General features: G+C 38.5%; 2 protein-coding genes, 1 long non-coding RNA gene and 4 pseudogenes across 8 annotated transcripts in view; 4 read left to right on the plus strand and 3 right to left on the minus strand.

The window, feature by feature from the left end:
- Nucleotides 1-2524: 2524 nt before the first annotated feature.
- LOC149113358 (uncharacterized) lies at nt 2525-16597 on the minus strand. 5 transcript variants are annotated; one of them, XR_016206786.1, is made up of 6 exons: nt 16450-16597; nt 16154-16343; nt 14656-14705; nt 13755-13847; nt 12539-12604; nt 2525-2864 (listed from the first exon to the last, which is right to left on the minus strand). It is a non-coding gene; the product is annotated as an uncharacterized LOC149113358 (long non-coding RNA). The 5 variants fall into 5 exon arrangements; XR_016206784.1 differs by lacking the exon at nt 16154-16343; XR_016206787.1 differs by lacking the exons at nt 16154-16343; nt 16450-16597 and adding an exon at nt 16093-16120.
- Nucleotides 3142-4526, plus strand: LOC149113359 (uncharacterized; annotated as a pseudogene).
- Nucleotides 16598-16837: 240 nt separating the features above from the next.
- On the plus strand, nt 16838-22424 carry LOC149113360 (uncharacterized). Its single transcript, XM_089288464.1, has 8 exons — nt 16838-16882; nt 17934-17977; nt 20063-20146; nt 20241-20306; nt 20651-20726; nt 21006-21056; nt 21214-21258; nt 21398-22424. Exons 1-8 carry the CDS (start codon nt 16838-16840, stop codon nt 21461-21463), a joined length of 477 nt encoding a protein of 158 aa, XP_089144590.1. The 3' UTR covers nt 21464-22424.
- A 1085-nt stretch (nt 22425-23509) lies between these two features.
- On the minus strand, nt 23510-25435 carry LOC149113361 (uncharacterized; annotated as a pseudogene).
- Nucleotides 25436-30303: 4868 nt separating this feature from the next.
- LOC149113362 (uncharacterized) lies at nt 30304-35850 on the plus strand. Its single transcript, XM_089288254.1, has 6 exons — nt 30304-30413; nt 33333-33408; nt 33509-33539; nt 34273-34380; nt 34950-35006; nt 35555-35850. The coding sequence occupies exons 2-6, from the start codon at nt 33337-33339 to the stop codon at nt 35713-35715; spliced, it is 429 nt and encodes a 142-aa protein (XP_089144380.1). The 5' UTR covers nt 30304-30413; nt 33333-33336; the 3' UTR covers nt 35716-35850.
- A 2127-nt stretch (nt 35851-37977) lies between these two features.
- Nucleotides 37978-41184, minus strand: LOC149113363 (uncharacterized; annotated as a pseudogene).
- A 30794-nt stretch (nt 41185-71978) lies between these two features.
- LOC149113364 (uncharacterized) overlaps nt 71979-72089 on the plus strand; it is a 9315-nt pseudogene continuing 9204 nt past the window's right edge. The window contains exon 1 of the transcript XR_016206866.1: nt 71979-72089. This exon is cut by the window's right edge and continues 531 nt beyond it. The product of XR_016206866.1 is annotated as an uncharacterized LOC149113364 (transcript).

Raw genomic sequence — 72089 nt, forward strand, 5'->3', positions numbered from 1 at the left:
CTTTGTGTGGTCCCAAAATTGGCAAATATTATCGTTAGAGAATTTCTCGGAAGCCACCATGCCACGCTTTATACTTGTGGTCAACAACATTAATGCTACTGAACTCAAGCATCAATCCAGCTTTTCATTTGCGGAAGGACTGTACCCTTAGAAATGCAGTGAGATCTCTGTTACACATATGAAAATCTTGAACGTGTTTATTTGACCAGTTAAGTTCTACAAAATTTGTTTTTGCAGTGTGAAATTTTGGGCGAAGCTTGAAGTTTTATTACAAAAACAATTTCTGTCAATCGTTGCCATTAAAATCACTTGAAATCAGACTTTTCTACTGTGAATTGACTAGCAGAAAGCAAGGAAATTCGTTATGTATGCATGTGTGTATTTAAATGTAAATACAGCAACGATCAGGGCCCGGTTGTTCGAAAGCCGATTAAAATAACCCGAGGTTAGCGGTTATTCCGCGATTAAATTTCTTACTCCCGGGATAACTAATCGGGGGATAAAATGGTGTTCCTGAAAACAGATTTAATCTGCGATCAACTACCCTTCTATTATACTCGGATTAAGTTGGAAGACCGGACTTTGGTGGGAGAAAATGGTGTAGCACTAGGGGAGGGAAGGGATAATTGACGGCTCCTACAATGTTGTTGAATAAAAGGAAAAAGAAGGCCCAATTTTTACATCTCAACTACATTTGCTTTCTATAAGAACCAATAAAACTGCTTCAATTAAAATTATGGTTGTGATAAAATATCTGTGCAAGATAAACGCTGCGCGAAGCTCACTGAATCATTCATTGGGCGGAAAATCAGTGAGCTCTTGAAAACGCTTAACGGTCTAATTTTGTTATTTAGAAATTTAGAGTACCCTCTATTCGGATGGGCTTATAAAGTAGGCTTGGCTAGGGGAAAATTCTAGAAAGAGGAAAGCCATAAACTAAGAAAAGAAGCGAAAGCGGAGATTGATTATCTTAATTCTGCCGAATGAGATAAACAACTTTTTGAAGAACAAGCAAGGTCGACAGTAAACGAAACTTTAACAATATTTTGTCCATAATACTCGCCTTTATCGAGCCCAAAAAGCCTTTAATTCCACCACTGATCTTTATTTTTACATTAGAGCGGCTAGTAAGCGACGATTTCTACCTCTGAGAGCTTAAATGTTGAAATTTCTCTACGGGCAGTCCAAGCTCTCTCTATGAACCACACAAGCAACGCGATATGGCATCGAATTATAAGGGTTTACACGGGATTTTCTACAAGATATCCATGGAGATAGTTAAAAGTGAAAATTCCCAATAAAAATGGCTTACCTTATTCCATACGTGTGTTGTTTGCTCCTGGTGTGGTTATTTTTGCCGATTTAACTTGATTTAAGCGACTTTTTTGAATTCTGGTTTTCCCTTCATAAAGAGAGGACAAGGCGACACACCTCAGTCGGGACAGCCTGCCGAACGAAGTCAAAAATCCCGGGCTAAAATGTACCCAAGGCCACAAATCCACCGTAGAATTCAAGGGCAAAGGTTGAGCTTTCATTTCAATTCTCTAGCCACACAATCGCAGCCCTGCGAGCGACGCCAGGCGGCTCTTCGTGTCTCCAGTGAAACGATAAAACGATGGTAGAAATCCGCGTCCGTTTCATCCACGACACAACGACCGTTAAAATCGGCTTGGCAACCTCGTCATGTTAGGAAACCAAGACTCGCGAACTACTGATACTCCTGGGTTCAAACCAGTTACTATATTCAGATTCATGATAAGCACAACAAATCTGCATCAGCAAATCTCTCTTTATGCCTTTCCTTGCAAAAGATAGCCTAGTGTGTTGTTTCACTGCACGCAAACGGAAACGTTCTCGAAATGAAATTAACCATGCAATTGCTCTTAGATACCCAACTGAAGCGACGGAAAAATTATTCACGGAGAGCGAAGCAACTTGAGCACGAAACAAATTAAGAGTAATCGCCACTAAATATCAAAGAAAGGCCACGGTCGAAAAATCGATTACGCTCATACTTTGCCAGTTTGAAGGCCTAGGTAAGAAACTGAAGGAAATCAAATAAGTTTTTTGAAATATCCAACGTAACACCAGAAATTCACGAAAAACGGTCATCGAACCGAAAGCTCAGATTTTACTTCGCGATACGATGTAATAAGAAATTTTACACTTTTCAGCCTCTTTCTACACAGACGTTTACATCGCTGTGAAATGTTCTTCTCTTTAAATGTATCATTGATTCTTCCTTAATCAAGATGTAATGATTATTTTCATTTCTTGTGTTTCGTGAACGAACTGAGCACCGATTAATTAAACAAAACTCAAAACCAATGCAAATTCAGTGAGGGAAAACGCTGACCGGCAGTGCTCTGCAGGCCCGCAAATGATTCCGGTCCGCAAATGATCCCTGGACCGCAAATGATCCCCAGATTGTGCTGCAAATGATCCCAGGACCGGAAATGATCCCCAGATTGTACCGTAAATGATCCCCGGACCGGAAATGGTCGCCTCGCGACAAAAGATGAAATTTGTACGGACGTGATAAATCATTATTTATTTACACATTACCATATACAGCCTGTAAATGTGTATCATGCTATTCCTTATAGGTTGTGATGTTCACAGTCACATAACACCAACTGTACAAAGTCTTGTAAAAATTGAAGCCACTGAATTGAAACTCGATGTGGTGTACCTGTACATCTTAAAAGGCTATCCTCTCAGGATGAAGGTACATGTATCCCTGACTTTTGAACCGACTGCTTTTGGGCAATGATTCTTATGCAATTCACCAATGACTTATACCCCTCTGTTTGCTTTAGTTCTTCCTCAGTTAGCCCTTCTTCCTCTTCACTTTCCTCTGAATCCTGATGAAAATAATCGGACATAAGCAAATGAAAATACAATAAAACCCTGCAACTACATGTAAGAACCTGGATTTGTCCAAGTTAGCTTACATAGGTTCTTATATAAATGGTACTCAGCTCAAGTTTAGGCTATTACCCACTCCATAAACTAAGAGCAATCTGGGTAAGAAATTGATTCAAAGGGGCGAATGGGATCGTTTGAATAGACGCAGTGGAAGAAAAAATGGCGTCTGTAAGGAGGTGTTGAGTGATTAATTTGCCTTGTGTCCACTTAAACATGCCAAAACCTGTGAATTGCTGTGTACCCGTCTGCACTGATAATTTTCAGAACAATCCTGAACTCAAGTATTATCGAATTCCCAAAGAAAGGAGGACAATCTTAATTCGTAATACAACACTGAATTTTTCCAATTTTTCCGCGGTCAAAGGCTGTGCCAAATCGACCTGTTTTGAAGCGTCTTTCTGTCGAAGACGTGATCAGTGCCTACTAAATCTGGACTGAAACCATCTGCAGTACTAAGTTCTACAGATGATAACGCTGTAAACTCTCTTGATCGGAATGAATCACCGGAAAGCGAGCTATCGCAGACTGACGATAAGCTGGCCACATATGAGCAAGGTATCGCAACATTTTTGAGTGAGGAAGTACAAGAAAAGGAGGGAACTACACCAACCGAGTTTCAAGAGCATGCAAAGGTGGAGTTTGGCATACAAACAGAATTGTTTAACCTTAGATTTGACATTGAACGGTTTAATGAAAAGGACTCAGATGTTGCTTTTTACACAGGATTTCCCAACTTTAAAACGTTAATGCTTTGTTATGATTTGGTAAAGGATTCAGCTCAAAATATTCGCTATGGTAACTATGAGATGAAACATTTTGATTACCCAGCCCTTTTGCAGCCAGTAAGATCAACATTTCAGGAGTTTATTCTTGTGCCAATGCGACTATGATTTGGTCTGTTTGAAAAGGATTTGGCTCTCAGGTTCAGAATTGCAGAGTCGACAGTCTCCATCATAATAGTTTTTTTTTCCTTTTTTTCGAACACGGATTCAGCTTCTACGACTTGAATTACAGGAGCTGATTGTTGTTCCACCAAGGGATGTAATACAAGAACATACAGATGCCAACACTTTTCAAAGAATTTTACCCCAAAACAGTTTTAATTATTGACTGGGCAGAGGTGCAGATGGAAAGGCCAACAGCTCTGGATAATCAGCCTGCCTGTTACCCGTTCTACAAGTTAAGGCCAACCATGAAAGGCCTTGTCGGAATCACTCCAAGCAGTATCATTGGATTTGCCAGTGAGCTTTATCCTGGCAGCATCACAGACAAGGAAATCAGTTAGAGCGTGGTGATGAAGTTATGGCAGATAAGGGTTTTCTTATCCAAGATGAACTTGCAGCCATTGCTGCAACTCTTACAATTCCAGCTCTTTTAAAAGGAAAAAGCAGTCTTCAAGAGAAGCAGAGAAAAACAAAAAAGTTGCCAGCTTAAGGGTTCACGTTGAAAGATGCATGGAACGAATTAAAAATTGGCATATCCTGTCCAGACAGACCTAATCCAGCCTCTCTTTCAGGCTTAGCTTCTAACATTTTTATTGTAATTGCAGCAACCACAAATGATCTTCCTCCACTTATTTCGTAGGTACCTGAAATTTGAAAAAAAATCTGTAGTTGACAGTTGTTTTTCAAAAGTCTTAACATCGGTTTTAACATGCCTTCTGATGGATTATATGGGGGATCGTTAATCATCCCATCTGGAGTAGCTGGCAAAAAAAAAAAAACATGGTTGACATTAACAATTAGTCCCAATGTCTCCACTTTGATACCTTTGCGACCATTTTCATTCATAGAAGCCAAATATTCTTGAATTATTTCTGGTTCCTGGGCTAACCTCTCCATCATTTCTTTGGTTGGTGGAAACTCTTTGAACCCTAATAGTTCTAAGAATGCTTTTGTCTGTGATGTTGAATCCTTAAGTACAGCACATCTGTATCACTTTGAGACTGTGATCCGTTGGTTTTCATTCTCATGCCAGAGAGAGTTCGTTGATTGGCCCCGTGTATTTTTTTCTAATTCCACTGCTTCATTTGAAGTAAGAAATAATCTCCGCTTGACGTTTTCACCTTTACTGCAGAGCATGTCGAACGAATGTGGTGGCGTGTTTATCAGGGGTTTATATAATTTTTGAAATAGTCTCTCAACCTAAAGCCGAGAACAATTAACGAAATGAACGATGCCTTGAACAGGTTCATAAAACAAATGTACCGAGGTACAAATTAAAGATTGGATTGTATAGTCGCGCAAACCTTTTAATGAGACCGACTTTCTTTCCGCTTGCTTTCGCTCTAAGGCACAATAACCAACATATTAGCTGACGCACGGTGCACCCCTGGGGGTTTTCTCAAGGCAGCTGTGCTCCAGGTGTGTCTTCCTTGCATAAAACAACTTGTTTCGAACAGCTGGATTTCTCTACCGCCATTTTGAAATTTAGCGCGTCTACCCAAATGATCCCATAGGCCCCCTATGATTAATTACGTACCCAGATTCCTTATAGTTTATGGAGTGGGTAATTTACATGTAGGTTCTTATTTTCTGAAGGGAAAAAAATCGAGATAATTAAGAGTATTTACATGTAGTGATTCAGCTTATTCTTCATATAAAATCTGGATGCCATATTAGAAGTTACGCAAAAATGATCATTAAAAGAAGAATTCTTTAAAGTATTGACCTCAAGAATTTTGAAGTCCTACATTGCAGTTGGAGTGATAAGGCACCTCTGTCCCCAAAGAGGATTCTGAATGTTGACTTATCTTATTTGTCCAAGTGTACAGAATCATCTCATAGATTTTCGAAAATAACAACCTGTTTCAACTTTTAGGCTACCTGTTTAACTTTTAGCCTAAACAGGTTCTTACATAGGGGGGGGGGGGGGGGGGGGGGCTTAACTGGCAATTTTAGCCTAACAGGTTCTTAAAATCGGGTTCTTAGTTGTGGGGTTTTACTGTATTCCACATAACCTTAAGCCTGCAAGCAGGCTCTCATAAGGGTTGCAGGACAAGCGCTTTCCCGATGAGACACTGCGCATACACCAACAGAGCTGCCACTAAGCTGAGCAGTACTTTTAATTAAAGTTACAGTATACCTTCAGATCGGCAATTTTCTTCAAATTTGGATTTTTGGGTGAAAGTAATGGTCGAAATGTAATCTCTAATTTCTGAAAACAGAATTGAAAAAAATTAATACTGGCGGAGAAAAGGAGGTTTTACGTTGTGGCCGGAAGTAAAAGTTCCCTCTTGATTGACAACCCTATAACGTGTATGCAATCAACCGAGACTACTTTCGCGGGAATATCACCTATATGGATACCACGAATTGGCTGGCTACTCAGTTAATCAGCATTGTTAATCCAAGCATTTTTCGTATTAGGTGTAATTCGATTAAGTTATAAGTAAACATGGACCACGGAAAACTCTGTTTACCAGTGCGAAAAAGCGAAGAACGAATGAAAATACATCAGAGTGAAGAAGCGAATGTTCGCCTCGCCAATGAAGCTATAGCTACATGTATCGTATCAAGCGGGCAAAAAGATCGAGTCAGGAGAAGAGAAAGGTTCTGTAAAAATTTGGGAACTCGACAGCGATAACAGCGATGTTTACAGTGACTCTTTTGTTGAGTCCGATACTGATAAAACGTCAAACTCGTTGAGATCCATTGGAATATTATCCGTGCACATTTGATCCGCCGCGCTTTCTTTTGTTTGTTTTCTTCGCCCAGCCACTCTAGCGTTCGTATCCTTTTTCGTCTTCCCCATTTTGCCAGACCAGCTTCAAGAAAAAACCGAGCTACAGAAAAATCATCTCTCCGCCTTGAGCGTATTGCGAAACACAAGGGTGTTTTGGAGATTCACGCGTAAATTTCACCGCGAGAAAAAACTTTCCAAACGCTGATTGGTTCAGTGATCTGAGAACCTGGTTGAAGGCGTTTGTGGGCGGAGTTTGTTTGCGAAGCAAGAGATTTTTCTTAGCGCTGTTTTCTCGAATAAATTTTTCCGCTTGAGGCAGACACTTTAAAGAGTTACAACTCATGGGGAATTTGTTTGATTGCCCTCAAAATTGGACAGTAGCTAGATTAACATATAAAAAACCAAAACGTGTCTGCGAATTGTTTATTTCGAAATATTTTTTCTCCGAGAGCGATTTTTGCACGATCACTTCCCATTTTTAGAATCCTGTTTCGAAAATGTTCTGTAACTTTTTACTGCAATTGAATATGGCAAAACGCAGACACGCTTTTTCAGCGCTTTTTGTCCTGAAACCGAGGAAAAAAATAAATTGGCGAAAAACAAAATTCGCTTTGACTTATTGCTTCCAAAAGGTGATTAGGACGCTTGCATTTAGTGGCCGTGAAAAAATCGGCAATGCCTTTTATTTTAAAATTTTTGGTACAGTTTGATAGCCAGCTCTATAAGCTTTAACTTGATATAGGGGTTTAGGTATCTACAGCTTAAACCGGACGCGCTACATCGCTTGGACGCGAAACACCCCTGAAGGTATACCGTAACCTTAATGACATTAACTGCACTGCACAACTGATTGCTTGTATGGTCAAGGACACCCTTAACACCCATTAAGATAAACAATATGCCAGCTATATATTAACGTGCTACTAACCCCGCAAATTTTTTTACGCTAATATAAATTTCCTTTTTCTCCTGATCACCACTGCGAAAAAATTATCGTTGTAGCTATTTTCGTTAATTTTGTAGGAATTTTCAAAGTTTGTAGCCGACCTCTGGCGGCCGGAAGAGCCGCCAAGCGAATATCCATACCCATATAGGAAAGAAAAGGAAACCCATGAATGGATTTACTCATTCTCTATTTTCCAATTGCCCATAATTCACTCTGTTTGCCCGCCAAATTTTGCATAAACTATTGTTGTGAAATGCTCTTGGGAATATGCAGACCTCCCAAGAGCACTTCACAACAATAGTTTATGCAAAATTTGGCGGGCAAACAGAGTGAATTATGGGCAATTAGAAAATTGAGAATGGTTATCATGGCTAGCGGTATTTCTCGTGGGCGGAGTCGCACAAGATTGCGGCCATACTCCAGCTAAAAGGTTAACAGAGACATGCAGCCTTAATTTATAGCCTCCTTCCTTGATATTGGACATCCATGTTATGGTCAATTGACACCTGTCAAAACAAGGTATCCGCTGACCAGTGTCATGTGACCATGAAGTTGAAGTTGACCACTGACCAAGAGCCGGTTTTCTACTGGGTCGCCGGCTCATGTTAGGTTAACTTGTTGTTGACGGAGCCAGGTTGTTGGGAAGCCGGCTAACGTGAAGGTTACCGTATACCTTCAGATCGGTAATTTTCTTCAAATTTGGATTTTTGGGTCAAAGTAATGGTCGAAGAGTAATCTCTAAGTTCTGAAAAAAAAAATTGAAAAAAAAAACCTAAATATTGGCGGAGAAATGGAGGTTTTACGTTATGGCCGGAAGTAAGAGTTCCCTTTTGATTGACAGCCCTATAACGCGTATGCAATCAACCGAGACGACTTTCGCGGGAATATCACCTATATGGATACAACGAATTGGCTGGCTACTCACCTCTATTCAGTTGATCAACATTGTTAATCCAAGCATTTTTCGTATTAGGTGTAATTCTATTAAGTTATAAGTAAACATGGAGCACGGAAAACTCCGTGGACCAGTTCGAAAAAGCGAAAACAGCGAAAAACGAATGAAAATACATCTCGGAGTGAAGAAGCGAAAATTGGCCTCGCGGATGATGCTATGGCTATTGTATCAAGAGGGCAAAAAGATCGAGTCAAGAGAAGAGAAAGGTTCTGTAAAAATTTGGGAACTTGAAAGCGATTACAGCGATTTTTACTGTGACTCTTCTTTTGAGTCCGATACCGATGAATCGTCGGACTCATTGAGATCCATTGGAATATTATCCATGTACACTTGCTCCGCCGCGCTTTCTTTCGTTTGTTTTCTTCGCCCAGCCACTCTAGCGTTCGTATCCTTTTTCGTCTTCCCCATTTTGCCAGACCAGCTTCAAAAAAAACCGAGCTACAGAAAAATTATCTCTCCGCCTTAAGCGTATTGCGAAACACAAGGGTGTTTTTGGGATTCACGCGTAAATTTCACCGCGAGAAAAAACTTTCCAAACGCTGATTGGCTCAGTGATCTGAGAACCCAGTTGCAGGCGTTTGTGGGCGGAGTTTGTTTGCGAAGCAAGAGATTTTTCTTAGCGCTGTTTTCTCGAATAATTCTTTTCGCTTGAAGCAGACACTTTAAAGAGTTACAACTCATAGGGAATTTCTTCCATTGCCCTCAAATTTGCACACTAGCTAGATTAATATATAATAAACAAAAGAGTGTCTGCTTCAAGCGAAAAGAATTATTCGAGAAAACAGCGCTAAGAAAAATCTCTTGCTTCGCAAACAAACTCTTTCCAGTTGCTTAAATTGCGATGATCATACTTCACTTTCATCTACTACCGCAGTTCAAATATGAATTATTTCATATATACTTCACATCATTTCACTCACGGGAAGATATGAACTCAATTAATTGACCTCGCTCCCAATGTGTGGCTTCATAGCTCAGTTGGTAGAGCATCGCACCGGTATCGCGGAGGTCACGGGTTCGAATCCCGTTGAAGCCCTGATTTTTTTCAGGCTTCTTCTTTCCAGTTGCTTAAATTGGAAAATTTACTGCGATAATCATACTTCACTTTCACAGTTTGATAGCCAGCTCTATAAGCTTTAATTTGATATAGGGGTTTAGGTATCTACAGCTTAAACCGGACGCGCTACATCGCTTGGACGCGAGACACCCCTGAAGGTATACGGTAACCTTAACCCAGGATTAAAAGTTAACAGAAGTATAAATATTTATTGTATGGAAATGTTTTATTTTGTGTATTTGAGATTATTCAAACTCAAAACAGAGGGTCAAACAATATACAGAAGTTACAAAACTAAAATCAAACTTCTCGCTTATCTTAACCGGGCTTTGAACAACCCAGCCCAGGAGCTCCGCTTTTAGGCTTGCCTAAATCTATATATTAAAATTGACATTTTCCACGTTCACGACCGAGGAAAAGCGGAGAGTAGGAAGAGTTGGCTTCTGATGTCATTTCGGGAATAACAATATTTTGTTGCTAAGAAGAATATATGCGAACATGCAATAGTGTGTGTCAAAATCGTTGCAGAATGCAAGGAAGATATGTTGTTGGAGGCTGTAGCAATACAGGATGCATAGGATAGAGTATTCCTCTTCATTCAGTACCTCTATCTCGATGAAACTCAAGCAGAAACAATAAAAAGACCAAAGAAGTGCGCTACTCTCTGCCAAGCTAAAGGCGGGGAGCCATCGAGGATTTCTTCGACCTCGGTTTCGCCGCTACTGTAAAAACCTAGAGATTTTCATGGCCTGTATATTCTTCTCTATCTCTAGTGGAAAGCTTGACATTGTCAAGGTACATGTACTGCATAAGACACGAATTTGAGATAAGCTGGAAGCCATCTGACCATTCTGACTATTCTGAGCGCAAACGATCCTCCGAGTCCCAGACGAAACTATAGGTGAGGAAATTACACGGTAAATTAAATGCATCGCGTTTTTTTGCACTCGAAATAGAGACCTTTCTAACTGAATAGTACACGAAAGCTGCGTGCTACAATGAGGCGATTAAGACTGTTGGGGCTTCGAACTGGTGAACTACACCTGTAGCCATGTATTTGTGGATTTCAATAAAAACACACGCCGGAGGTCGTAATCCAGCAGTGTTTCTCAACGGCTGTTCCAAATAGACAATTGTTTTGTTCTTTGAGCTTCGTCTTTGAGGAACGAAATATATCTAAATCACAAACTAAGAATGGACCAAGCATTTATAAATGTAGGAGAAAAGTGAAACAAACAATTAAGATTTGACTCCATACTAGTAGCTACCGACAGAGACTGTGCAGAAAGAAGAATGTGCTTGTCAGTCAACCGAAACTCAACCTTATAAGTCCAGAACTCCCAGGTTATTAACGTAGATAAAATGGGCATTTCATTCAAAATAACAGTGATCAGAGGTAGATATGTATTCATTAAAGCGATACTATACTGAACCTCTTTTCAAGATCTCGTTGAAGAATTTTCCATGATTTACTAGTATGAAATATGCCAATTTGTGTAGCTCGTGTTCGTACACAGTAATTGACTATGCATATACTATGGTCGGTCGACAACAACAAAGCGAAAAGTTACCTCACCTTTGGATATTTTTTGCCGACATCTCTGCTTATCTCTTACGCTAAAGCTATTTTCAATCGCTGATCTGGAGAAGTAGGCAGGAGTAGACTACAACTGCATCGAATATTAACCTGTATTTTTGGGGAAATTAATGTTTGAATCGAAAAATGTTTTGACACTCCGAAATTTGCACATTCTTTAAAGTCAAATTATCAACTCTTCGTGTTCATTGGCATCTTTATAACTCTTTATAACCCAAATGGACCGGCAAATTGTCGATCCTAATCCTGGCCTAAATTACGACGCGGTGACTCGCACTTCAAAATGGAAAAAAAATATGTACATCGCAGCCGTCCAACTCCAAATTGTAATGCTAAATGATACAGTTCATTTGCTCAAAAATCTTGGCCACTTTTGATAAAATATGAATAAAAAATAACCCAAAAATGTTTTGCCAGCCCTCGAATATCAGTCAAAGGTCTCTTGAATGTTTTAGCCCAGTTCCTGAAGTGACTTTACTTGCAGCCCAACACAGCCCAACACACTTTGCGCGGTCGTGAACATGGAAATTACATGTACATGTTGAAACGCCTGTAGAAACGCAGGGATTTTATCAACCGAGATAATTTTTTGTTGAAGTAATCAGGGAAACTTGTAGATTTTATTAAAGGAATAAAAATGTGGGGTTAGTGGAACTTTAAACTGCAACACCCTGTTGTACGGCCGATTATCCTGCAAAGGTGCTTAACTTCTAAGTTTGTGGTGTCGATAAACTGTTACTGTACCAATCAAAAACTACTCAGCAGTACTCCCATATTGTACTCTTTGGTAAGTACGAAATCATAACTGAATACAATTTGCACACATGCTATAGTTCTACTTGTTTTCGTGAGTCAACGGATGTGAAAGCACTGAAGCAGGCCTGTTATACATTACAGTGTACATGATCCTCTTTGTTAGATTGATCAGTGTGAAGTGGTTTTCAAGTTTGCTATGAAATGCTATCAAAAACAATAATATTGTTTATTAAAACACAAGTTGTCAAAATCAGAAATCTGACCCAAACAAAGAAAATTATTATCTGATATTTTGAGCAAACAACTGGGAAAAAAAATTAACAAACAGTACTGATCTCACATCACACAAGAACAGTTTTTAAAAAAGGAATTGCAGCCAAATTTTTGTTGAGACTTTTACATGTAGTCATTCTACCAACAAAAAAACAATATCTCAGCGCTATTGTGACTGCCAAATTTTAGCAATGATATATTTAAATAAGATAAAGAAGACACAGAACTGTGTCCAGTCACCTTCAAGTGTTGCAGTGGACAACAGTGATAATCCAAAAGCACTGACAATAATGCTTAAGGTCATGAATATTATGGTACATGTATATAGCTAACAAACCCTACCTCAATGCTACTCTTTCTTATCACATGCCTTTGTCATCTTCCACCATAGATTTTCCTTAACTCCTCCTAGGAAATGAGTGAATGGAGGAATGATTTTATTAAATTTTGAACACTCCTATCAGGGCTGTGCTCTAGAAGAGCTCGGTGGCCCCTCACAACTTACATTTGACTTAAGACGACCAGGAAATATTAGGTTTTGCACCAAACCTATAAACCTCCTATCCTAAATACATCTAAGCTGGCTGGCCATTCTCATGAGTAATGATGCAAATAAAAGTTTTGATGCCTTTTTCAACATATATTAGGGTTAAAAATTCAAGTCAACCAATAAACTAGAAAATTGCTAAGTAACCCTAGTTGACAGGCTTTCCAGAAAAGGGATGAATATTGCTTTGTCGCCTTAAAATCCACAATCTGTGCAAACTTCCTCTACTTTGACATACAGTGCGTCACCAGGATTTTGCCTTGGGGAGTCCCAGGCCCCCCCTCCTGAGAAATAGAGGCCCTGAAAGAACATTAGGGGGGACAAAGTTACTCGCCGTCCATGACTGGTTTGATTCCTTCTCTGAGTTTGTTAAATCCATATCCAACCAGACAAAGTTACCAAAGAATTTGCCATTTGGTTTCAGTGTTGTACATAACAGCACAGTTAGTAAAATACTAGAAATAGAGATCACTTTGATATCTGACAGCTCAACAGGGAAAAGATGCAGTTGCTGTCAAAGTCCATTATTCGTTGCTTTTAAGATCCCAGACATTCATTTTTCACCACTTGTCTTGTTTATCGAATTGACTTTGCTCTCTTCTACTCCATAAGGGTATGTTATGTTTAATGATCCAATAACACACCATTGCAGGTTAATTAAACATTCTTGTCTCTGCTGGAAAAAAAATATATATGCCTTTCTACCACCCCCTGAAACCTTTGTTTTTGTTGTGTTTACTTACATGAAGGAAGTGCAATATGAGTTCAAGGCATCTATAAATTTTTCGGCAGTAATTATGCTCTCGTCCATGTTTCCCTTGAGCTTCAGTGTTCATCTATGTTTTGTTTATATTTTTTCTTCACTTTATTGGCAGGGTATTTTCCAAAATTTTTCTGCTGGAAAGATTTTGTCCACCAGTACCATTTTATCATTACTTCATTTGATGGCTTGGCTATTTCACCACTCATGTTTTACACATGTCCTAACTATGACACAAGTTCTGGCCTTACCTGAGACAGCTGTGGAAATTCAAAGGAAGATTTGTTCATACACGTACATGAATGTGTTGGATTGTGATCTGATAACCTGTTTTCCTTTACAAGCTGAAAGAATTCCAGTGACAAGATTCAATAAAAAGAAACTCTACCCTTACCAAAAACAGGACACGTACAATGTAATAGAATCAAACTTTGTTTAGCACTGTGTAGCGCTGTAGGCTAAACTACAGAATACAGGGCCACTTCTAAAGAATTATTACACATGTAAAGTGGCTCGGTGGCTCGGTAGTCAAATGGTTTTCATGAGTGACTCAGTGGCTCCCTAGTCAAATGGGAGAATACACAGCTGGCTAAGCAGCTTGAAGGTTCAGCAGCTCGGTAGTCAAGTAGACCAACTATTACTCGAGTGATTCGAGAGCTCGGTAGTCAAATAGTGCAGTAGAGCAAGTAAGCATACCTTCTACGTAATGGTTTAAATTTGAACCTCCCTTTAAAAGCCCTTACAATAACTGCAAGCCATGTGCTGACAAAACACTTAGAAATTTACTTTTATCATTCTATAAACACTGAATGCAACTGGCGAGCTGTAGAGCTGCCAAGCCACTCAAAAACATACCTTACTCATTCACAAAACAGTGAAATGAACTGGCGAGCCATAGAGCCACCCAACTACTAAAACATGTACCTTACTCATTCTTTAAACACTGAAACCAACTGGCGAGCCCACAAGCCGCTGCTTACTCGTTCTTTAAACACAAAAACCAACTTGCTAGCCATCAAGCCACCAAGCCACTAAAAATATAACTTACTTGTTCTTTAAACACAAAAACCAACTGGCGAGCCCACGAGCTCCCTAACCACTTATGCTCAGCTTAGACTTGAACAGTTTACCAAGGTACCAGAGTTTACTTACCTAGGTAAACATTTTCCATGGGTAAACGCCAACTGATACTTTGGTAAATGCTGCAAAAGACAAAAGATATTTAACCGGGGTAAAAGTTGTAATTACCCTGTGATCAGGCATGGTTACAGTTGGTAGCCAAGGTCAATTATAACATAGCACACGTGCCGGTCCTATCTTATTCCTTTTGAGCCATCATGGTAAAAATCTTTATGTACACATGGCCATGCTCAATAAAATGACGTGTGCAGTTTCATTTCAGCTGCAAAATTTCCGTCGAGTTTAGTGCAAGTTCCTTCTGTTTAAGTTTCGGCAATGTGAAGATTATTTTGAACAATCCAAACTGTACTTCAAGCCTTTGACTTTTATCAAGCTAAGATGTTTACTTAAACGTGAGTATTTTGACTTTGTTTGTCTACATTTTTATTGAGTATTTTTGACTTGGTCTGCCTACATTTTCATTATAATTATTTGAAGAAGCGAATTATTCAGTGACAATTTTAAAAACCAGGTTAAGTGTTTTTGCTCAACTGTTGCTCAACTGATTGTGGCGTGTTAAGATCCCAATGACCTTTGTTTTTCTTCACCATGCATTGTGAGAAGTTTGTAGTCAATCACAAATAAAACATGTTTTAGCGCCCAAGTTGTTGTCGCCATGTTATAAAAGAATTGGTTCATGCTTTTAGCTGTGCATATATCAAGTTATGGATGTACTTGGGAAGTTTGGAGAGCACTCAAGAAGCTAGTGTTGCTCTCGGCTGTCGCCTTGAGCAACTCTTACGCTTCTTTCGTGCTCTCCAAACTTCCTGCGTGCATCCATTACTTGGTATACGCGTGCTAAGCATGAACCAATTCTTAAGTTGACAGATATATCTGCTTGTGGCAGCTTAATATTTCATTTCCTGCGGTGAGCCAATTGTGTGATTGTCGACAAAGCATTTCTTTCCAGTTTTGACAATCATGGCAGTTAACACAGAAAGATTGGATCGATCCCCTTATGGCAAACAATCCGTCAGGTAAAAGAAAGCATTGTATTTTTCATTCCCAGTATTAATTACAACTTCCTCTGGACAAACTTCGATCCTTTGCTGTGTAATAATTGTCGATGTATTTACCCACCAGGGAGGATGCTGCATATTCAACATATCCACGTTTCCCTGCATATAACCATGCATACTCTGCGTATGATCAACCTGCTGAATTTCTGTCGCAATATTATGGAATGAGGTCCTCAAAATGATGGCACCCCAATCTGCTCCTGTTTCACTGCGCTCGGGTTCAATTTCATGACGTTGATAATAATGCAGTGTGTGCAAGTGTTTACAGATCAACTTGAGTTATTTGAGCCAGTACAAACACTGAACGACTGTACCAAGGTTAAGTAGTTTGACCTTAGTAACTGTTTACCTTGGTAAAAGCTCAAATGTAAACACAACATTAAAGATATACCTCACTCCTTCTTTAAACATTTAGACAAACTGGCGAGCCGTCGAGCTGCCGAGCCACTCACATATTAGTGCTTCAAAAGTGCCCCTGAATTCTGTAGTTGCTCCGTGCTGTAATTAAGCTTACAAGCTCAAGTTCTGTTCGAAGTTGAAGTTCCTGCACGCTGAAATATGCATGGTCAGACCTGCCGAGGGGACAATATCCTCCAAGCGTCTGAGCTTCCTCGTAAATATCAGCGCCCAAAGCAACTTCAACTTTGAATAGAACGAAGAGCGTATAATATTATTGTATTCGTTTAAACGTGTTAAAAATCGTATACACACAGAGCCGAGCACGATAGCCTTTCAGTGTAGTTCTTACCTCCACATGCACAGGTTCACCGTTGGTCGAATGCTCGACTTTGCGCCTCTTTGGCAAAAAACCATCCGATGCCATCTCAGAACCTTTTTAAATCAAGATTTCCTTCGTTTTTTATCACAGAACAAGTCGTACTTTACAACCCGTTGTTTCAAGGTTATGCCTAAATCCTACCGCTCAGAAGGACAACCGAGGAGGACTAGGAGCGAGTTTCCGAGTCGAGCAGTTTTCGGAAATTGTCGGCTATTCCAATATGGCGGACTATACCAATCACATAATATGCGAATTGCCAGTGGTAAAACTATGTTGATCAACAAGACAAGTACGTTTTCATTTACCTGACATGTTAAGAATAATGTGTAGAGAGTAAAGCAGTGAATTGTTCGGCAAAATGTTGTATATTTCTTTAGGTCTCTTCCCGTCTAGTTCGCAAACCGTAAATTTGCACGCTAACATGACATTGTGGACGTCTTTGATTTAGGCACAAGAGTTTTTAAATACTTCTTTCCTTGAGGACAATTTTTTTATTGAGCTCTTGATTCGGTGGGTCCCCGAATTCAAACTTCCTTTGCCTTGTCCCTCTGGCCGGTAGGATCTTAAAAATACTACCGGCCAGAAGGACAGCTTGTGTATAAGGTAATTGGACTTAAGTCCATGCACAGTTTTATCTGCAGAATAGTTTGATACATTGCTCTTTAGTTGTATACCACACTAGAATCACTCTACAGTAATATTTTCAGTTTTCTGATATCTTGTCCCTCTGACCGGTAGGATCTTGAAAATACTACCGGCCAGAGGGACAGCTTGTGTATAAGGTAATTGGACTTAAGTCCATGCACAGTTTTATTTGCAGAATAGTTTGATACATTGCTCTTTAGCTTTATACAACACTAGAATCACTCTACAGTAATATTTCCAGTTTTCTGTGATCTTGTCCCTCTGGCCAGTAGGATCTTGAAAATACTACTGGCCAGAGGGACAGTTTGTGTATAAGGTAATTGGACTTAAGTCCATACACAGTTTTATTTGCAGAATAGTTTGATACATTGCTCTTTAGTTTTATACCACACTAGAATCACTCTACAGTAATATTTTCAGTTTTCTGTGATCTTGTCCCTCTGGCCGGTAGGATCTTGAAAATACTACCGGCCAGAGGGACAGCTTGTGTATAAGGTAATTGCACTTACGTCCATGCACAGTTTTATTTGTAGAATAGTTTGAAACATTGCTCTTTAGCTTTATACCACACTAGAATCACTCTACAGTAATATTTCCAGTTTTCTGTGATCTTGTCCCTCTGGCCAGTAGGATCTTGAAAATACTACTGGCCAGAGGGACAGTTTACATATAAGGTAATTGGACTTAAGTCCATGCACAGTTTTATTTGTAGAATAGTTTGATACATTGCTCTTTAGCTTTATACCACACTAGAATCACTCTACAGTAATATTTTCAGGTTTCTGTGATCTTGTCCCTCTGACCAGTAGGATCTTGAAAATACTACCGGCCAGAGGGACAGCTTGTGTATAAGGTAATTGGACTTAAGTCCATGCACAGTTTTATTTGCAGAATAGTTTGATACATTGCTCTTTAGTTTTGTACCACACTAGAATCACTCTACAGTAATATTTTCAGTTTTCTGTGATCTTGTCCCTCTGGCTGGTAGGATCTTGAAAATACTACTGGCCAGAGGGACAGTTTGCATATAAGGTAATTGGACTTAAGTCCATGCACAGTTTTATTTGCAGAATAGTTTGATACATTGCTCTTTAGTTTTATACAACACTAGAATCACTCTACAGTAATATTTCCAGTTTTCTGTGATCTTGTCCCTCTGGGCAGTAGGATCTTGAAAATACTACCGGCCAGAGGGACAGTTTGTGTATAAGGTAATTGGACTTAAGTCCAGAATAGTTTGATGCATTCCTCTTATTCTTAAGTCATAAAGCAGGCTAGAATATTGAGGAGTTGCATTTATATGAAGGTGATCAGACACTTGATTTCAATGCCTTAATAAAATCAATTTTGCATTCACTCCAAGTGGGACACATTTCTTATATGTCCAGTGGGTTCAAGTTGTAGAAATCAATATTTAATGAAACATGTTTCTGCCTTTAATACTCTGTGTAAGGATAGAAGAATCTCTTCAGGAGAGTTGTTGGATACTGTTCCCTAGCGTAAGACAGACTTTTTGTGTATGGAATAAACAGAAATTAAAGTAACAAAAATTTCCTTCTATCTTTTGTTTTGGTGAGTGGTGTTTTCCATTAACAAAAGTGGGTTTCAGGAAATCCTTTATTTAACCAAAACGTACTGCTTAAAGGACACTGACCTGACATACTCACAAAGCTACTCATTGCAACATTTCTAGTCTATTTCCCTCCTGTATATTAAGTCATTGCGCAGAGGATAAGTCACTTCTAAAATGAAGCTTTCTAAATAATGCAGTGTAACCCCAGTTACTCTGGAATAAATCAGATTGAATAGTTTGCATATTTCTGCACCCATGTATGAAATTGTGTGGGAGAAGGACAGGGGGTGGAAGACCAGGAGAATATGGGCTGGGAGAGGAAAGGGCGGGAAGTGAGAGTTCTAAGTAGGTGAGAATCGTCTATTAAGCATTAAAATACTTTCAAACACAAGAATCCAAAATGCTTTTTGACTTCCATTGAGCTTATTTTGAGACTTCTGGACTGAAGGGAACATGAAAATTCACCCCTGGGCTGAAAAACTGAGGCCTACTTGCGGTAACATTGGAAACCCTTTCACGGTGGTCACATCATAGGTCGTGAAATGTTGTCACTTAGGATGTCAGGATTGCACAGCTAAATGACAAGTATGTGTTTTCAGTCTCCTTATTTACAGGGGACGGGACCAAAATGGACGAGGACGGGAGTCGGGAGATAAAGGTATGGGAAGCGGGAGAACATGGTATGAGAAGCGGGAGGTTCTGACCCCCTGTCCCACCCCCCCCCCCCCCCCCAAAAAAGATTGTTAAACGACAACTTAACGGAACCCGATTGAATTTTTTAGTCAGAGCACAAAGAATAATTATAAATGAATGGACCAAATAGAGCTACAGTTGCATTAAATAGCTTATAGGGGTCCGTATGATGTGGCTAACATAGTTCATAATCTCTCACCCCCAGTAACTAGTAAATGACATGTGATGAAATTGGCGTGAAATAGGTGGACAATTCCCCTGTGGTCGTGATCAAATCAAAGCCATGTTTTGAGATTGAAAAATGGATTCTTCAACTAGTTTACAAGATTCTTTGCCTCCCGATAAAGAAATGTTTGTGTCCACGTATGATGAAGTATGCAGGGTGATTTCTGAATATGAGACAGACACCATAAGTAAATTTATTATTCGGAGAGTAGACAAAGAGTTTGGTTCAAAAGATCAGTGCACTATTTAAAAAATTACTAGGGGTTGTTTAAGTTGATTAGTCACTTAATACTGATGCTGTAATGTACAGTGTCGCTAAATTGTAATGTATACTATTGCTGCTGAAGGGGTAAAGTTTTGGTCGGTTTCTTCTTCGCTTCGTTTTGTTGCTAAAGATGGCGTTAATTTTTGCGATAAATCATTCCTTTCCTCTCTTATTCCATACAGACTGGCAGACCTTGTCAAAAAGAAACGGGTCTATTTCCAGAGCCCACAAACTACCAATTCTGGGTCACAAGGTGGACAAAGAAGGTAAGTGACTTCTGATATATTACCATGCGCTAGTCAGTTTCCCTTACAAATGCTGTCGATACTTATTACTATGTCTCCTATTTTTTCTCATCAGACCAACATATTTGCTTTTGATAAGGTTTTCATACCTTGTCATCTCCCTGGTCATTGGACACTTGGGGTATGATATACTTCACAGTTTCTTATGGAAATAGTATGTTGCATATCAAAATCAACTATTTGACCCTCTCCCCTCTATCCTTGAAAGTTAAGAAGGTTGGGAAGAAGGGAATTAACTCATAAAAAAAGTAACTAACATGCCATTCCTAGGTCATATATATGACAACAAGAACCATCTCTTACTGGGATTCACTTCAGACAGCTACAGCCAATAAATTATTCTACAGGAAAGTCAGGTATCTTTTCCAATAATCCATTTGTAAGACAAAGAAATATTATGAAAATGCATTATTGTCGCTCAAGATCAGTTTACTAACCAATGCCTCGATGATAAAATGTGACTAGGGATTTTCTGAAGGAAGAAAGTAGCAAAAGAGGAAAGCTGTACAAGGAGGACAATTGGAAGGATCACTTTCCCATGGTAAAAAAGAAAGTTCTATAGGTAGTTTGTAACCACTCCCAAGAAATTCAAGTGACAAAGACTCTGGCAGCCACGTTGGATGACAAGAACAATAAAGCTACTTCTTTTGTTAATGGTCATCCAACATGGTAGCGATGATGTCAGTTAATTATATGCCAGATAGTTAGATTTACAGTAATATAAATGTGCCAAACTCTTGGTCTGCACTTAGTCCACACAAGCCCTAGCTCTTTTGACTGAACATTTTCTTACACATTTTAATTGAATCCCTATACATAGGATACACCAAAGCAAAAGAATGATTATGATTGTGGCGTCTTTGTCTGTATGGTAAGTTGTGCAAATACCATATTCCATCAATTACCATGTCTCTTTAAATAATTAGCTTGGCTTGAGTTAATTCAAATCAAAGTGTTCATTTTCACCTTAACTGATCACTTGTGTTGGTGATACATTTTAAACTTATTGCTTAATTATCTATGTTTAGTTTGCAGAGCACCTTAGCAGAGGAGAAACTCCTAATTTCAACCAGGTATTTTGAATCAAAAGCAAGTATCAACACTTATCATCACATGACAAAGTAATGGAACATCATTTGGAACAAAACTACACATCTCCTATTTATATAACACTTTCTTGCAGAAATTCACCATGTTTGTCTTATTTTCTAGGATGACATTCCCTCTCTCCGTGAAGTGATGAAAAAGCAGATTTTACAGCAAATGCTACCAAACTGAAGGAATGTACCTTCAAAAGACCTCAAAAGTTGTCATCAGTAGTAAACTATTGAATTTGTTTGCAAAGGATTAGTCTCCATATTCCCTTTATCAGTTGTAAATGTACATATATATAACAATTTCCCTCACTAAATTAACACTCTAAATCCATTGTTCAGTTTAAACTTCCACACAGATACTGTCATGTTCATTGAATTATTGCAATGGCCACAGAGCACGAATAGACTTTTACAGACACCATGGACTTAAGTGCAATTACCTTATACACAAACTGTCCCTCTGGCCGGTAGTATTTTCAAGATCCTACCAGCCAGAGGGACAAAATCACAGAAAACTGAAAATATTTCACTGTAGAGTAATTCTAGTGTAATATCAAACTAGAGAACAATGTCTCAAACTATTTTACAAATAAAAATGCAGACGGACTGAAGTCCAATTACCTTATACACAAGCTGTCCCTCTGGCCAGTAGCATTTTTAAGATCCTACCAGGCAGAGGGACAAGATCACAGAAAACTGGAAATATTACTGTAGAGTGATTCTAGTGCAGTATAAAACTAAAGAGCACTGTATCAAACTATTTTACAAATAAAACTGGCATGGACTGAAGTCCAATTACCTTATACACAAGCTGTCCCTCTAGCCGGTAGTATTTTCAAGATCCTACCGGCCAGAGGGACAAGATCACAGAAAACTGAAAATATTATTGTAGAGTGATTCTAGTGTGGTATAAAACTAAAGAGCAATGTATCAAACTATTCTGCAAATAAAACTGTGCATGGACTTAAGTCCAATTACCTTATACACAAACTGTCCCTCTGGCCAGTAGTATTTTCAAGATCCTACTGGCCAGAGGGACAAGATCACAGAAAACTGAAAATATTACTGTAGAGTGATTCTAGTGTTGTATAAAGCTAAAGAGCAATGTATCAAACTATTCTACAAATAAAACTGTGCATGGACTTAAGTCCAATTACCTTATACACAAGCTGTCCCTCTGGCCGGTAGTATTTTCAAGATCCTACCGGTCAGAGGGACAAGATATCAGAAAACTGAAAATATTACTGTAGAGTGATTCTAGTGTGGTATACAACTAAAGAGCAATGTATCAAACTATTCTGCAGATAAAACTGTGCATGGACTTAAGTCCAATTACCTTATACACAAGCTGTCCTTCTGGCCGGTAGTATTTTTAAGATCCTACCGGCCAGAGGGACAAGGCAAAGGAAGTTTGAATTCGGGGACCCACCGAATCAAGAGCTCAATAAAAAAAATTGTCCTCAAGGAAAGAAGTATTTAAAAACTCTTGTGCCCAAGTCAAATACGTCCACAATGTCATGTTAGCGTGCAAATTTACGGTTTGCGAACTAGACGGGAAGAGACGTCCTAAAGAAATATACAGCATTTTGCCGAACAATTCACTGCTTTACTCTCTACACATTATTCTTAACATGTCAGGTAAATGAAAACGTACTTGTCTTGTTGATCAACATAGTTTTACCACTGGCAATTCGCATATTATGTGATTGGTATGGTCCGCCATATTGGAATAGCCGACAATTTCCGAAAACTGCTCGACTCGGAAATTCGCTCCTAGTACTCCTCGGTTGTCCTTCTGAGCGGTAGGATTTAGGCACAACCTTGTTTCAAGGAGTTGTTGCACATCCCATAATAACATCCTGACATTTTTTGTATTGTGACGTTTTGTGACGCAAGGGAACGCACTCTTCTTCCCAGGCTCTCTCTTCTCTACCTCCCGCTCAAGTGAACACCCAGAATCTGGGTGGTAAAAAAATCTGTTGGGCGCGTTCTGTAAAGGGAAGGTGTTTTCATCACGATTTTAAAAACCATTTTCCCAAAAATGTTCTTTGACAAGTGGCTGTATAGTTAACCTGTAGAAAGTGTTTTAATGGCGTTTACAGTTATAGCCCCTTGGAACACAGAATTTTACGGATCAATCTATGTCTTTATTAATTCTGCTAATAATAATAATAAGAAGAATAAGAATAATAAGAATAATAAGAATAGTGATAGTAATAATAATAATAATAATAATAAAGTTTGACAATAAAAAATTGCGACAGAACATTTCTTAAACGCATTGTTAGATTTAAAAGGCTAAAAAACTGAATTAAAAGCGACGACGTTTCAACGTTACCGTAACGTCATTATCAAGTCAAAAATGTATAAAAACTAGGTTCTATAAATACTAAGACGAACAATAAGTGATAAAAATAATTTGCAAGTTAAACAAAACGTTTCGCACGTATGGAGTCCGTTTGAACCTTCAAATTAGGTTTGAATTTCTTGATATAAAGCATTTCAAATACTAAACAATCAAATTTGCCTTGCCACTTTCTCAGAATCTTGAAATGGTTCTGGGATTCAAAAGATCGCTCCTGCCATGCGCTTCATGAAAATGCATGCCGATTGCCGAATTTTTGTGTTCAGCAACACGTTGAAAAAGGTGTCGGGCTGTGTAGCCGACATAATCTGCATCACACAGATTCCATACAAAATGATAAACAACGCATTGCTGATTGACAATTGACGGCTTGGCTACTTTAGGTTTGAGATCTTGCTCTAATTTTTTGCTTGCAACAACTGCCCGCAAAGTGGAGCCAATGTTATTGCTAAGATCACGCATCTGCCTCACAACAGCATTAGCTGAAACTTGATCTTTGAATGGTAGACTAATTCTGACTATGTTGCTCTCGTCAGTATTTCTCTCCGCTATGCTTACTGAAGGGTTTCGAGAATCAAAATAGGAAATAACAGAATCTATAAGACTCCACGGGTAGTCAAGACCGCTAAAAATGGAGCGCAATTTGGCGCATTTTTCATTAAAAGCCTCTGTTGTGGAAGATAAGCTCGATGCAGCATTGTCTTTAATAAAGAGTCTTTATAGCGTTTCTCAGTATGATTATGAAAATGTAAGAGCAAGCCAGTATTGATTGACTTTCTATAGACTTGAGTTTCGGGTTTTGTTCCATTCTCGAGGATTTCACTGCCGATGAAAGTGATCTTAACATCTACAGGAGGTTCCATCGTGAACGTTAAGTTAGAGTGGGATGAAGGCCATTCAGGGTGGTAAGAAACATAGTGGTAGCATGAGTATTTGGCATTCTTACAAGAGTATCATCAACGTATCTTCTTTACAGATGAGGCATCAAGCCATCGCATGTGAGTTTCTCTTCGAGGTGGCACATGAAGACGTTCGCCATTAGGGGGCCAAGAGGGGAGCCCATGGCCACTCCATCCCTTTGTTTTCTTTCAACTGACCATCAAACTGAAAAACTTCACTGGTTGTGGCAATTTCAAGTAACTTAACAAGCTGATATTTTGCATGTTCAGCCCATAGGTTTTATTAAATCAATCATCCGCGAAGGCTTTGTTGACCAAGCTGTTGGTAGTCTCATCCAACGGCACATTGGTGAAGAGAGCTGTAACGTCATAGGAGACCAGAATATCATCTTCATTAACAGAAAGGTTGCGAATTTCATCAGCAAAATCAAAGGCATCGGTAATTGTGTACTCGTTTATGGAAAGTGGTCTCAGCCTTTTTGCGAGCAACTTGGCGAGCTTATAATTGTACGTTCCGGTGGCAGATAAAATGGGCCTCATACTTAACGTGGCTTTGGGGGTCTTAGGAAAGCCGTAGAGAAGCGCAAGGAGCGGGTGATAGTGTTTAGGTGATCGCCTGTCATCAACGTGAATAAATTTGGAAGTGTTGTTAACTGAAGTAACGCTCAGAAGGCGATTATACTCAGTTTTGTCCATCACAACGACTCCCGAGCCTTTACCTGGTTTGGTAATAACGATGACGTCGCGTTTCTTTAAACAATTCAGGGCTTTTAAGAGAGCCTTGGGTAGATTTAGGCTTGAACGCAGAATATAATTTAAGGCGATTGAGCGTAACAATTGAGGAAATTGCAAATACACTCTCTCCGAAAAGTTCCAGGCTTGCACATCTCTATGGCCTTCCTAAGACTCAGAAAGCCACGTTAAGTATGAGGCCCATTTTATCTGCCACCGGAACGTACGATTATAAACTCGCCAAGTGGCTTGAAGAAAAGCTTAGAGTTCAATTTGAATCACGATAGACATGTGAATGTAACATTTATTTACCATCGGCAGTGTTTATAGCACAAAGGCTAGTGGGGCCAAGCAAATAACTGAAAGAAATAATTCAAATTAAACATAACCAGTTGGCCATTTACAAGCGTGGCCGAGGATTTGAACTCGGGGCTACCGTAAAACAAATCCAGGTAGTGGTCAAAGCGGGACTCGAATCCGGGATCGCTGAATTGCGAGTCCTCGCGATGGCCACTCGGCCAGGCTGCCTCCACGGGCATTCCCAAGACATTCCCGAAGCGGAACGATAATTCCCTTAGTAGCAGATGACAAACGTGCCCAGTATTTCCTACTTAATGCCTTTCTTGTAGTATTTTGCGCACAGCTGTGCTCGTTGATCGTAATTTTCCTGTATACGACCAACATTAGCCATGAAATTACTTAAGAGAAAACTACAATTATAAAAAAAAAAAAAAAAAAAAAAAAAAAAAACCCACTAATATCCAGAAAGATCGAAACCGCGGTAATGCCTGAACGACAAGTCTACGAGCCTCCTAACAAAAGAGGGACTATTAACACTCTCAAGAAAACCTGACAACATCGCAAATAAAAGCAATAACGACCACAACGTGGAGCTGGATGAACAATCATAGGAAGAACTCCTAAATTCAGAGCTTTTACCTGAACAAAACCACACAATATCATAAACAACACGCAAATCAGTCCACAGACCTGCGCGTGAACATCTACATTTGCAGTGCCAGAACGAACAAACTGGAAGAACAAAAAGCTCGATGAAATTGATGCAAGAAACATAAGAACGTCTCTCTAAGACATACTTATAGCTATCTCTGGCGAAGCCGGACAAAGATAATTAAATAAGACACCCGTGTTAAGAAGCAGCATAACTTGCAACAGTTAATCAAACAGCCAGGCCCGGCGTAATAATAGAAAATGCATGTAACAAACATGTTCAGGGAATATTTCAAACTTTGTCCCTCCAGAGCTAATATTAAGACAACTTAAAACATATCTTGCAGTACAAATGAGCCAAAAAACAAAACCGAAAAAAAAACAAAAAAAACTAGCACGTGGCGAAAACAGAGTTGTAAAACTCCGCAAATTAAACGCGGATAATAGCGGAAACCACACAGGCTTATGACCTCTAACGGCTCTACTCTGGTGAAGCGTAGCTTCTACATTTGTTTAGGGGAGGCTTCTTTCATGAGAAAAGAAATCGTCGAGACAGAAAAGGGCGCTGATGATAAAAAAATTAAGAAAGGTATAAACCCAGCTAGGAGAATGTCAAACTAAGACTAACAGCCATTCTTGCATTCTTAATGTCAGTCTTACAGAATTTTATTATTAGACCGGCCATTTGCGAGTTACCTTATGCCCCTTTCTCAAAACAAGTCTTTATGTAAAACCTTTGAAATGAAATGTACTAATTTATTTATTTATTTATTTTTTGTATGAAAATAAACATCTAGACGGAACACATTTTCATACGAACGCTTTCGCATGAACACTCGATTTGTTGCAGAGGGAAAAGGCAACTCGAAAGTGATTTATTTCATTTTATAAATAGGTTTTTCTGATTACATTCTTTTTCATCTTTAGCTAGAACGTATGCATTTAATCGAGCCTTTAGATCACAGACCGTTTTTGAAAGAACGATAATTAAGCGTTATTTGGATACCAATTTGTGCGTGTTAATAACATGTTTGCTTGAGATGTCACTATAATGTAAAAATATCACGCAAATTCACACTCCACGTCATGCATGAGCGCGCGCGCTAAGGAACAATAATAGGGCAGATGGCCACTGCTATAGCTTTTCCTGGATTTAACAATCTTGGACGTTCGGTGACCCCTGTTTTTCTTTTGATGGATCGTTTTCTCTACCGATTTTCTACGTTTAGCGAAAAAATGGAGAAAATCTATAGACTAGAAGTTTGAATTTTTTCCAGAATGCATCATCGAATTCCGTTCTTTTTAGTTCTTCGTTTACCTGTGCGACGGTTTCAACTGCCTCCTGAAGGGTTAAGTTTTGTGGAAACGTTGGTAGCATGCATTTAGAATTATTTACTCAACAGACCCACTTCTACGGAATATGACTAAGATCGTTTGCCTCGGTTGAATCACCTTTGATATTTTTAACTATAAACCCTCGTAGGCCATGCTGAATTACGTGCGTCAATTTTTCAAAATCAGGGTATTTTTCCACGCGCTTAATCTCTGAAACGAAGTCGGTGACCCCCAATGTTTTTTTTTTGCATTTCTGACACGAGTAAATCATTATCTGACTGCAGCAAAAATTTAAAAAAAAATCTATCGACTGGAAAATTTTCCTGCGAACGTCCTTAATCCTTATGTTTTGCCCACATAATTTGAAGCTCGATTTTCAGTAAGAACAGTTCTGAACTAAAAGGGTATTAAATTCTCTCGAGAGAAGATGACAAACTTGTCTAGTCGACCTTATTCCACTCATTTTTGCCTTCTTTTGTTTACAACTGTAATCTTTGATCGTAATTTTCACAAACAACATTAGCCTTAAAATTGACATAAGGAAAGGTAGACTGCTCAGTTTTATTCTTGACGTTATTTTTTGATGATCTTAAGTTTTTTAAAGTTTCTAGCGTAAGGACGAATTTAAGTTTTTCCTGCTCGATGAAAAATTTTCGTTAAGTAAATATTACAAAGCGTACCCCAAACAAACCAATGTGAGCATGCGCTGTTTTTCAGTCTCTTCAAGTGCCGACAGGTATTATATTGGCAGTTGTAACTTGAGCTTCCATTACCTGAAATAACCACTTTCCTTCTAACAAACGGCTTGATTCTTTGAAATAACTAAGAAATTGAGAGTAAATATTACGAAGCGTACCCCAAACAAACCAATGTGGGCACGCGCTGTTTTTCAGTCTCTACAATTGCCGCAGGTATTGGCAGTTGTAACTTGAACTTCCATTACATGTACGTATATTTTCACTACTGGTCACCGGGTTACCTGAAATAACCACTTTCCTTCTAACAAATAAATCGGCCAGTTTTGAGAAATTGAGATTCGAAAATAAAAACCTCAGCAATAACGGAAGTTAATAAGTCTTATTTGAAAAAGTTAAAAAGGCGTGAAATTGATGTGATGCTTTGTGTGCGCTAAAAGCCGCCCTAATTGTGTAATTATTGAGCATCGCATAATTCAAAAAAGTATTATTGACGCACAATTCACGGTTCACAAGACGTACCCGGCTGCACGTATTGAACTTGAAATAGCGCATGCGCAGCGTCTACGTGTGTTTAGGGCGGTCTTCTTTAATGAGCAAACAAAAAGAAAAACGTCGAGAGAGAATAACTGCAAAGTTGTGCTCATGATAGAAATTTGAAGAAACATGTAAGTCCAGCTTGGAGAATGTCAAGCTAAGACTAACAACCATTCTTGCATTCCTAATGTCCGGTCTCAGCGAATTGCATTAATAGGCCATTTCCGAGTTACCTTGTGCTTCTGTTTCAAAAAGAGCCTCCACGCAAACCTTTTAGAATAAAATTGAGTTTGATTTGCATGAAAATAAACATCTAGCGGGAACACCTTTTAATATGAATGGTTTCGCAAGAAGACTTGGTTTTTTCTTCTTTTTTAACTCGATTCGTATCTCGAAATGATATTCTTCGTATCGATTGAGGAACTCTTAGCATAAACTGGCTTTTCCATTAAAGCCCCGCAACAATTATTAAAAGAGAAGTTTTTCCTACGTGATACATGTATGGTTTGTATTCCGCTTATATTAATTATTGTTTAGTTTTTAGCTAGCCGCTAGCCTTAGATATTTTATACTTGAAATTATGCTGGAGAAATTTTACCGCGTATAAATAAAGTTATCAATCAATGAATTGCTACAGAGGTAAAATGCAACTCGGTAGTGGCCTATTTCATTTTATAAATATTTTTTTCTACATTTCTATATACGTTTTCATCTTAAGTTAGTACGGATGTATTTGATCGCGCCTCAAGCTCATAAAAGCTTGAATGAATGGTAATTAAGCACTATTTGGATACCAGTTTGTGGCGTATTAATAACATGTTTGGTTGAGATGTCACTATAGTGTGAAAATATCAGTTTTTATCTTTAGTTAGCACGTATGTATTTGAACGAGCTTTCGGCTTATAGGCGTTTGAACGAACAATATTTAAGCACTATTTGGATACCAATTTGTACGTATTGATAACATGTTTACTTGAGATGTCACTATAATGTAAAAATATCAGTTTTCGCAGTGTTTTAATTGTTTAGGTATGGTCATGTTTTGTCCGTTCAATTTGGAGCTCGACTTTCACAGAAAACATTTCCGAACTATCAGGATATTAAATTTCCTTGAGAGAAGATAACAAACTTGCCTAGTCGACTCTACTTTCTCACATTTTTGTAATCTTTTATTTATAACATCACTGTGATCTTTGATCGTAATTTTCACACACAAAATTTGTCTTTAAATTGACATGAGGAATGCAAGACTGCGTGTTAGTCTTTAAATTAATTGAATTCTAGATGATCTTGAGTTTCTTAACGTTTCTAGTATAAAGACGAACTTTCAGCTTTTCCCGCTGGAAACTACAAAGCCTGCCCCAGACGCATGCGCTTTCTTTCAGTCTCTTCAAGTGCCGGCAAGTATTGGCAGTTGTAACTTGAACCTCCATAATATGACTTTTCAAATTTACAGCTGTCAGTTTCGTGTTCAATAATTTCATTATTAGACCTTCTTAAGTTAAGGGAAAGCAACAGACAACAATCAGTTCTCCACCGAGAGCTAAGCAGTTGAGAAGATTTGGATCTCGGAAGAGTACTTTAAACGAAGACATTCAAGGAGAAGATTCTAACGCAGTAAGTATTTTAAGTTACATTTTACATTTGCCCTCAATCCCTTGTTACCAGCTCAAGAAAAACTGAAGAAATTAAAAGTTTCTTTTCGATGCTCATTCCCTTTGCTTTCGCAGAGTACGATAAGTTCGCACGAAATTAAACATTTTAAAGGACTGCTATTGCTCTTGGCCTCTATGTTAGCATTTCTGTAGATTCCCTGTCTCGGAGACGCTTTCGATCTTAAGACGGAGAACAGTTTCGTACAAACAAGGGGGAAGAATTTACCCCGATTAACATCATTTTTGCAACTTCCATGGCCAGGTCTGTTTGAACAAGAAAACCAAAAATCACTATTGTATTATTAGTAGCATGTTGTAGCCACCTTTTTACGGGGTGTGAAACAATATAACATTAAGATGCCTGGCCAAGTTGATTCAGTTACTTTTGTCTTCTTTTCGAATACAGTTAATACGGTCTTTTGAAATAAATTCTCTGTCACTGGTACATGTAAGAATGGATCAGCTAAGGAGTCCCATCTTAAAAATACAGCATTTGTATGTGGTAACCAGTTGATGGAGTTTGAGAGAAACGAAGAGGATTTCATACCGCTCTCAGGAAAGAAATATATCCGTAAAGTGATCGGTTTGGAAAATGAACCATAACGGTTATGACAAATAAGTAGTCAAAGAAAGAACCAGCCGATCAATTCATCGATCGAGAGCTTCGCAAACGTTTTCTTTGGTTTTTAAATCTCCTATTTTATATTTTACATTTTATTTTTTATTTTTTTTATGTCAACTTTATTACAATGGCCGTTTCAGAGATACGTTAAAAACTCTTTTTTCTAAATCGTTGACAAATTAATTCAAGTGGAGATATCTTGGCAATATAATCAACACTAACAAGAAAATAATTAATTTAACCAATCAAGATATTTTGTTTGCTTTTGAATCATAAAATGACACGTTTGTTTTGAAAAGTCTACCTTTTCTAGAGTTATTCTCCTCTTTACCTGTCTCAGATTTGCAGTTCATAACATTGGTAGAAAAATAAACGTTTCATCACCAGTCCCGTGGTGCAGCTGCCCGGCCCCTTTTGCTAAAAAACATCAAGGCATTTTTGCTTCCTAAGGTGATTCCTCAGAAATAAAAGTTGTCGACCGATTCTTTTGAAAGTTTTTTGAATGTTCCAAAAGTGGAATTAAAGGACAGGTCATCCTTCTAAGCCTACGTGTAACTGTATCCACCCTTCCCACCCAGGGAAAAAAGGGGGATGGGTACTGCTACATGTAAGCTACATTGTGCTCGAAAAATAAATATGATTGGCCATTTTCATTTATTCCCGTACTGGTTATAATCAAGTGCGTTTTTTCATCGATTCACGTTGCAATTTGCTGTAGTTGAAAGAAAAGTATATTAAACTGACCTGGAACAATACTGGTATGTTTAGTCCACATATCTGGAACATTCGGAAATTTCTATTTTTGCCATTTTGGAAACAGGTTTCACTTTCTGATGTTTTAACTCTCAATGGGTGTTCATTTATCTCTCTCAGACATGTTTGATGTGTGGACTGCTTCGAGGCGTTTTTTGACACTGCCATGGTGGTTTCAAACTATTATGACAGTCATTTTGATAGAATTTCTCATTCTTTTTCAACAACACTTCAGAATTAGTACTTTGTATTCCATTATGAGTATTTAAATCAATTTTCAATCAATTAAATATTTGCGTTATTTTCTTATAAATCCTGAGAAAAGTTTGAAATCGAAAGTGCTTGGTGGCAGAGAAAATAGCGGATCAAAGATGAGAGATGATATTTTGTAGGGAAAGTTCAGGGCTATTTGAACGGAAAATAGTCTCTTTTTTTTGTCTCATTATAACAAACCCCCCTGGACAGATATTACTATCATCTCTCTTGTACCACAGTAGATGGGTGAATTTACTTGTAGCTATGATTATTGTTTTCGGTTCATTTCTTGAGTCGTCTGTCCAAGAGCAAGTCAGTTCGTCAGCCCCGATATTACAACGTATGGTTTTATAAGGAATCTTTGCCTGTCTTAGAGACCTCGCAGACTATAGGAGAATCTTCGTTTACAATATTTGCCTCATTACCATAAGCGATACAATTTTTGATGGAGCAACACAGAGATTAATACTGAATATTGAAAGGACACAGCACGATTAAGTGTCCCAAGGAATTTGAGCGCGATGTATTGAATACCTTTTGTGCGACGAGGGTTTAAAAGCTCAAAATGTTACAAAGAATGTATGAGCTCATTAGTGCTTTTGCCACACAGAAGTTTTGATGTTTTTGAAAGCCATTTTCTCCTCGAATATTACATCCGAAGGGCCAAAAAGTTCACCACCTAGTAAGTTTCACAAGCTCTTTACGTTTTTCTAGTAAAATCGTGTCTAGCATGATGCCTTCTATGCGCAAAGTCGTATGTTAATGAGGAAAAATGTAAACAATGACGTCAGCAAAGATTGGCCTATTGACCGAGATATTCAGAGCAGGGAAAGGGGGATGGGGGGTGGGCATTAAGTTAAGACACGGCATTTTTAAGGGCTTTTAACATTAGACATGATGATAGATGCAAACACTACCGAATGGAACCTTTTAACATTGTTTACTGAATTTGATTAGTTGCATGTCATTTAATTTGATGTTTTTTGGGACGTACTTGAAAGGACAAGAAATGCAAGCAAATGGACCCAAGAAGGCATCTGGTTGGATACAATGACTTGAATCCACATCAAGTTCGACAAGTCGTCGTTACTTATTTTTCATGGTGACTTAATTATTGTACATGAGTTAAGGAGCCGCGCGGGAGCCATAAGTGTTACACTGATGCTTGAAATCAGCCATGTGCAGATCTAACATGTCTAAACTTGAAGCTACTTTATATAACCTACATATTTTATTTCTTTATTTGTCAAGGAATATGAAGTGCTTTATTTTCTTCCTAATAACTTGGTCCTTGGTGGTGTCATTCCCTCTCGATAAACAAGCTCAGGTAAACACGATACCTTCATACCTCTCTACCTCTGTGCGTCTTTTTTTTTAAGAACTTGTTCTTGTTTCCCATATATGATTATTATTTTTTTCTTTATCAGGATGAAGATCGGGGCAAGGACAAAGAGGCTGGTTAGTATACCACTAGGTTTCTTTTAGCATTTTCAGATTCAATATCACTATTTAAATTTCTCGCCAGCTGCTCATTTCTATCCCTCATCGTCAACAAGACCACAAACAAATAGATGGCACCATCGCACGTGGATCTTTAAAATGTTGCCAAATCCTTTTTCAGCGTGTTTACAGTTTTCAGTCATAGATTCGAGTAACCGATTGGTTCTAAATTGAATTTTCAAAGAGAGGCCCATCAAAATCGTATAAAAGAATGTTACTTAAGAAATAGAACACATTATATGTTTTTATATTACTATCGAGGTAATGAAACTCGAGTAAAATGTATAACGTTATTCTGGTGTTATTTAGTTTAAAGCTAACAAAAATAAGTCTTGATAGAAAAAGATACGATAACATTTGTGTTATGAAATTACGCAAGGCTGACGAAGTAAAATGTCGTTTTGCATATAAAACATATTTTCTTTTGGTTGTCTTGAATACATCATGTAAATTAAATCAATGTGATTAAAAGTAGTTCCAAGTTATCTGATCCTTATTACTTTTACCTTTACTAGCTTTTGGTTGCTTTTGTTCAACGAACAAAAAAAAAAAAAATTAAAAATCCTCATATACCTTTCTTGTTAAGTCCATAAACAATCATTTTTCCCGATCTGACAAGCGTAGTATATAAACCTACCGATAATAACGAGAACTACGGGTTTTAGTAAATTATATTATGTCCTTTTCATAGAAACACGACTGAACGACCCACAGTACCATCCATACATCCCTTATATCCCGTATATTGGCAAACGTCAGATGACGTTTGGGCTCACCGGTGGCAATGTTGGCCGACGAGGTGGGTTCTGCTTCTTGTACATGCAGATGTATCGAGACATAGATAAAGGTCTCACTTACATAACTTAATTTCTTTTGGTAGGTTCTGAATAGAGCATGAAAAGGTTTCTCTGCTCCGGTCTTGGGATTTACACCCAGCTTTTAAACAAAAAAAGTGGCACACGAGGCGCGATAGCTGAGTGTGTCACTGTTGTTCTTCTTTCAGAAACTTATAAAAAATGATCAATTTTGAGCAGCTAACAAAAGAATTGGTTTTATTGAGATGTTGCGGTGAATTCATTGGTTGGTTACTTTTGCTGGGTTTGTTTTGATTGGTCAGCCGATTTTCTGGGATAAAAATAATTAAAAACAGTTCAAAATCTTCTTATCCTCATTACTTTTACTTTTCTTTGCTTTAAGTTGCTTTTGTTCAACGACCGAGGCAAAAACAGAAATTGTGTACATACCTCTCTTGCTTAGTGTATGATAAATCATTTTGCCGATCTGACTAGCGTAGCATATAATTAAACCCACCCGTAATAACGAGGGCTACGGGTTTTAGTGAATTCTATTATGCTTTTTTTTTTATAGAAACACAAGTGGACGACCCACAGTACCTACCATACATCCCATTTCATGGCCGACGAGGTGGGTTCCTACTTCTTGGACATGCAAATTTATGGGAATCTATTAGTATAGCAAGAGATCTTTTTTACCTTGATTTTTAAGGCGACGTACATACCGTAATATACAAGTTACTTTGTTTTGAATGACTTTGAATAGATCGAGAAAACATTTACCTGGTGTGGTCCTGCGATTTATACCAAAACTTGCACTTGTCAATGGGAACAATTTAAACCTTTTTTTACAACTAATTTGGTATATTTCGGGGTTGCTTAGAATTCATTGTTCGGTTGCCTTATCTGCGTTTGCTTTGATTGGCCAGCCGAGTTACTTGGATTATTGTTTTCGGCTCGTAATTAAAAATTTTCTGATCCTCATTACTTTTACTTTTCTGTGCTTTTAGTTGCTTTTGTTCATCGACCGAGGCGTAAACAAAAACTGCGTATATACCTCTTTTGTTAAGTGTATGATAAATCATTTTGCCCGGTCTGACAAGCGTAGGATATAATTAAACCCACCGATAATAACGAGATATACGGGTTTTAGTAAATTATATTATGTCCTTTTCATAGAAACACGACTGGACGACCCACAGTACCTTCCATACATCCCTTATATCCCGTATAAAGGCAAACGTCAGATGTCGTTTGGGGCCACCGGTGGCAATGTTGGCCAACAAGGAACCAACTCAGGGAACGTTGCTGTTGGACATCAATGGAACGGCCGAAAATGAATGTAGATTCCTTTCCTGGACATGGAAAACGGCTTCAGTTGTAGTTTAGTAGACATTTGGGTTAATGCTAACTGAACGGATGCAGGAAGAACTAATTGTAGATGTAGTAGGGCAATAAAAGGGGTTTAAAATGCAGTTTGACTGTTTGTTTGATGAGCTTTGCTTTGATTGGTCTTGCATTGGAATTGCATTGTGGGAATGTTAGGGCAAGAAAAAGATGCCGCGAATGTTACAGAAAACTGGATCTAAAAGTGTCACGTGAGGCAGCTAGTCTAATTGAAATCTTAACTTATACCAGTGTCTATTTTCATCTTCCTTATAACTGCCATGACGAGCTCCTCTCCGTTCTAATTAAATAGCAGCCACCTCCAAAGTGAAGCAAGTGCAAAAACCCGCCTGCGGATATTAAAGGTGTCTTACTACAGACTTGATGGACTATAAAAGCCCAACTTTAATTTGAACTCTAGCAGCCAGAGCTAGCGGCCAAAGGATCTTTCAATATAAACTGAAGCGACCTCTCTGTGGAATGAGCTTAGCCTGCGCCCAAACTTAGCGCATCCGTGACAAATTTCAAGCGCCTAATCATGCAGGTGAAAGCTTCTTAAGAGCTCCTTCCTGAGAGGATTGACAATCTTGCGACAGCGACTATTTTGGCACATTGTCCATAATTCACCTCAAGATTCAAGTTTCATCGTTTTTTTTTTTCGAGAAAAAAACATCGAAAGTTTGAAAATGTGGTCAAAGTGTGTTTGCCGCCCAATGGAATGCCCATAATAACACGGAAAGACGAAGCGTTCGTAAAGTCTTGAAATTTAATCAATTACTTTTAAATTTTACTCAGGCATCGAATAGCTATTCCTCTTTAAGTCTAACGCAATAAATGCTCCAATATTCTGAATTTTCAAGCCATCCTAAAAACGCGTGCGATGACCGCTTAATGGGAGGCAAAATATTGGCTAATTTTTAGTGGGTATAACTCTTCCTTTTACGTTGTTTTTTTCGAAATTTAAATCTGTGGCCTAGACGTTTTGTTCTTTAGCTGTTATCCTTTCCAATCACAAGCTCGAACTCAACGCGGTTCCGTCTCTACAAAACGAAGTTGTTTGTCATGTACAACTCAAAGATGACCAGATAATTTGAACATGCACAAAATGGACGCTGACCTTTGCGGTTGAGGAAAAAAAATATAAGCTCTTGTATTTTCTGGCTTGACCTTATAACCAATTTATCCCGAAAGTTAGATAAATCATTTAGAAACCATTGAAAGTCCTGTGAGTGAAAAAAAAAAAAAAAAAAAGGAAAAGAAAGAAAAAATGAAAACAATGATAAAATTTGAAAATCAGTTGTCAACAGATAATCTGTAGAGTTCACATGGGACTGAAGAGTACACAAACATTAGTCGCAAACGTTCCTGAACTGAGTTGCAACGAAAACTACAGCATTATATCCTTATTAGCGTATAATTTATGATTTTACAGTACTTGAGAATACTGCTTACTTAAGCTCACTTGTTTGCTAACTCGACATCTTACTTTGACAACACATGTAGTACCCCGTCTCAGCATGCGTGATTCAAAGGTGTGTTGCGTTACTCCGGGCCTTTCGCGTTTCAACAACAAAACCGCCGTCATAAAATGTCAGTTATCCTTGATTGTAAAGGTACTTGATTCGAGAAAAAAATGTGGCTTCAGAGGCTGCATGCGGTGTCATTGGGGTAGGTTCGAGTTCTTGGTATGTATTGCGTTTACTCTGGATCTGAATATAAGCTCCGCACGATGAGCTGAGTTGTTTTTAAACATTAAGAGCTAGCAACAAGCGGGCGGAATAATATTGAGCCAAAAATTACAAGAGTCACAAGCGAAATTAACCTTTTGAGCTCCTGAAAACGGTCTTATAAAATCGAATATAACCCCGCTTATTTCCAGGTGTCACGGTTACCTTGATATTTCACAAGCAAAATACAACTAGTGGCCAAACTTTTGCTGCGCATTTTTCATTTTTGGCGGAAAGCGACGGGGAGTAGTCGGCGTCGTAAGGGTCTGTTAACAAAGAGGAAGGGTAACCCTAACGCCAGAGTTATCCTAACAATAAGAAATTTTGTTGTTTTGTATCGGCGTGCTTATGAGCCAGCCGGAGTGCACTAAGGTGACAAACCCTAGCTGAGCGTGAATGTTACCCTGGCACCTGGGTTATATGCTGTCCTTGTAAACATTCGGATGGGTACAACTCAGCTACCTGAACAACTTAATTTCAATCCCATGAATTAAAATATGTTCTACACACTGACGACCCACAATTAATCACCAGAATTTTTTTATATTTTGTTTGGCGCTAAAGTTTTCGATATGTTTGTTGCTACTGTCGCTAAAATATCCTTAAGCAGAATTATTTATAGTCTTGCCTTCAAACGCGTTCTAAAATCAAGAAAAAATGGTGTCTGGATGATAAAGAGCTTGAAATCAAAATTTGATATTGCTTGTTAACTCGGGCTAGGATAACCCTACTAATACAGTACCCTCCCTTCTTGTAAACAGGCCTCAGTACAATATTTGTGGATTGTAGTGTTTGTTCATTGGTGACAAGAACAGTTCTGTGTTATGTCCTTTAGTAGATCCATGTAGGGAGCTCTCCTGCGCACGGAAGGCCGTGGTACATCTAGGCCCAGGCCCTCGCATACACGCTGTAGCATTGGTAACTTGAACATCTTCAAGGTATCACCTTTTGCCATTGAACAAAGATCGAATTGGTCATACGTAATGGGATGCTGAATCTGGCTTGCTGTGGCCGCTACGTCTCTGGTGCTAGTGAAATTTGTCTCCTCTTCTGATGCCTGGATATCTAACTCATCCATATCTTGTTGGCGAGCGGCAGCATTAAGACGCGAAATGTAAGAGGCGATCTGCGAGGCTGTAAGGAATTCTGATGACTGGAAAAGTCGCAGACACGAACACAGCGCATTTCACGAGCAACGACCTCCGCATCGAGCTTTCGATCTGTTGTTTGGCCGATACGAAATTTAGCCAAAAGGTTGGACTTTTGTTTATCGCTGAACCGATAAGCTTTTTTGACAGCTCTTAGAGCCCATCCGTGTCTTGCGTCTCGATAATGGTGTCCATGGAAACCACTCGGACTCTCTCCAATCCTCCATGAGAAATCAATGCAATTTTCATGCCATTTGCAGTGCACACGTCGTGCCCTTCATTCATGTATGCCCTGATATGGAATTTGCATGACGCAGCCAATCAATCTACCGCACCTTTACCGCTTTGTGGATTGCTAAAATCAATGCGTGCCACCCGAATTCTGCAACGTGTTCCCATATGTCGGCAAGCCAGGATTATGAGAGAAGAATGGTACCACCCAGCGTTATCCTGACGAAAAAAGGCCATGTTGATTTCCAGGTTCTCCTGCTTAAGTGTGGTGAGCACGTGGTGCATGATGGCTACGACTGCACAGCTTCCCTGGCTACATGACTGGATGACGTGGATGAACCCTTGCCATTAGGACCTCTTCTACCCGTCGGTATACGACCGATATGTGCCAGGATATACCACGCTTGCCAAACCAGTCTGCCTGCGACTCTCGGTACCTCTGCGGCAAAAACTCCATTGCCCAGTTTTTTACAATGAAAACCGTTTCTTGGTTGAGGGCATCGATGATATCCAGACAAGCCTGATCTTGGTGTGCTGATCGTAACAAATGACATTTCCATGACTGGATGGCAAGCGTGGCGTGGTTGGTAAGAAACAAACTCGTCTCTGTCGTATCCGTGTGAAACTGAAATGGCAGCCAGCGTAGAATTCAGGTTTTCGCACTGCTCGCATACGTCTTCGCGTCTGTGATCGCATTGCTCCCGAAGGTCTGGGTTGGTACAATCGCTAACGGCAAACACACTGCAGTGACTGGCTACTTCGGAGTTGGTGCTAATGTGAACCTGTCAAGGAATGCATTTGAATGCATTACACGTCATACTTGTATTGCCAAGATCGCTACACTAATAAGGTACATATTCAATTGGCCTTGGGTCAAAGAGAATAAAGGAAAAAATCGTGTGCGATTAAAACAAAATACCATTACAAAATACATGGAAAAGGTGACTAAGTGGTACTTTTCCCGCCAATTGGCCGTTTTTCCCCCCTCTCGCCGCCCCCTTCTCCCTTACCAAAGCCTGATCTTTCGATGGGAGAGCTACTGGACGATTTTTTTTTTTTTCTAGAAAACGGTTTTACTGCCTTTTTTTTTTTTTTTTACAGAATTAGTACTGTAGAATGAATCAGAAAAAAATAAACATTAGCATCTATGTTTAAAATAATTTTGAGCACCCCACCGCGAGACAGATTTTGTCCCAATCCTGACAATTTTTTTTAAAGTTAATTATTTCCTTGAAATTGCCTTTAATATACAATTTGGCAGTCTTCAAGGATTCCTTTCTTAGTCCGAGGTCGCTAAGCTGGCGCACTAAGGATTCAAGGTCTTCAAAAGTACCTTCAAGAGCACCTTCTGCGGCAAAGTAATCAAGTCATTGAGGAGACTTGCGCACTGAAGCTTTGCACTCTGTTAGTATCCGAAACATGGTGCGCTCGCTGAAGGGCTTGAATCCCGTCTCATCGCAGTTTTTTGTACTGGCGCGCTATCCTCTGTGGAATGAGCGTACGGACTCGAGGTGTCCTGGATAGTGGCTCGATTGTCCGCAAGTGCTGGACCTACCTTGTAGCGTAATGTAGCTACAGAAAAATGCCATATGCAAAATACAAACACTTGGGAGCGCAAAATGGCACACCTAAGCCAACAGCAGGACTGGTCTCATATGTTCCACGTTTTCCAGTTCAATGTAGTCAATAATTTTCAGTACCGCACCTGCGCGTGACTTGGCTGTTGTGTTACTTCGTAAAAGTTTGCAGGTGAAAGGTGAAATTAGCTCCAAGTAGACGCTTACTGCGTGTACCCAGGAAGTCGTTATACTGAGAAGCACTTGCTATATTGCAATTGAGCTAAATGTTCTGCATTTGAAGTCGTACGAAATTCAATCGAATCGATGTGCTCAAACTATTTTGCCTTTGATTGCATTTCCTGGAATCGATTAATAGTTTGCAGGTCTTTAGGGAGTGAAATGAGTCAAGGTTTTTATATCAGCCTATGAAAGTTTCGGTCTATTTTCCTTAGCCTTTGTCGTTGTTGCTGTTGTTTTTGTTGTTGTTGTTGTTGTTGTTGTTGTTGTTGTTGTTGTTGCGTTTCCCAAGCAAGCGAGACATTTTGAATTTCAGAGTTATGGCGGTGCGTGACATTGAGCTACGAACGCGTTTGTCGAAGAACATATACTTATCTCGTGATTTTTAGCCCATTCAGAAGTTAAAGTATTAGGAAAAGTGCTTATGTAAATGCTTGTTTGCTCAATACAGATAATCAGTTCCAGATGTTTGCACTATTTTCCGGTTGCAATGTTGCTTTACTGCGGAGGTATACCAACATGGCGGCTGCATACTGGGCTCTGTCAATTTGTGCAAAATATTTCGACGAATATCTGAGGTTTGGGAAAACGCACAGACTTAAAAATTACATAAGTTTCATCTTTATTAATCTGCTATAACATCACAATTTCTTGACTTTATCCACTAAATGGGTTTGGAATAATTTTATTATTGCATCAGGATTGCGTGACAGTGCAAGCCGAGAACTGTTTTGCTGGGCCATGGTCAACATACATTAGTTTCTTTCAGCTTGAATGAACAATAATTCGCTACATAAGTTTCATTCTTGTAAAGACACATAACTCTGTTACTAGAAAATAACGAGAGAATATCGTTTAGTTCGAGATTTTAACTTTATTATACTTTACGAAGTTTCTCAGAACGTTTTACCCAGGTGTAATCGAACAGATACATTCGTAAACAAATTATCTAACCTTCCTGCTCTTGTTGCTCAGACGTTCTTGAGTCCGTGCGGGGATTCTACTTGGTTCACGACCACGACTAAAAATACGATGAGGCTTCTAAGATGCTTTTTATCAAGTTGAAGAGTTGATAGCCCCGGTTGATAGCTCCATGATTCTTGATAAATTCACTCAAAATGTTCGCTCGTCAATTGATCTCTCATAAGGCTTGCAGACCGACCCGTTCCGAAAACGCTTTAAGTCCTATAGTGTTGGTCTACCTCGAACGGTATGTTCGTTTCTATGTGATGTCATCGCCCTAGAAATCATGGAATCCGTGTTAACTTTTCACGTCGACAACTTCAGTAAATTCCATGTGCTGTACGTATGCACAGGTGGCGCATGCGCCTTACAGACCAGACGGCGATTTGTGACTGAAAGTGGAAAAGAAAAAAAAAACGTAGCCGAAATTTAAACCCAGGCCTCACTGCTTGGGTAATTGCAGTCCAGTCTGAAAATAAGAAATAACAAATAAGTTTACACCATTGTACGTAAAATAAGCGCTGTTAGACACTAACAAGGTGTTATCTTTAACCAAATCTTGTTTGGAGAGATCTGAAATGCATTTATAAAGTTGAAAATACATCCGAGAAAAGACGAACATTTCCGCAATGTTTACATAGCAAGTCGCCATGTCATTTTAAAATAGCTTTCCCACAACAAATTATCTTGAAATCTCAAGGTAATAATCCTGAGCTCTCAAGGTAATAATCACACGATAAATATATATTTTAGGGTTTTATTTCTTAAGTTGCTCAGAAATAACGATAATCCAGCCACTCAAACGTACAAAACAGCGAACATTGAGCTTTCGGTCTTTCTTTACGTCGAAATGTAGATAAATATTTTGAAAGATGTGCTGAACATTGTTCGTAGATTCCAAGTTTTTTCAAAGGGAACCAGTTCAAGTCTGACCTTGAGATTTGGCAGGATAACAGTTAAAAGACAAATCTTTGCAGCTGTAAAGTTAGATTCTGAAATAATTAGGTACCAAAGAGGGTTTTATCCAGTCAAAAATAGCCAATATTTTGCCGCTCGTTAACCGGTCGCCGGAAGTGCTTTTTGAATGGCTTGAAAACTTAAAAAAATTGAGCATGTGACACATTTTTTTAACTTTTGCTGTAAAGAGGAATAACTATTCTATATCTGAGCAAAATGTAACGGTAATTGATCGAATTTCAAGACTTTACCATCGCTTCGTGTTTCCGCGTTATTTGGGGCATTCCAGTGGACGGAAAACGCACTTTGACCGCATTTTCAAACTTTCGAATTTTTGTCAAAAACAGAAATGCGCTGGAACCTAAAATTATGATTTTTGAAAACAGTTCACCAAAGGGTAACTTATGGCAAAATATGAGCAATGTGCCAAAATGGTCGCTGTAGCAAGATTCTCAATGCTCTCGGGCAGGAGCTCTTAAGAGTCACTGACCCAGGAGGGAGGGGGCGTCTCCAAGCAAAACATTGGTTGAATCATCACTGCCAGTGTGACGTCACGTTTCGCATGGATGAAATTTAAAATGGCGCCCAATGGGTGAGGTACAAGAGGTTGATAAAAATGCGGAATTTCGCTCCGATATTCTGCCCCATTTTCTTAGGTTCGTTAACATGTGGTATATATTACATTGAGGAATCTTTATTTGGTACTTTTTGGTGGCCAAAATATTTAAAAGGTAGATAATTTGATCGAGAACTTTCTGTTTTGTAGCCAATTTGTCGAGCAAAACTGTTAGCTGGTTGATCTTTCGAGGGCCACTGCATAACGAAGCAGAGCCATTTTGACCCAAGAATAGGACGTTCGACAGAGGGTATACTTGGCTTCTTGTATGTGGAATTTCAGTTCTTCAGTGCGCGTGGTTCGTCTCGTCAATCCCTTCAAAGTGCAAAGAATGGCTGTATGGAAAGAACAGCCTTGTTTCAGATGGCCAGATTAGGTAAGTTTTCACCTTTGTCGTACTACAGTTTACATTTAGAGCAATATCCGTAATTTGGTTAATAGTTATGGCTTGATTAGTGATTCGGTTCTAATTTATTTTGATTTTATTTGAGAAAGAGGAGCCGTAATTTTCTTTTATATGCTAGGTCTGCAGCAAATATTATACCAAGAGACCATATTTTCTCTTGATTGTTCATCTAAAAGTTGTAGCCCACTGAAAACAGGTTATTAAAGACACTTCTCGTTTTTTGCAGGGAATGTCACTGGAAGGAACATATCATAATGCACAAATTTCCTTCCAGAATGCCACACTGGGCAGCACTTTGGGATTCTGATGAACATTTTCCCTTTGAAGGCTAAAGCCCCCCACTCGGCCCCCCTCCCCCCCCCCCCCAAGATGATAAACTGGCATGGAGTTTTTAACTCACCTTAGTTTAGATTATTAAAAATTTCTTTATCACCTGTCAAGACATGCATATGAGAGCCACGATTTGTTTCATGTGTTTAATCATGCTGCCAAATTTACAACTTCCTGCTTCATTTTTGCACCCCCTTAAGCACTTTTCTACACCGCTAGTTAAACTCCCATTGATTGACAGCCCAAGTTATTTCCTTTAAAGGCACAGAGTCATACAAACGCTTACCACAGCTTAATTGTCAGTATAAATCAATTGACAAGTTCAATTTGGAATTAATTTGAGATCCCAAATTTACGATAGTTTCAATTAATTGGTGTGAAGTTAAAAAAATGTGACTTTTCTGTTATATCAGCAACTAAAATAGATGTCACCAACCTTATTGACTTAAACACCATAATGAAGAAAAAGCTTTTTACACAAGGATAACTGAACATTGAGCTATGAAGACACAAAACAGAGCAAAAGAGGGGAAATTCTCTGGAGCTAACATCAAGGTTTTCAGTGCTGACTGCTATCACACTAACCACAAATAAAACCACTAACTATGGATCAGGCACGATATGTATGGCAATATATGGCTAGAATGAGAGCACAGCTGCTAAGCACACTGGAGGAAAATGAAGCTTATGGGTCTCCGGAGTCTGAGGGAGAAATTGATTCAGTTAATCAATCATTCCTTTATTTGGTAATGCAGGTTTTATGAAAAGTAGCCTTCATTCGGTGTCCACTCCATGGACATTATCCATTCCGAAAAGGCAGGAACAGATAATGTCCAAGGCACAGAGTCATAATTGAAACTATAGGCTGATGTGGACCTGTGAAGAGCAGGAGATGATTATAAAAGCAGAATAGATAAAAAGAGCTTATAGGAATAAAACTTGTTAAAATTTAAAAAAATAATGATAATTAAATAGAACAAATGTCTGATTGTCTTTACAGCATTTCAGCATTCGAACACATTTTTTAGCATTTGCTGTCATTTATTTTGAGTGCTATGCTGCAATATCTATTTGGTAACGTTTAGTGGAGGGTTGTTTTTTAGTTGGAATATGATGAGAACTTAAAGGGATGAAACGACTACAATGCAGCCTTGAAATTCTTGGAGGCTTAAGAAATAGGAGCCATTACAACATGGCAATGCAGGACAGTTGCAACATCATCAGCCTGTTCCAGGCTCTCGGTCTCTTTCTCTACCTGAACCCGCTCGGCCACTTTTTTCGATCATGCCCACTGACCGAGAACCAGGAACAGGCTACAGCATCATTCAAGATGTGACATTGTTCAGGAATAAGCCAAGTTATCAGGTTATGACAAAAGATAAATAAATCATACAGCAAAATTGATTTCACCAAAACTGTAATTATTTAAATGCTATATATCTTTACACCAAAATTGTGCACCAAAATGTAAGTGGCAAAAAGAAAACCAAAAACAGCTTACTCAGGCTTTGAATTTGAATTTGAACTTTGTTGTAAATATGAAATTACAACCCTGAACACCGCAATTGCAGTGGACAGCAATAAGTCAACAGTTGCAACGAGACAGGAAAAAAGCCAACAAACCTTCACAACAAAAGCCAACAAAGCTGCTGTACGATTAAAGTCAACAAATTTCACCATACAGCGGGCACAATTACAACACAAAAGGCCAACGAAGTTGAAACACAAAGAATTGCATTTAAAAGCCTGATAACTACCACCAAAAGTGCTCCAAAACAGACAAAAACCGATCACATCGCAGGGAAATTTTGGTGGAAATCAAGAAATAAACAACATCTCAACACTCAAACGGATTGATGAGAGGAACGGCTGGTTCAATCGACACAGAGATACACGCGGATTAAACGTATACTATGGACGCATAAAACCTCCTATTGGCAAGACTATTGGTATGACATTTAAGAGAGAAAATGCGAACGTTTTACGTGGACTTCTCTAGTCCCGTTTTCAAGATGGCGGTCCCGCCACTTACCCGCAACAAAATTCAACAAGAATACACGATAACGCGCGCACAAAACTAAAACAGATAATGCACACAGACAAAAAATAACAACAAACTGTACACAGCTACACTAAGTTAGTGAACAAAAGCGATATTAGGCCTGTTTTTTTCGTCTTTTTTAACCTCTGTTGTCCTTCTTCAATGGCGTAATCTGAATAGGCTACTCGAAGCGCTCGCTTGTTGCTATATGACGTCACACCGGTAGCGATGAGTATGTCACGAATCAATACCGGAAAACAATAGGGTCACCCCCTCCCTCCCGCACTGACCGGAAATATCAAGAATGGCTGGCCAGGTTCGAAAAATCGGAAATCCTGAAACTTTGCCTGAAGAAAGCTTTTAGGGAGCTACTTTCGAAAATATTAGTCCGATTTTCTTAGAATTTAACGTATTCGAGAAATTCTCAAAAAACGAAAATACAGCTTTTTGCCTCATTAAAGATGCAAAAATTATCTGGAAAATTGACAAAGTTCTCGGTATTCGCATTGAAACAATTTACAAAACTAGAACACGGGGTAAACGTAGCATAAGAGCTTTACCTTTCTTCTACCTAACAATGGGAAGTTTTAAATTTTTCAAGCATTTTGAAGGGTTTCGTCGACCGTCGAAGAATTGCCTTTTCAAGCCCTTATGAAAACGGCAAAACTTGCGTAGTTTTACGGGCTTAAAACGCATCTTGGTATGTCCGATATGGAACTAAAACAAGTACTGTGCAAAAGAATGTCGCTTCTACTATAATAACATGGAAAAAAAAAATTCTGGGCAATCGAGGTTCACACAGGTAAAATGCAAAAGTTCGCGACAGTCTCTTCTCAAATTTGCATAATGCGGTATGTTCAAAGAACTCTATTGTTGAGCACTCTAGCCTGTTTTTGTTCCATTTGTGGGCCATGCTTTGTGGGAAATATACAAAAACGGAGTTGATCCATGTCGTTATTACAACATTGTTTCATTATTTCACGCAAGGTACATGAAACTACAGAAAAAGACCAAAATATAAGTTCAAAGTCACATAGACTAAACACGCTACATGTATTACGTGACTGGCGTCACGTAATATTTATTTTCAGTTGGCTACAATAGCTGGTTTTCACATGACGTCACTAAAATTCGAACTACAAAACTATTGATCTTCCTGAGATTTTACTGAAATGATGTATAAGAGCAGCTGAAAACTAATGTTCATACAAATTTTCGCTCCGAATGGGTTCTTGGTTTTGTGATACGCTACGCTTGAATTTCCAAACTTTTGCGTGACGCGGCATTTACATGACGGCCTAGAGAGCTGTCATGATGGTTTAAAAAGTGCCTTATTTCGGGGAACTTAGCTATGTGAACAGTTCATGTCTTAGAAAAAGTATTATTTTAATGTTTAAGGGTTCCTTGAGGGATAAATCCAGGCTTTTTTTAGCAAAACTCAGTGACAGATGTTTCTGTTGGTTTCCGGCCGCCATGTTGGTACCCATATGGATGGGCACCAGCATGGCGTCTCCATACAAATCTCTATAAATTTGGGAAAAAAAATTCTCCGCATATCTCGCATAAGAAAAATTGCTGTGACCAGAATTTTGGCGAGAGTCTTTGCATATTTACGTTCTTTCATTTTCCAGATTCTGGACTTTATCGATTGACCGTTTTGATTTTTATTTTGATCTATTTTGAATTGCGTGACACTGAAAACCGGCAATTGGAATTACCAGATTATTGAGGTTTAGACAATTGCTCATAATAGAGACATAGCAGGATTTGTCTTTTCCGTTTATATACACTCGATTAATCTGCAAATATTCGAAAGGAGACTGGTCTTTTAAAGTAAATTTTAGCATGTGTCTCGATTTTGATCTTGATGGAAAACGAAGTAATTAAAGACACGAAATGAAACGAAGAGGTTTTATTAACGTGATCCAGCCAGACCAAGGAAGCAAGTTTTCTTGAAAAATAGAGTAAGATCGTTTGAAATCGATCCCGCGATCTGACCTCGGTTGGAATTCGGCCTAGTCCAAACGTCGCGTTTCTGCCGTGCCGACCTCAAATAAATTTGTCCCGGCATTGGCAATGACAAGAGAACAGCGGTGATTCCAAACGTCGAGTTCAATCAGTCGCGCAGAAGATCGGAAGACGCTTGCTTTGCTGAAGGGCCTTTTAAATGCTACAAATATTAGCAACGGCAGCTGATGCAGGCTATGAATTCAGTTCGGTATGGTACGTAAGAGCACGCCGAAGTCAAGTCGCGCTACACGGCACGCAAACTTTATTCATTCCCCCGCGAAGGGGGTGTGGGGGGGGGGGGGGGGGGGCGGAGACTCATAAAAATAACGGGGGTGCTCATCGTACATTTTAGGGATTAATCTTCAAAAGGTCCACCGCGAGAGCTTTTGCAGGGGATAATGTGTTATGTAAACGGTTTTCAGCTTAACCATCGATTTTCCCTCTTTCTTTATTATTTGGAAACTATTAAGGCTAAGTAATTGAAGACACCAACAACGACAAAAAAACACTGTTAGAAATATATCGAGTAGTCACTCTATGAAGAGACTATTCAGTTATGCAAAAAAGTTCACCTAGTCTTGAAAACGTTTCTGTTTGCTGGCGCGCGTTCTTACTGCCCAGGTTTTTGTTCCAAATACTGATTGAAGACGACCAAAAGTTAATCGAAGTTTTTATTTCGACCCGATATTGGGTAAACTAAAACGCCTTTGAAGCCCGTAAAATTACGCAATTTTTTCTGTTTCCATAGGGGCTTGAATTCTTCGACAGTCGACGGAACCTCTCAAAATTTAATTTAATATAAAGCTTTCAATATGCTTAGTTTATCCGGTGTTCTAGTCTTGTAAATTGTTTCAATGCGAATACCGAGAACTTCGACTCAGGCGCGGCAGTAGCGCGACGTTTGAAACCATACATGCACTCAGTTCGGCAGGCTGAATTAAAGTCGGCGCGACTACGTATAGCACGGCAGGCCTAATACCGTTCCGCACGGCAGTAGCACGACTTGGCTTCGAACGGCATGCTCTTGCTATGTACGTGTCGAACTGAACCAGAGGGGCGATGAATGGTAAATGCCAGACTGCGCGAGACGGCGAGACCAGGGCTATTCTTTGCGAACCCAAGACATATTGACTTTTTAGATTGCGAAACCGAGACTTCAAAGTGTTTTGAGTGCGAGTGAGAGGGGCTCAGACTCTTTAAAATTCAAGCTCCAGATTTAGTTGAGAGCTATAACAATGAGCGAGAATGAGCTTGTACAGAACTCTTACAAAGGAACCTTTTGTCGTAAATACTTGTGCCTTTACACAGTTCCACAGGGGACAACAGATAAGTTCTTCGACTTCGTGGGTTTCATCATGAACTATCGTGGGTTGTGTGTGGCTTCTTGATTCTCCTTTATGACGCATGTTATTAACAAAGCCGCGCATGAGCACTGTGTAGGCCAAGCTTGGTTTGATGAGAACGGAGAAAGTGAGTAAAAAGGATCACACCTTGATTGGCAAACTTTTAGCCACGTGAGTGGCCGTTTATTAAATCAATAAAGTGTACAGCATTTATTTGCCAATCACTGATCCCTAAGGGAGAGTTAACCCTTGAGGGTGAAAGCCGCTGGCGAGCCCCAGAATAAGACTATGTACCGGAGGAGATGGGTTGGAGGAGGGGATGAAATTCTAGCACGATGCTTTCTTCAATAGACGTTAAGGGAGTAAAAGCGCATTGAGGCATGTGACGTCATACCCGTGCGTAGTCCCGGAAGCCCCTTAGGCGGAAGTGAGAACGGAGTCATAACAAGAACCATAAACACCATTTATTTTACCGGGTAAAATAAATCTCCTTTTAGCCTTTTAGCCAGCCTTTGCGAACAAGCTGCAACTAGAAATTCGACTACAGCACACTACGTTAGGACATCCTAAAACAAAATAACTGTTTTTTGCGCCAAAATGATGTTGCGGTAAGTTTTGCAGCCTTTTGTGGAATTCAGACAATTTGGCAGAAGTTAGCATTAACATTTTCTCGGAAATTTGAAAGTTGCTTTATTGAAATTCGGTATCAAGTGGCGAGAAGAGGTCATTTATTAAAACAAAGAAAAGATTCGGAACTTCGAAACTCTTAACCTTGCACTCGCAAAAAGTCGAAACTCCGAGAGAGCTTCGTATAAAAATCGAGACTGCGAGACGCATATAACCGCTAAAAAACGAGACTGCGAGACCCGTGAAATTCAACGTTTTTGAAGGACCATTCGCCACCCCTAACCAGGGACGGCGGAGCCGGGGTGGGGGCTCAAGCCCCCTTCCCCTCCCTCCCCCCCGCACCCTCCCCTCCACTTTTTACCACGATGACAGTTTATTTTGTTTTAGTATGAGGTACAAATGAAGAACCAAAGAAGAAAAAAAAGAAAACGAAAAAAGTCTGGTTGACTACAGATTTACCAAGAATTTAGAAAGCTACAACCTCGTACCAAATCTGTAGGATGCTTTTTCATGTTTACATAGTTTTAATCTTTCCGCAGCGTGCACTTCCTTCCCACACACGGGGTGGCTTGTGTAAAAGCGCAGGTCGGTCAGCGCTAAGGCCGTGATATATCATGGAGGGCTGAGAAAGATGTACCAAGCTCACAATACCTTGAAAATATATTGCTGCAAATGCACTAAAAGTACCTGTCATTTTATAGTTCATCCACTAGGTTGATTTTCTTAAGAACTACACCATGGAGAATGTCAAAAATACCATTTCTGAGCCCCTAGATTTAAAATGTTTTTTTGGGGGGAGGATGCCCCTAGACCCCCCTATAAACTTGCCCCGGCACCGCTCGTTTTCAAGCCCGCAACCTCCCCCATCCCCGCTCTCTTCCTTCAGTTGAAATAAGACTCCGCCGTCCCTCTGAATTCATATCCTGCTACATCAGCTGCAGTTGCTTTCTAGCATTTAAAAAAGTCTTCAGCAAAGCAAAATTTTTCCGATCTTCTGCGCGACTGAATTAAATTAAAATCTTTCATAGCTTTTTGCCATGCCTCTGCCGGGCCAAATTTATTTGAGTTCGGCACGGTAGACGCACGACGTTTGGACTAGGCCGAGTTCCAACCGAGGTCAGATCGCGGGATAGACATCAAACAGTCTCACCCTATTTTTCAAGAAAACCTGCTTCCTTGGTCTAGCTGGATCACGTTAATAAAACCTCTTCGTTTCATTTGGTGCATCTAATTAATCCGTTTTCCATCAAGATCAAAATCGACACACACTGGTTAAAAAGTACTTTAAAAGACCAGTCTCCTTTCGAATATTTGCAGAGTAATCGAGTGTATAGACGGTAAAGACAAACCCCTATATGCTTCTATTATAAGCAATTGTCTAAACCTCAATAATCGAGGAATTCCAATTGGAGCTAACTGAAAATATCCCTTACGTGACGCCAGTCACGAAATACATGTAGCGTGTTAAATCTAAGTAACTTTGAACTTATATTATGGGCTTTTCCTATAGATTTTTTGTATCTTGCGTGAAATAATGAAGCAATGTTGTAATAACGACATGGATGAACTCTGTTTTTGTATATTTCCCGCAAAGCATGGCCCACAAATGGAACAAAACAGACTAGAGTGCTCAACAATAGAGTTCTTTGCACATACCGCGTTATGCAAATTTGAGAAGAGACTGTCGCGAACTTTTGCATTTTACCTGTGTGAACCTCGATTGCCTAGAATTTTTTTTCCATGTTATTATAGTAGAAGCGACACTCTTTTGCACAGTACTTGTTTTAGTTCCATATCGGACATACCAAGATGCGTTTTAAGCCCGTAAAACTACGCAAGTTTTGCCGTTTTCATAGGGGCTTGAAAAGGGAATTCTTCAACGGTCGACGGAATCTTTCAAAATGCTTGAAAAATTTAAAACCTCCTATTGTTAGATAGAGAAAAAGTAAAGGTCTTATGCTAAGTTTACCCCGAGTTCTAGTTCTGTAAATTGTTTCAATGCGAATACCGAGAACTTTGTCAATTTTCCAGATATTTTTTGCATTTTTAATGAGGCAAAAAGCTATATTTCCGTTTTTTGGCGAATTTCTCGAAGACTTTAAATTCTACGGAAATCAGAATAATATTTTCGAAAGTGGCTCTCCAAAAGCGTTCTTTAGGCAAAGTTTCAGGATTTCCGATTTTTCTAACCTGGCCAGCGATTCTCGATATTTCCAGTCAGTGACTCTTAATGACTGTTTTATTTAATTTTTTTTCAACCTTTGTTTTCTTTTTACGTTATCATTGTCATGTGCTTAGCTTTCTGCGTTTCTTTTCTTTTTTTTTTTTTTTTGTCTTTTTTAACTTTATAATGTCACATTGATTCTGAAAAGTCTCGTGGGGACGGGCCAATAAAGTATGTATGTATATGTAACTTTTTTGATTACTGTTTTATTTTTACTGTGATACTTGAACTATGTAAACCTTAAGAAACAGCCAAAATGAACGACCAAGCGCATAGGAGAGACTGGGAACTAGTAGTTTTATTGACGTTATATGTAACTTTATTGACGGTTTTCTCGTATGACCCCGCCTCATAATTGTTATTGGGCATAATAGATTTTTTACGACTTTATTTCCAGTTTAATGGCTTACATTAATTTGTAAAAAAATTACTAAAAAATAATATATGGCTTTTAAGCTTACATGAGTAGCTTACGTTACATTACAAGTGAAAGAAAAAGAAATTACAACAAGAACAAAGGACAGCAAAAATATATATATAAATGAATAACTTTATGATTACAAAAAGCGAATCTAAATTGTTGTTGTTGTTTTATTTTTTAGTTATTATTATTTTTTTTTCTGGTTACCTACGTATTTATTCTATTTACTTATTGATTTGATTTCTGGCCAGGGCTAAATATCCAACTTGTAACTTGCTACCACAATTTACAAGTTAAAAAGGGCGCAAATTAGAGTGATGGGAATTTCAATCTGGAACACGACCCTATACTTTACATATTACTTGCATTTTGTTGTTTTTGGCGATGCAAATGTCCCGTCTTCGTAAGCCATGGTTTATTCCCAGGAACACATGCATACAACAACAGGAATATGCAACGGCTTTGCTGTATTCTGACTAGTTGTATTTTCTATGGCATGGTTTAAAAGATGGATTTTAACGATCTCTACCAGTGGTTGAGTTGTATTAAGGTTCAGTCAAAATACAGTCAATAAACGGAGAGACGTGTAATCAGAACAGTGGAAACAAAAACATCGACGCTACGCTCCAAAACTGTTGCGCAAAGAAGACTTTTGATCGTGGCTTAACATGACAAGACAAACCCCAATATGTACTGTATACGCATGTAATCAGCCCAGTAACATTATCAAAGGCTCCTTGGAGCTACCTTATGGTATGTCATACTAGTCGATTAAGTTGTGTCCTTCGCCTCTCTTGCAACCAATGAGTGTCGACCGACTTGGAATGCAATTAGGTGATTAGGTGAGCGTCTGTATAGTAATAAGGACTCCTGATCGAATCATTCAACAGGTTTTTTTTTTGTTTTGTTTTGTTTTTTTTTTTGAGAAAATAATACAAGCCGTTGATATGCCTTTGCAGAAAATGATAATGTTTTCCTATACCTTAGTTTGTTTCATTAAGTAAAAGTTGCAACCCAATTAGGATTCTATTAAAGTTTTACTAAAATCTTTGGACAGTTTTAAGATAATCGTCAACATCAGCAAAGAACTTTGAACAGTGTGTGATTGTTTCATACTCTCACGAAAGTATGGAAGTCAAGCCCAGGAGGGAGATTCTGATGGAATTTTCAACTCTGTATTCCATTTTTTCTATGACACACTCTGGAGCATGAAGCCCTCGGCTGCCAAATCCCCTCTACAACCTACTTATCAAATAAAGTTTACTTACTTACTTACTTACTGACTGACTGACTTACTTACTTACTTATTTACTTACTTACTTACTTGTTAGTCCATCGGTCATACCAAATTTAGGTGTCAAGTCATATTTTACCTCAGTGGCTACTGATACTAATAACGATAACCCCATTGTCTTTGTTGGATCATCTGGAATTTTATCTTTTATTTGTCGGTTGGGATCATCTGAAATACCTCCAATTATCGTGTCCACAGTCTTAATCTAAGCTTTAGCAGTCTTAGAGAAAGTATATAGATTATGACATTGTTGTGAGCATCTACTGAAGCGTTTGCAGTAAATAAATGTGCTATGTCCATTGGATAATTATCAGTTTCTGGTGTTACATTTAGAAGTCGTTGTTTCAAAATGGCTATAACTATCATCTTCAGAGCTTTTTCCTCTCTCAAACGATTAAAAAGCTGTGCGAATTGCTTGTCATGTTTTTGTCTCATTATTTCTGTCAGTTCAAAGAGGATGAAGAATTCTGTCCAAATGTTAGTTGCTACTGAAAGCACAGCCAAATTGACAATTTTCAAAGATCCACCTACAAAAAATTGGTTTTAGCTGGAAAAGATCTCCAACAGTTATCAAACTCAGTCAACGAAATGGCTCCTCGCTTGGTTCCCATTATTTGTTGTAATCGTACATTCAAAAAGTTGAACATACCACTTCCTTAAACATAAAGATTTCATCAATAAATATAAGCTTTAGTTTCTTTAGTTACATCCTTATCGTATTTAGTCTGTCGCTGTCCAGTGCACAATACTCACAACCTCTAGTTAGTTGGAAATACGGCTGCGTTGCAGGCTAGGATTTCAGAGATCTGGCTTATTTCTGAGGAAGGCTGTAACTGTTGATGATTTCCTTCCCTTTTCCAATAAGCACCTCCTTTCTTATTAGCGACCCCCTCGAGATTCGCTATTTTAAAAATAAAGCGCTCGTATTCTAATAAGCACCCCCATCCTACGAGCGATCTGTATCGTAGGTGATATTTAAGACATTGACATGGGACAGACTGATTAGACAAATGAATTATCAGGTCTGATTCTCATCTGAGCGTAACATTGAACATTACGAGCTGCAGAAATGAAAAACCAACTGGATTGCTTCGTTTATGATTTCTTTTTTTTTTATTAGAAAACGTAAACCGGATCTAAACACTCAGTCTGACTCTCTCCACGCCAAACATTTCCTTCAGAGCAATGCGCTCCGATCCCAATCTTTACACCTATATTTACGTTGACAAATACTTCCCTCCGGTTATCAGACATTTCACTTTAGGTCTATGATTATACCCATGAAATTTCATCGCACTCGATTCTGAAATTTTCGATTTAACAGTGCTGTTATGAGGCCGTTCATTTCTGATTTGGTCAGGTTTTATTTCAAAATCTTTCTCAAAAACGTCTCTAATCAGAATCAAGTGAAATGTGGGCCTGATAACATAATTATTATTAGTTCAATTTGTTTGTTTTAAGATGTCAAGAGGTTTTTAGCTCGTGAAGAGCTATCGGGATGGTTGGGAAACCAGGATGTCAGGCGTAAACAATATAAAATTTGTATTCGATTTCCGATCGTCTCAAGTTCGGCAGGCGCATTCATGCATTTGTTAAATGGTCGTTAAGAATGCTCTTATTCGGCTACCAATGAAAGACGTTCAATATGTCACGTGATATTTCGGTGTTCGATACATGTCTTCGGCAAATCAGCACATGTGGTTGATCACACGTACTCTGTAGGACGTAGCCATTTTCCGAGAAGTTCTATTGATCTGGTGTTCCATTGATTTACGGAGTAGAGGTGAGTTCGTCGTCATTTATTGTCTTTTACTGTGTCATTATTTCTCTGAATACTACTTTTTGTCCTTGGATTGAAAACTCAATCCGAAATCACTGGTTTGTAAGACACAGCCAACAACCGTAGGGCCAAAAGACTTGTTCCACAATCCATTAAAGCAAACACGAAAACCAAAGCAGAAATCCAAGTTAATTATTCCTGGTACCCATTTTGTCACTTTAGGTTACCAGGAGAAAGCGGGAGAAAGCCATTTACATCTCTCCTAAGGTGAAAAGCGAAATAAATATAAGCTAATCTACTTACGAGGACACATCGCTTTGTTATATACGCTGGTGCTCGGTTGCATCCTTTGTCGTTATGCTGGCGTACTTTACAGTGCTTTGCAGCATTGTGGCGTTTCTTTGATTACTATATTATTTTTGTACCATTCAGTCAAGATACATGCATATAAGCAGATAGAAACTTCGAGGATTGAAATACATGCGCACGTGTTCGAATTGCCATGTCAAAGCAAACTTGACAAAGCGCCAGTCACAGATAGTCGATCTCGATACGACAAGTTTATCACGGGTAAAGCTAGGCCATGTAGGTATCGAATCCATTGTCACACGTTTGACCGTGAACCAAGCAGATTACCTGTTACTACGATTATCAGTTGAGTACGGCGGGACGAAAGTTTGGTCACCAAGTTTTAATGTAAAAATCGTGTTGTTGTCACGGGCAACTTACCTCGTTTCCGTTGGTAACAATATCAACAGCCGTTGGTCGCCTGTCGCGTCGCCTACAATTTCGCGCGCTTTGCTGCCAATTGACGTCAAAGGCGGACAAGTTGCCAACGGATACGGAGCCAGTTGCTCGTGACAACAACACGATTTTTACGTTAAAACTTGGTGACCAAAGTTTCGTCCCGCCTTACTCAACTGATAATCGTAGTAAGAGAATTAATCGTTTATTAAACAAGTCAAGAAAAACAAGACGAATTATTTGTAAACATATAGCTAAGGAATTTCCTAAATCGTCCAGAATCCATGAATGGACACGAAAAAGCAAAAAGGGAGACGACTTAAAATATCCCAGGCAAACATTCAAAACCAGAAAATTTTACTTCAAACACACACATTGTTTCGTTTCTCGCAAAAAGAAAAGTACCAATAGTTTTACAAACAGAAAAAAGAAAAAAGATTATCCAATCTGGCTGATGTTTGTGTAAGAGAAAAAACTATGAAACAATTACCCATAGAAAGAACAACTAAATTAAAAGTCTTTGGCAAGTCTTACCTATTTTACCCATCAAGTCCCCGTTCATGTGAAGTAGGATACAATGAGAGGTTTTGTCCATCTAGGGAAATTTTAATCATGTCTGGCGATATTGAGCTTAACCCTGGACCAAAAGAAATAGAAAACACCAGGAATTCTCTACTTGAAACGCTACAAATCAGGTTAGCTGAAAATGGATTGAGATACTTAGATTGTGGAAGCGAAGGAGATTGCTTTTTTCGAGTTATCTCTACAAAGTTATATGGATCACCTGACAATCATATGATTGTGCGCCGTAGTGGTATCAGCTTTCTAATGAACAACCCAGAAAGGTTTATTGAAAGTAATACAGACATTCCGTGGGCATCCTATCTTAGTAACATGTCGTCCCAGGGTACCTAGGCTGATCACTTAATTATACAAGCAGTTGCTGATGCTATGAATCTGATAATACAGATAATTGAATCAAATGACACCTTTTCTTCAGTGACTATTGTCAGACCACTGAATAATCAAGGTAATCCACCACTGGCTCTTACCATTGGTCACCTAGGTGAAACGTATTATGCTTCTATTTTTCCAATTTGTGATGATATGAACAATGTAAGAGGTTCATCTTCTGTCAACGGGAAAAGCACTTATGAAACAGATACTATTACAAACAACCAAGTCCAGTGTAAAAATTTACACAAAACTGATGACAAACGCATGAAGAATACAGAAAGAAAAACCTATATTCGAGACTATATGAGAAAAAGAAGATCAAATGAGAAATTAAAAAGTCATGATAATCAAATAAGAAGGTCTCACAGAATGACTAATATTGAAAAGACCAGAGAGAATAACAGAATTTATCAAAGAAAATCCAGAGAACAGAACAGATCGACTAAAATGGGAAATTAATTGAAAAGAAAATCATGCCAGAATGTTCTTCCTGTTGAGCCAAAGAAGCAATGTATGGATGTCAATGGTTGTTTTGGTCCTGTAGGAGATATTAACAAAATAATTGAATCTTTTCATTGCAAAATCAGCTCTGGTCCAGAATATTTATGTCTCTGCTGTCAGCAAATACGGTACAAAACATCTCTTAAGAAATTCAATGTTCATAATTATAAATCATGTAACCAAAATGTATTGTCTAAGTGCAATTTAATTGATGATAAGGTCACACTTGGCAATCATTGGATTTGCTTCACATGCAATTCATATCTTAGGTGTGGAAAAATCCCTCCTTGTTCAAAAGCAAACAAAATGGAATTTTCTAATAAACCTGCCTGCCTGAATCTTACATCTCTTGAAGAAAGATTAATTTCCCCCCGAATTCCATTCATGCAAATACGTGAGTTACCAAGGGGTGGACAGTTGTCTATTAATGGTGGTGTTGTCAATGTACCAGCTGATGTAGGCTCCACTGTTAACACTTAACCTCGATCTCTCAATGATTCACAGACAATTCCAATAAAACTGAAGCGACGCCTTAGCTATAAACATCACTACCAATTTCAACACATTCGACCTCGCAGAGTGCTAGAAGCAATCAGATACCCTGTGCAAACAAGTGAATTATTTAAAAAAGAAGGGATTAAAGTGCAAGAGAGTTGGATTAACAATATATGTTCTGAAAACTGAATACTGATGAATGGCATGAATTTTTGAGAGATCCTAAAGCAAACACAGACTGTTCTTCTGATGAGTCTCAAGAAACTCTCAGTGAAACCCAAGAGATTTTGTCTAAAAACAGTTCTAGTGAGGTAAATGTTAATGGAGACAGCCTTGAAAGTGCAAATACATGTAGTACTGACTCTGTTGATGACAATGATGACTGGTGTGAAGTTGAAGAACGTTTCTCAGGTTCATTGGACACTTTGCTACAACCCCAAGAAATGATTAATGGTGTTGACAAAATTATAAGCTTTGCACCAGGAGAAGGGAATAGACCTCTTGGAATATTCATGGACACAGAGTCTGAATATTTGTCATTCCCTGCTATTTTTTGTGGAAAACAAAGAGCTTCTTCCAAAGAGAGAGAAGTGCCTGTCCCCTATAGCACTATATGTAAATGGGAATTGAGAAGCAAAGACAGGAGAGTTGCAGAGTCTGTGCCAAATATATTTTACAAACTGAAAAAATTGCAAATAAAGCAAATTCAGGATACCGCAAGAATATCATTAAGAAAATGTAAGACAAAGGGAAAAATATACACAGCTGGTGAACTTAAATCTGATGATTATCTTTCTAAACTTAAAAATCTCGATGAGGGCTATAGAGTTTTAAGAAATTTAAGAGGTTCACCCCCATACTTTGAAAAGTCCAAAAAAGATTTGTTTGCAATGATGCGTCAACTAGGTAATCCAACTTGGTTCTGCTCATTTTCTGCAGCCGAAACAAGGTGGTCTCACCTTTTGAGGATATTGGGAAGAGTTGTACATCAAAAAGATTATAGTGATCATGAGATTGCAAACATGTCTTGGCAAGAGAAGTCAGACCTTGTTCAAAAAGATCCTGTTACTTGTGCCAGAAATTTTGAACACATCGTCCAGTTGTTCATAAAAGATGTCTTGAAAAGCACTGCAATGCCTTTGGGAGAGATAGCAGATTATTTTTACAGAGTTGAATTTCAACAAAGAGCTTCTCCCCACATTCATGCTTTATTTTGGGTTAAAGGAGCACCAGCCTATGGAAAGGCACCTGATGATACTGTTGTATATTTTGTGGACAAGTATGTAACGTGTAAAAACAGTCAATCTGATGAAATTAATGAAAGATTTAGTCAATTTACAATTGCATGCTAAAACTTGCAAGAAACTAGGGCACAATGTTTGCCGATTCAACTTTCCTTTGCCTCCAATGAAAGAAACTCTTATCCTTCAACCTCTTGATGAATTCATGCATGAAGAGAGTCAGCTTAAGATAATTAAAGACAATTATACCAAAGTCAAGGAATTACTTGATGATATGAAATATGGAGAAGATATAACATTCAATCAATTTCTTCAAAAACTACAATTATCAGAGTGTGATTACATTACAGCTATAAAGTATTCCTTGAAATGCCCAACATTGTTACTTAAAAGATCACCATCAGAAATAAGGGTAAATAATTATAATACTAACTTATTAAAAGCATGGCAAGCAAACATGGACGTACAATTTGTACTAGATCCCTACGCATGTGCTGTTTACATTTTGTCTTATATAACTAAAGGCCAAAGGGGTATTAGTAAATTGTTAGACAAAGCAAGCAAAGAGGCAAATTCGGGCAACAAAGATATTGTAAACAGAGTACGGCACATAGGAAATGCATTCTTGAATGCTGCTGAAATAAATGCCCAAGAAGCAGTTTATCTAATTTTACAAATGCCTTTGAGAAGATCATCTAGAGAATTTCAGTTTATTAATACTTCCAACCCAGATGAAAGGGCATTTCTGCTGAAAAGCCATGACAAAATTAAAGAACTACCTGACAAATCTGCTGATGTAGAATCTGATAATGTTCTCAAATGCTATGGAAGAAGACCTAAACAGTTAAGTGATGTTTGTCTTGCAGATTTTATTGCTTGCTTCAACTGCATCAGAGATAAAGATAGTTCTTTTGATATTTCAAATCTTCAGGATGAATATCTTCCTGAAAATGATTTTCGTGAAAACACTGATGATGATCCTCACAGCAGTGATGAACATTTAGAAGCATCACTTGAATATCAAATGAGAGGTGGATTTAAAATTGTTAAACATTGAAAATCTAGAATTCCCAGATCTATAAGATTTCACAAAGACAAAGACCCTGAAAACTATCATCGTGAGCAACTCATGTTGTATTACCCTTGGAGAAATGAACGTAAAGATTTACTTGGAAGTTCCCTTTCATATCAGGAAAGGTACAAGTAAGTGGAACATATAATAAATAAAAACAAAAAGAATTATGAGCACCGCTCAAATGTCCTTGATGCAGCTGTTGATGACATACATGTACAGCATCAAAATAATGAAGAAAATTCTCAACCTGTTGCTCCAAAAACCCAACATATCAATGACCATGCATGCAAGATCTTGGTTGTAAGACAAAACCAAGTGAACTATTTGGCTGTTTTGACCCAGGTACTAGTAAGGAATATAGTCAATGCAACATTTATAATGATAGTGGAATTTTGCCAAGGTCAAATGATGAAGAAGAACTGCAACAGAATAGAATAAGTGATAGGGATTACAGGAAACTTGCGCGCTCCTTAAGTAAAAAACAGAGAATTTTTTTACCATGTACTGCATTCTATCAAGACCAAAGATGAACCTTTGAGATTATTTTTAAGTGGTGGAGCTGGAGTTGGGAAAAGTACAGTAACTAATGCATTATACCAAGCACTCGATAAATATCTTAACATAATCCCAGGAAAAAATCCTGACAACATTAAAGTCTTGAAAGCAGCACCTACAGGAAAGGCAGCATTTAATATAAAGGGGAATACATTGCATTCTGCATTCAAAATACCAGTAAACAGAGGTTTTAGTTACTGCGCATTGGACAGAGATCGACTGAATACCATTAGAACACAATTAAGAAAGTTGCAAGTTATATTTATTGACGAAATCTCAATGGTAGGAAGTGGTATGTTTAATTTTCTCAATCTGAGACTGTAACAAATAACAGATACCAACAGACCACTTGGTGGCTTAAGTATAATTGCTGTAGGAGACTTATATCAACTGCAACCAGTTTTTGACAAGTGGATTTTTGAAAGAAGTAATGATATTTACAGTGCATTTGCTACCAACATATGGAAAGAATATTTTTCCATGTTTGAGCTAACAGAAATAATACGCCAAAAGGATGATAAAGATTTTGCAGAACTGTTAAATCGTTTAAGTGAAGGGAAGCAGACCCAATATGATAGTGCAAGATATTGACTATAGTGTCGCAGAATCTCAGAGACCAAGCATTATTTGGGTAACATTCTCAGATGGAAGTATTGGCAATAAGCAACGCAAAGAATATTCTTTTCTATTAAGAGATAAAATGGAAAACATGACACCAATTTTCGAAATAACGAGACAATTCAAAATATCCAACAGAAATCAACTTCAAGTTCTAAGAAGGCAATTTCCTTTAAGACCAGCTGCAGCAAAGACTATCCATCATTGCCAGCGTGATACACTTAATGAATTAGTTGCTGACCTCCCCTCAACAAGTAGGGATCACATGCATTATATTGCACTTAGTTGAGCTCATAATAATTCAGGATTACATATACTTAACTTGAATGAAAATGGGACTGCCGTTTATGTAAAAGACACATTAACGTGTGTGACCACACCAACTAGGTTTAACATGAATTATGCACTAATAACTGTTACAGTACTAAAAGACCCAATTCCAGATTTACACATAATAGGGATATATCGTTCAAAAAATAAAGTTCCACTGCAAGTCTTAATTAACACACTAAATCTGTCATTGGATGCATTGCTACCAGAATCTTCCAGCACTACTCCAGTAGTAATACTTGGTGACTTCAATGTCAATCTTCTAGAGGAATCATCAAGCAAGAAGAAGTTGCAGAAATACTTTCAACAACAAAGACAGTTTACACAAATTATTTCTCAGTGCACAACAGATTACCATTCCCTCCTTGATCATATTTGTACTACTATACCAGCTCAGGTAGAAACACTCGGGTACTCTAGAATCCTATTTCAGTGATGTAGCAGTAGCAGGAGCAGTAGCAGGAGCAGGAGCGGGAGCGGGAGCGGGAGCGGGAGCGGGAGCGGGAGCAGTAGTAGTAGTAGTAGTAGTAGTAATAGTAGTAGTAACAGCAGCAGCAGCAGCAGCAGCAGCAGCAGTAGTAGTAGTAGTAGTAGTAGTAGTAGTAGTAGTAGTAGTAGTAGTAGTAGTAGTAGTAGTAGTAGTAGTAGTAGTATACTTTATTTACCCTCGGATTGTAGAGTAACTTTAACAGCTAATGTCTCCGAGCATTTGAACAGCACAATGGGCAGAGACCAGACCACAACACCGGGAACCTCGTGCCCTGCTCTTTACGATTAGTGTGTGGGTTCTTTAACGTCCCCTGCTGACCATAACAGTGAAGATGCAGAAGACGGGGCCTACGGTTTATCGTCCTTATCCGAGATGACTAGAATATCTAACCATTTGCAGATTTCATTGCAAAGGCAGCATATTCTCCTCAGTTATTTTAAGACCCTGAGTGTTGGTCCGGTCTGGGGCTCGAACCCGAGACCTCCCGCATGGTAGTCCGACGCTCTACCAACTGAGCTAACCGGTCGGCGGTGATCACAAGCCAATATTTATTTGTTTGTCCCATGGCAAATAAAACATCATGTGATTACTTTTTCTTTACAGTTGTAGCAATGCCTTCCTCAAGCCTTGCATCTTCACCCTCCAGTGACACAACAAGTAAGAACCTCTGATTAATTTCCATTTTCTTTGCCTTTGAAAAATGCAGTTTCCACTCTTGTAACCCTTTAACTCATATACCAAGTGTACAAAATTAATAAACTGAAAAAAACTTTGACAAAAATACTTACACAATATTCAAAAACTAACAGCACCACATGAAAGTAATTCTCACTAGCTTTCCAACAAGTGATAATTTCGCATGGTTTTGTTCAAAGATGATGAAGTTAGAACCACCTCGTTCAATGAAAACTTTACTTCAGTAGTCAAAGAGATAAAAAGAAGTTGAAATCCAGATAATACTACTACTAATAATAATAATAACGAAAGAAAAAACAATATTCTCGTTAATATTTATACACTCTCTGGTGATCTGTTGTTATAGGGCAGAGCATAGGACTGCCCACTGGCCTTTTGAGCCCAAAACGTATGAAATTTGGAGGATCACCACCTTGCTCACCCAGCAAGATGACAGGTAAGATTTGATTTTCTATGTATTCAAGCATCTCTATGTATTTAACAAATAGATTCCATTTTGCAGTACTCTTATAATGCACGGATGACATCAAAACGTGGTAAGAACAAAGAAGTACAGGGTGTGTATGCGATGACCCACAGCCAAGTACCGTGACTTACATTCTTTCCACATTTTGATGTCCTCTCTGTATTATAAGAGTACACATGCACTGCCAAATGGAATCAATTTGTCTTATACAATGATTTTAAAAGCAAAATATTTTGAGATGAAAACCTTTCTGAGTGCAATTCATCATGTCAATCCTGCATCCATACTCTGATCAAAAAACCTCATAGGCCAATCAAAATGCACTCTACCATTTGCTACTACATGTATAATCAACACAGGTAAACAAGACTGGTCTAAAAGAGATTAAACAATGTTAATGTTGTAGGACAAGCCCTAACCATATATGATACAAACTCTTTTTAACATGTATGTTTTACCTTGCAGAATTGGTAGGGTATGTGCAAGTCTGTACTGAAATACAGAAGAGTAGTCAGTCATCCAACACCTTCTTTGATGTCCATTTGCAAGTAGCACAAGAACAAAAAACGGTCTTCAAAGTAATGGTGAAGGCACACGAGTCTTCAAAACGCTAACTGTTTCTTGATGCCATTGTTGCACAAAAACCAATTATGGTAAAGCACTTACAAGTTTCAAGCACTGGAACTCTTTTCTTCAACTACAGCAGTGCAGTATTTGATGCACCTCCACATGATGTGGACTTTCTCCACCAACAAAGGAAGTAACAAAGATTGACTCTTTGCTCACAAGCCTGACATCCGGTATCTTTACAGTCAGTGGAATGATTAAATGGAGCTACCCTGAAACTACTACAGAAAAAAATGGGGCTGTGGTGAGAAATGCGCTTCTCTACGATAGCACTGGCACAATCGAATTGTCTGTATGGCAAGATCATATCAAGCAACTGGATGAAAATACATTTTACACCATAACAGATACCAAACTGAGATATTATTTTGGCAAGTGTCTGTCTACAACCAAGAGAACACAGATTATGAACGCTGAGCCACAAGACTTGTCTCAGGGTGCCATAACCAAAGACAACACCCAATGGCTGTGCTGCCCAAGCATAATGAATGTAGCCATAAATGCCTACCTAGTTTGCAACAACAAAGATTGTTCAAAAAAGATCGTACTCAACACAGCAGGATCACGGTAATCCACTGTCAAAGCTGCAACAGGGCAATGCTGTTGAAGCAATGTTACTATGAAATGAACATAAACTTCCACTTAGAGAAAGATGACACAATATACAAGGTTACTGCTTTTCCCAAAATAATCAGCGCCTTCCTATCCGAAGATGTATACAGTTATAAACAAGACACCGACACCCTGGTTGAAAAAATGCTGCTGATCGAAAATGTAGACTTCCAACTTTCGCCTAACCAAAGGCTTGTAACTAACATGAGACAGCACCCTCAGGAGGAAGTAACAGATGAACAGCTAGTGAAATCCATACCCAATGTCAGCAGCCAGGAGCAATCACAGGAATCTCAGCAAGGAGAAACAAACAAACAAAGTACGCCAAGACAAAAGGACAGAAAATCCAACAAAGTTAACTAAAAACAAAGATCAACAAGCAGTGGAACATTTAAACGACAAACAAACTTTAATCTTTTCTGGTACAGTTCCCATTGATAGTGTTTCAGCAGTAAAATTGAAATGTTCACTGTTGTTGTATTTAAAACAACCACAAAATAGGGTCAATTACATTTTAAGAACAAACAAACCTTGATCTTTCCTGTTGCAGTTCCCATCGATAGTGTGTCACCAATAAAATTGAAATGTTCACTGCTGTTGTGTTTAAAACAACTAGAAAAGAAGACCAATCACGTTACAGTTCAATTGACTGAATACCAACATTGAGGTTAACATATACAGTGCATGTAACGTGAAAAAAGGGGATCAAGCACGTTCAAGGGACAAACAAACTTTATTCTGTCCTGTTTCCATTGATACTTCAAAGTACAATAGTATGTACGCACTGGCATTCAGTTGTACAGTGCAGTTGCGTTTACGAATAAATGTACCTTTACAGTTATTGTTAATAAACTGTTACTTGCTATTACAGTATTTCTTGCATAAACTACTCTTCTACTAGAGTGGTTTCAAAACTCCCATTCAACAAAGTATATTAATCAATGAGCAAGACTCAAGATACAACAACTACAACAAACGAATGAAATCGTACAACAGAAAAATGTATTAAACTGCATTTGCAGCCACTCTATACGCTTGATAATCCGCTATATCAGCTCCCTGACGCAGTATCTTACTTACTCCACGAGCTTACCACAGGATGCCTTTGATTCAGGATAGTGAGAAAAATGAACCATAATTTCCGGTAAGGTACAGCCAAAACAAAAGTAACAAAATATCATATCGGAGGAGATATCTCAAAAAGATTCGTAATCTTGACGGTTTTCTGGATCGGTGTTAACCTTGAGGTTAACTACATTTTTTATGGAGAAAAACATTATCTATGAATGAATATGTAACTCTTCTCGTCCTTCTCATTACCACATAAGAATATTGCCAGCATTAAAAATTCAGTTCTGTTTATGCCTGATCTTCTTAGAAACTGGGTTATTACTAAAGCCCTATTTGAAATTTTCGGGAGACGGACATTTAGGCCAAAAAATAAAAATAAAATAAAATAAAATAAAATAAAATAACGGGACACGGGATATATATTTCGAGGGAAAATTATATCCAGCATATCGAGTGGCTAAATTATCAATATTTTAAACCAAATTAAATTAAAGGGACATATTGCAGACCCCTCAAATGGGGCCATGCGCCTCTGCATTGGAAGTTGTTGTTGTTGTTGTTGTTGTTGTTTTTAATTGTTGACCCTAATGGAATCAGATGACTTTGCTTTAGCGCTGCACTGCTGTTTCTTCGTATCCTTCGTATGTTTTTAGTCTAACTTTCGATATTGCCAGAAGTTGCGGCGAAAGAAAGCGACCTTAACCAACGTATAGAGAGCTTTGATAGTTTTAAAGAGAAGTCTTCGAGCTCGGCAAAGCTCTACACCATGCATTAAAGGCTTTGTAGACCAAGAAAGAACCTACAGATCATCTAAAATCCTAAATCAATCTTATACATAAGTATTTCAATACTTGCTATATAAGATTTATGTATAATTAAAATTATCTTTGTGCGGCTTTCAGAGTTGTTTACTTGTAGTAAACATTCACTGTATATATGGATCATATAGTTCACACGCTTAAGACGATGGAGTACATTTATGGGCCTTTTTTACCTTTTTCGGTCTGCAAATGAAGGTGGTCTAATCATGTATAAACTCTTCGTCGGCTTCACTGAAGAAGACGAGAAGCCACTTCAAACCAATCAAGATCAAGTAATCATGCCCTCATGATTACCAAAAGTGCCCTCGTGATAAGAAGTTATGCTCAGTCTCTCACCCAATCAGCATTCAGTAATTTGTCCCGCGTGTGATAAAGTCTGTAATCTGCAATAGAGTCTACAACATTTAGGGATTTTCTTTGAAGAAATTCTGTACTTTCTAGTTCACTAGTGTTATTATAAGATTCTGTGCTATCAGATTCAATTTCTTTCTCTCGCTAGTTTTTCCAGTTTTGTCATTGCTTGGTGCCTTTTAACATTCTTTGCTCCTTGTTAGCATGGTGTTCATACAAGAAATTATCTCTTCGACAAGGCGTTGAATATGCGAGACAACAATTGTGCCTTGTACCAAGATATTAGGCGATAACCTAGCTTGTAAGGCGTAAAATGTTCTAGAATTTTTAGTGAAATTTGTTCGTAGCATGCTCACAATGTTGCGAACCAATTTTGCAGGGTGAGCGGTCCGATGCAACCCTGTACCCAGGGACTCTCTTTTACTTCTCGCCCCGCTCACTTGGGGTTGGGTCCGATGAACTTGGCGCCCGCATCAAGAAGCAAAACTGGCACCTGATTAGCTTCCTTTATTTCAGTAAATATTATTCTAAAACATTGCCATTAATGGGTCATAATAATGGAAGTTTCCATCACTTCTGTCATAGTCAAAGTTCCACAGTTTGCAAACGTTGCTTTGATGTGGTAATTTCGCCCAGGGCTTTTTGTGTTAATATTCTGGATGGTAAAATCGGGATGATACGTCGCGAAAACTAGGCTATCCAGAAATAAACCTCTTAAATCTTACCTTCAAGCAATCAAGATATAATCCCAAAAGCAAATATTTGGTTTAGCCCTGAGTTTTTAATTTCTTCCAATGAAAAAGCCACTTCATAACAAGTTTGTTCGCATTTTACGCAATTAATAACTTCTTACTGACCCAGAGTGAGGTCTTTACGGGAAAATCTCAGACCGAGACTTTGCTGCATTGACCGAGCGATACTGAGATCAACACGGCAAGGCCGGGGTTTGAGATTTTCGCGTAAAGAGCGAACGTTCAAGGTTAATAATTTTTATTATTATTATTATTATTATTATTATTATTATTATTATTATTTGGCCCTAGAATTGGCCAATCAGAGTGGGTGTTATATCGCGGCTACAAATTCAAGCCATATTATAACACTGATTATTTTTCACGTCTACTTTCAAATCTGATCGGCCACTATCAAATCTAACTTTGGAGATATCCTTATCTCCACTCTGGAGATAAGGACCGATAAATTGTAACTATTTTATCGTTCTGTAGACAGAATAAAAATGGAAATAATAATAATAATAATAATAATAATAATAATAATAATAATAATAATAATAATAACAATAATAATCACTTAAGGACTATTAAATAATTGAACCTAACATAAGAGCCACATGATTTGTTATAAACTACAACTAGATTCTAGTTCCAGAATGGAAATTTTCTTTTGTCTAACTTTTACAACTAGATTCTAACCTGGGGCCTGGAACAAATTTGATTACCCATAATATTTTTAAATTTAAAACACAACACTTAAGTATATTGGAGTAGACTATTTTTCCTTTATGTTCTGAAGATACTACAATTTATGCATTACATCATTTAATCCGTACTGAAATGCACTAAATAAATCGCTCTTTATGAAAACAGGCGGGATTTTTATGCATTGGACACATTTCACTTGCCGCGCATGCCAACTTGCATGAACTTTTTCATACTGTTCATACTGTTCCATTCGTCGCATGGAATAATGGGAATTTTAAACCGGGATATTTGGTCGAATGGAAAGTGCCCCTTAAATATCAGCAGGCGGGATTTTTGCATTTGGATTCATTTAAGAGGTGGCTAATATTTAGAGCGTAGAGGAGCTTGTTATGGGAGTTTTAAGGCGCATAAAAATAAACACTAACATGAGAGTAGTTTTCAATTAGACTAGCTCCCTCACGTGACACTTTTGGATTCAGTTTTCTGTAACATTCTCGGCATCTCGTTCTTGTCCTAACCTTCTCACAATGTAATTCCAATGCAAGACCAATCAAAGCAAAGTTCATCAAGCAAACAGTTAAACTGCTTTTTCAAGCCCTTTATTGTCTTACCCTCCTATAATTAGTTCTTCCTGCATGTGCTCAATTAACATTAACCCAAATATCACTAAACTACAACTGGAGCCGTTTTCCAATTCCAGGAGAGTTATCCTGTGGATTCATTTCCCAGTCAGCTCCATGTGTGGGCCCGAACCACATCTAACGTTTGCCATACGGGATATATAGGATGTATGGAAGGTGCTGTGGGTCGTTCAGTCGTGTTTCTATGAAAAGGGCATAAAATCATTTACTAAAATCCATAGTTCTCGTTATTGTCGGTAGGTTTATATGGTACGCTTGTCAGATCTGGAAAAATGATTTTTCATGGGTTTAAACAACAAATATATAGAGATTTTTTTGCTTCGTTCGTTGAACAAAAGTAACTAAAAGCTAAGAATTAAAGGTAAAAGTAATGAGGATCAGATAATTTGGAACTATTTTTAATTACGACCCTAGAACAATTATCCAAGCAATTAGGTTAGCCAATCAAAACAAACCCAGATAAAGCGATGACTAAAAGAGAAAAAAGCACTTCTAGAGAACTCAACAGGTGAACCAAATGCAACTAACACAAAGTAGTTCAGGAAAAATCTGTTCTTTATTACATCTCTCTCTGTCAAGTATGAGTTACGAATATTTTTACGAAAGGTTTGTAGACGGCACACGGGCCTATTCAATGACAAAGTTGCGCAAACAAAACCATTTGTACGCCAATTTACCGCAGGAAAAAAAAATAAACATTGTTATTGGCCGCATTAGGGCTGGTCCGTTGAGTTAAAAACTGTGCCCTCGATCAGGCTTTAAAATGCCGACCTCGGCCGAGTTCAAAACTGACATAAGTAGAAGTAGAAAAGAGGCGGAGAGGAAAAGGCTCGGAACATTAATTGAAGAAATTCCACCACCTAGCGTGGAAAGAAACAAAGTAAAACTAAGAGAACTTGAGCGGAAATCGCGCTCTAAAAATCAACCTAGTACATCGACTAACACTGATGTAAAGCGACACCGTGCTAATAGACAAAGAAATGTGACGCCTTATTTCCAGCGCAATTAGATTATCTCAAGCAAATGATGGAAAAGTTAGACAACGCTAACCAGAATAAAGAAAGTGAATCTTGTCCTTGCCGGTTATTTGAGTGTACAGACAAACTTAAGAGGGGGAATATATGGAGAAAGGGAAAATAATAAACAAGAAACTCAATACGCGTAGAAAAATAGCCAGCCAGAAGCAACATAGAACAACATATGAGTCGAACAACCGACACATTAGACGTCAATCTAGCGAGTTCTAACTTTACAACTCAGCCAAGTAAAACGTATTTGTCAACAGTTAATTCATTTTCAGAACGGAAATGATCATCAATAGTTATCAACGAAGATGAAATAACTATTATTGAAGACATAAGCGTGATGATAACAACCTCAAGTGTAACAAAAAAAAAAAAAAAAAAAAAAAGCAAGAACTCACAGACACCACTTACCACCCACACGGGTGAAGAAAAATAGCTTTAGTCAGAGACACCACTGACATGAGGAGCTTTGCCCAAGAAAAAAATTCTCAGCAGGATGCATAAAATGAAACCTTGGCTTGTCACAGTGAGGCGAGAGATCTCAGTTATCACACGGCCGAAATTAATTATCTTTTTTTGATGCTGTCATGCAACAAAATAAACCAGACGCCACAATCCACGCGCGAGTCTTAATTTAAACACGAGAAGACTATGGCAATTTTCTTTCGCAAATATGCAACAAGTGAAGATGCGAAATCAAACCGAATTTTTACTTGCGGTTCTCTGATTGCTGAGCACTTTTATTGAACGCTTGCTGTTTTTGGATTCGCCGAATTTAGTCAACGGCAGAGGAAACTAAAAATAGTGATAGTAAAAGAAGAAGTGACGTTATGAAACTAAGTTTGAACGACATGGAGATAGGCTTCGTTTCTTTGTTCGTTTTCTTTAATCAGCTAAAATTTGTTAAAGCGTGCGTTAAGCATAGGTAAACTCGGTGTCGTCGGTCACATAACTTGCGTGTAACGCAAACGGTTAGTTTCCAGTACCTCGCTTGTGTCCTGGCTATTGTTTTCGGATGTCTGCAGAGGATTTGTGTACTTGCTTGTGATCGCTATTGTGTGTCAAAGGTAATTTCTTACTAACTGGGTAATATTCTACTTTGGCGGGACTTTCAAGTTTCAAAAGCATCATGTTTTTGATTTGTAACTCACTTGAAGCATCGATATGGTGGGAGACGAACCGTCGTCCTCCTCCGCGTTTAACGTTTCCAGTCTTTCAAGGGTTACAAGTTCGTCGCTTGACCCTCGAAAGCATTGGTATGTCCTTACCAAAGAAGTTTGTCGAGGTTACCCAAAGGATTTCGCCAGGAATGAAATTTTTAAGTCATTTCCAAACGAGCTTCGAAGTGTGGCTCCGCGGGAACTTCAGCCCGCCAAATCGGCGTATTCAAGCGACTTCCGAAGAACGCCAAATACAGTATATGTCGCTTCGACCTTTGGTTTAATTGCCGGACTACTACGTCAAAGCGGTCGTTCAGCTAGTGGCTTTCTGAATTGAGCTGTATTCACGCCGATTGTAAATCTCCTAAACTCCATCGCCTTGGACATGGAGCACCGCGATGCCATGGACTTCGCTTTTGGCGGGAAAGCGTGCCCAGTTATTCAAACCTCTGAGGAACTTCAAGCAGAACTGGCGGAAAAATCACGGTCAATTGAA

The sequence above is a fragment of the Orbicella faveolata genome, unplaced genomic scaffold (genome assembly GCF_042242905.1).
Source record: "Orbicella faveolata isolate gen_17 unplaced genomic scaffold, um_ofav_v1 contig_15, whole genome shotgun sequence".
Taxonomy (NCBI): Eukaryota; Metazoa; Cnidaria; class Anthozoa; order Scleractinia; family Merulinidae; genus Orbicella; species Orbicella faveolata.

Bases quoted from the DNA above. Each gene is read 5' to 3' on its own strand.
- LOC149113360 (XM_089288464.1), top strand. From the start codon at position 16,838: ATGTTGTATATTTCTTTAGGTCTCTTCCCGTCTAGTTCGCAAACC. The intron at 20,727-21,005 runs GTAAAAAAGAAA...CCCTATACATAG, and splicing joins GGAAGGATCACTTTCCCATG to GATACACCAAAGCAAAAGAA. The intron at 21,057-21,213 runs GTAAGTTGTGCA...ATCTATGTTTAG, and splicing joins GTGGCGTCTTTGTCTGTATG to TTTGCAGAGCACCTTAGCAG.
- LOC149113362 (XM_089288254.1), top strand. From the start codon at position 33,337: ATGAAGTGCTTTATTTTCTTCCTAATAACTTGGTCCTTGGTGGTGTCA. The intron at 34,381-34,949 runs GTGGGTTCTGCT...TTTTTTTTATAG, and splicing joins TGGCAATGTTGGCCGACGAG to AAACACAAGTGGACGACCCA. The intron at 35,007-35,554 runs GTGGGTTCCTAC...TCCTTTTCATAG, and splicing joins CCCATTTCATGGCCGACGAG to AAACACGACTGGACGACCCA.